The sequence below is a fragment of the Acinonyx jubatus genome, chromosome D4 (assembly GCF_027475565.1).
Source record: "Acinonyx jubatus isolate Ajub_Pintada_27869175 chromosome D4, VMU_Ajub_asm_v1.0, whole genome shotgun sequence".
Classification (NCBI taxonomy): Eukaryota; Metazoa; Chordata; class Mammalia; order Carnivora; family Felidae; genus Acinonyx; species Acinonyx jubatus.
This window is the reverse complement of record NC_069391.1, coordinates 45,365,665-45,437,753: the sequence shown is the minus strand read 5'-3', so window position 1 is coordinate 45,437,753 and position 72,089 is coordinate 45,365,665. Positions and strand designations below refer to the sequence as shown.

Sequence of the window (72,089 nt, the reverse complement as noted above, 5' to 3'; positions counted from 1 at the left end):
TGGCCTAAGGTGCTGCATGCTTACAATGTGTTATGTAAATGAAGCTTGTGTTCCTCCTTGGGCCAGGATTTTAGTATTATAATGAGGTAAAGGTAACTGTCATGCCTTAAATCCCTCTGTGGTTCATCTGCACAGGTGTGAGTCAGGGGTTAAGTTCAAACTGGTTTGTTTAGGCTGGCAGGAACTCTTTGCGCAGTTGTCATTGTTTGAGGACTAGTTTCAGTTTTCATCACAGATGCTATGCCCCTTGGGTCTTTTGCCTGATTTAAGAGATGAACTGGAAAGAAGAGCTTAAGGAAAAATGTGAGACATAGATTTGTTGGTACAAGCAGGCGAGCAGGAGCAGTAAAGGTCAGGTCTTGGAGTCTACCTAATGACAAGGATCTTCAAGAAATCTACTGGGGTGCCTGGGTGTCTCAGTCAGTTGACCACCCAACTTCAACTCAGGTCATTTGATGTCATGGTTCCTGAATTAGAGAAGCCCTGCATTGGGCTCGCTGCTGTTATCACTGAGCCCTCTTTGGATCCTCTGTCCCTCTTTCTCTCTGCCCCTCCCCGTCATGGCAGCGCATTCTCTCTTTCTTTCAAAAATAAACAAACATTAAAAAAAAAAGAAATTTACTCTAACGGTGAAATAATCTTAAAGATAATTTTTTATGAGCCTAAGAGTATTCAATGTGTGTAATAGAGAAGAATCTTTTTTAGACATTATACTGTAGGGAAATAGTGGACATTAGTCCAGCATAAACATCTTCTTGTGTTTGGGAAATTATTTGTAGTCTTCATCTTGAGAGGTGGGATTCTGTCTCTACCCATACAAATTGTATAAGGTCAGATATTTGTTCTTTCAGACTTAGAGAAGTTTGAGTGCATCAAAGAAAAATTGGACCAGACAAGTTAAATAGACAAGGATGATTTTATTCAAAACTATTAAAATAAAGGAAAGAGATTAAATTCAAGTTTCTTGATATGAAAGGTAGAGATGTTTTTAAATGCTGGAATGAGCCAGTGGAAAAGTACTGGAGAATGTTACAGGGGAGGTGGGCCAATTAGCAAACATAATTAGACCATTTGTGTTTGCTAATTGGCACTTATCTCATCAAAATTAAACTTCTACCTTTCCACAGAGACTGGGAGATAGGGGTGCTATCTTCTTTGATGATTACATTTCAAAGGGATGGCTCTCAGGTCCTTGAAAAAGACATTTCTGAGTTGTGGAACTGGCAAGAGGCTGAAAGAAGATTTACATCTCAAAGGGACGGAGAAAGAATTTACAATTGCAAGTTTTCTTAAGTAAATGCTCTAAGAAAAGGGATGTCAGAGGACTACAGTCTGGAAGAAACCTGTCTAAAGTTTGAATCATACTGAGGGGAATGTTAAGGCTGCTTGGTCAGAAGGCAGATGATTATGACTTGGTCAATTGGATGTCTCCTCTTGGGACCTTTGGCATTTACCCAGGTTTTAATATGCACAGTCCAGTGCCCACTGGGAATGGTGAAGGTGATGTTGGAGTTGAGATTCCAGCAACATATTAGGCATGATATTTAATAGTGGCAGACCCCAAAACATCTTTCCCATAGCCAGACTCTCCCTATGGTTATATTCATAGCTTCTTAGATTATCTTGGTTCCTGTCTGAATTATGAGCCTGGTTTACTGGTTTGTCTTTGATTTACTGGAACTCTCCAGTATTTGGGCAAAAATAGTCTTTCTGCTTAGTTAACTAGAATTTATTTTTCCTTTGCTTGCAGTGAAGCACACTGACTGCTCTTTAATGTTTTTCTGGATACATTTTGAACATTTTCATGCTGGATGACATTTCTTTTATGCCACTAAGAAGAGTTTTATTTACTCCTCTTTGGCACTCCATTGTCACTATCGTCACTGTGAATTCATCCTTACATTGCCTGGAAAAGTAACAACAGTTCCACATACCATAGCCTGTCCTCAAAAGAATATGCTATGCCAGAATAAATGATGAAAACTAATTAAAACTTTAAATGTGACTAAAACAACTGGGACCACTACATTCAGCATAACTGAGGATATAGAAGATCTGCCAAAAATGTGAATTTAGTGTTTTATCAATTCATGTGTAGATGTAAAAATAAGGATACAAATGTACTTCTTTAACATGACATCTTCTTATTCCTTATGAGGTTATTTATTATATATTATTATAATATTCCCCAGTATTGTATTTTTCGCCTTCATCCCTCTTCCAGTCTTTGCTTTGAAACAAATATTTCTTCAACACAATTGATCTCACCAGTATAATGTGGGATGCTCTGAGAGATATTTGTAATATAGAAATTTAATTCTTTAACTTTGAACAGCTTAAAAACTTAACCAGCCAATACTGAAGAGTGTTAATGTGGTCATTATAATGGAAACTTATAGGAACATAGAGGATCTACTCCATGGCATAAAATAAGGAAGATTCAACTGCTTGTATATAGGGGGCAATATGATAGGGTGAGAAGAGCTTCGTCTAGAAATTAGAAAAATCATTTTGTATTATTTTTACGAAGTGAATTGATCTCATCGGGTCATTTGGAAAATAGGGACAATAATAATATGTGTCCACCTCAGCAAATTGTGATGAAAGCAAGTAGCAAAATAGTATATGTACAATCTCTGACTCAATAGTGAAGGCCTGTGTACATGTAGGTCATTATTAATGCTAATTAATTATTATGGATATGAAAGTTAGAAACTTATTTTTGTTATTAGTATTATTAGAACTATTAAGTAGTCAACAAATATTTTATTGCTATTACTATTACAATTATTCCTTTGTTTTATAGTTAGATAAGTTGCTCAATAACATCATCTTTCTGAGGAATTGTTTTACTTACGTGACATGTCAGAAGAGCGCCATTTTAAGTTTGTGGTCTCCAAACTTGTCAACACCTGCTCCTCCTCTCTCTCTTGTACTTCAGTAAAAGGTAGCTCCATTCTTCCAGTTGCTACTGTCAAAAACTTAAGCATTATCATTTCTCTTCTTTCTCACATATGTTATATCCCATTTCTCAGGCTATGTCTTTAAAATATGTTGAGGGGACACTTGGGTGGCTCAGTGGGTTGAATGTCCAACTCTTGATTTTGGCTTAGGTCATGGGATTGAGCCCAACATTGGGCTCCACTCTGAGTGTGAAGCCTGCTTAAAATCCTCTCTCTCTCTGACTCTCTCCCTCCCCTCTCTCCCTCTGGCCCTCCTCAACTCACACTGTCTCTCTCTCTCTCAAAAAAAAAAAAAAGTGACAAATCTGCACACTTCTCACCACTATGACAGTTACTTTCCCCACAGTTTGTCCACCCACTGTGGTCTCTCTATTGAACTACTGCAATAGTATTGCAGTGGCCTTTCTGTTTCCACACTCAGTGCTCAACCCAAGAGACATAGTGATTCTGCAAAATGTAGAGCTAATCATGTCACTTCTTGCTTAAGATCATCCCTTCGGTTTCTATCACCACATAAGGCCTAACATGAGTGTCTCTGCTCTTGCTGTCCCTTTATCTCTTTTATTAGTTATCTCTTTCATTAGACTTTGACTTTAACTCTGGAAAGCCAAAAATACTCCTGCCTCAATGACTTTGAGGTTGGTATTCCCTCTGTCTAAAACACTCTTATCTAGGATATGTAGAGGGCTTGCTTGCCACTTTCTTTGTGTCTCTGTTCAAAGACCCCCTCTTCCACAAATTCTTCACTGACCATTGTATCCAAATCACAAGCTCTGTTACTCTCTATAACTTGTTCTACTCTATTTTTTTTCCTGTAACATTTATATCTACCTGACATTATATGGTGTTTAGTATTTGTGTATTACAAGCTCCATGAAAACACAGACTTTGTCTCATTCACTGCTTTATTTTTTCAGAGATGAAATCAGTTCATAATGTGTGAATGACAGTACATTTTCGTGGAAAGAATACGTGAATGAGTCAGTTTAAAATGTGATGTCTTGATTATTTCCCTAGAGATCAAATTTTATGAATTTTTCTTCTATAAGCTTGGTCAGATTGGAGGCTGGGTGCTTCATATCTAAAAAACGAAAGGATTAAGGCAAGGTTGCTTCCAATTTTTATTAATCAAAGAACTGTAGACATGTAATGTCTTAGTCCCTTATTATTTTTCATCACCATGAGCCCAACAATATTATTATATCTAGTTGATTAAACTGTATCTGAAAACAAAAATTTGGTGTTTTAGTCTGGGCAACTCTAATTTGGATATAAGTATGCTTTGCCTAAAGTATGCTTTGCTTGTTTTGCTTAAAGCTTTGAAAAATGTAGCACATTTCTTCCAAAAACCAGTGTACGTTAGTGGACCCTTACCAATGTGAACCCTTAGGTTGGACCTCTGTTTTAAGGGCCATGGTCATGCAGATAGCACCAAATATAACCTTACTATTTTGACCTGATGGAGGAACATGTTTTATGTATATGCATACAGATGTTACCTGGCCATACTCCTAAAAATGTCAAGTAAAAGGATGCTATCGTAAAGTTGAAGAGCTGAGCTTTTGAATTCAGACCTTAACAGACCGGTTCTTCCATTTGTTAGGTATATGAACTGCAGCGAGTTATTGAACCTATTCTTTTTTTTTTAGCTATCAAATGAAGACAATAGTATGTGAGAACTGAACAATATCTTCAGTGAATAATTGAAATAATTGAGGTCCTTAGGACAGCATCTGTGAAATAAATTGATAAATGGTGGTAGTGATAATAAGATGATGATGTTTTCACTAGGATTGCTACCTTGGCATCTTATGTCTTTCAACACTTAAGGGTCTAGAAGACCTCCCCACCACTAGCAGATGTCATAAAACCCAGCAAAAATATAAATAAATCTTCCATAGTTGGAAAAAATACATTTTCCTATTTTTTCACTATTTCTAGTAGTAACACACACCTTCTAGAAATGACCAGTCATCTAGTTTCAGGGTTCTGCTTTCCACCTGAGCTCTATTTGCTCCTCCCTGTATTCACTGAGCCCTAACCCTCCATTTTTTGTGTGTCTGTTGTACAGTAATATCATTTGATTTTGCTAGACTTCTCTTTCTGGTCTATGCTTTCTTCCATCCCTGCTTCCATACGGATTTGAACAAAAATCAAGAAAATAGTAAAGATATTAACATTTTTTTTGCCCTCTTTCAAAGGGTTTTGTCCATTTGTGTTTTTTCTCATTCTCTAATTTGTATGTTAAGGATGAGAAAAAAGAGAAAAACAAATTTTAAAAAGTGGGAAGCAATTACATATAATTCTAGTGACCATCTTGGAAAGTTTTCATTAGAATAACTGAAGTTCATCATCTATATCTTTATTCCATCCTTTGGTGAAAGTTTCTCACTTTGTTTTCACAAAGACACATATTAATATTTGTGTAGAACACATGTAACCTGAGTGACTTATTTTACAACTCCATGGGAACTGGAACAAGCTATAATTTTGGAGCAGGGAAGACACTGTAGTTCTCTGTATGTTTCCCTAATTAATGTCAGTGATAATGTTCAATAATCAAATGCCTAGGATATAGAAATTGCTGAGAATAAATTTGTTGACTATAAACTAAAGTGGTTATTTCTAACTTTGCGGAGCTACATGACTGATGTCCAATTCAAAATAAATTAAAAGGAATGCATAAGGGCACAATTACTCATTTTACCCACTGTTACTTACTTCTTAACTTCAAATGTACACATCTTTAGTAAGAGGAATAGGCCTATAATTTGTCTTGGATTGCAATTTACAGGGTACTTTGGCGAATTTCTCACTTTAGTAGTAGTTATGACTGTCACTGAAATTGTTCATCATACATGCACATGCATACTCTTAGGTTCATATATATCTCTGCAAACACAGTCATGTACTTATGCTATATACATGAATATAAGATTATGGTTATGAATTTAAAACCTGAATACATATGAATACATATAAATACATGCAAACAATCTTATGGTCTATCTATTTGATCTACCTAACATGTGCCAAACTCTTTTTCATGGTTAAACAGTTTGATACTGTTCCCCAACAATTGTATTATGATTTATTAAACATACGCTAGCACATAAGAGGATCTGACACATAGAAGGTATCAATTAGGGGCGCCTGGATGGCTCAATCAGTTAAGCCTCCAACTTTTGGTTTTGGCTCAGGTCATGATCTCATGCTTTCATGAGTTCAAGCCCCATGTCAGGCTTTGTGCTGGCAGCACAGAGCCTGCTTGGGATTCTGCCTCTCCCCCACTCATGCTGTCTCTGTCTCTCTCAAAATAAGTAAATAAACTTTTTTTAAAAAGTTACCAATTAAATAGCTGTTGAATAACAGCAACCTATACATGGAATTTTTGGATAAATATTTTTGTGTTGAAGTTTTTTTTTAAAACCAGTCTGTTGAGGTATGATTGACATACAAAATACTGTACATATGTAATGTACGCAACATGAAGAGTTCAGAGATAAGAATATACTGGGAAACCATCATCACAATCTATTTTAAACTTTATTTTAAATATTCCATAGTGGCTGTAATTATTGACATAGTCTTGAATATAAAGGTTGGTGTCACAATTAATGGAAAATGGTATGATAGCTTCTCTAGGGAAATTTTTAGAGGTAGATATATCTACTAATAAGATTTTTTAGAAATGGGTTTATGGACTCAACCACTTGATGTTTATTAATAATGTGGGATAAACATGGGGGAAATTTTATTCACATCTGTGCTTTGGAGCCAATACTATAGACTGTATTTCTGTTAATGTGTTTATGCTTATCATCTTTTTAAAAATCATATAGAGTGTCATTTCCCTCATTTCAATCAGGTCTTAACTCCCTCCCAGATACTTTTTACATACATTATTTATATAGCAAAGTCAAAGGGCAAAGAGAATAATATGAATTGACTTGATTTCAGTACTTGTCTGTTTCTTATTATCTAAGAGCCTCAGAGTTTTTCTTTTCCTCCCATACCTGGGGATTTTAGTTAACTTAAACTTAAACCGGCTTTAACTCTAAAATGTCAGAAGAAATGTGGCTCTCACATTTTTAATGCTAAATTTGATGAGTATGATCAAGTAGCCAAATGAATTAATAGATAAATAATAAAACTTTTCTGAGGTTATAGTTATTCCATATGAAGATTGAAAGTGGTTTCTCAAAATACAAAGGTAACGATAACTTTTATTGCCTTGAAAAAGACTTGGCTAAAATAAAAGTTTCATGGGAAAACTGCTACTGATCTTTAAATATAGAAATGAGGAGAGATTACAGGAATGAGTCACTGGGGGATAACTAAAAAAGGTCGTGCAGACTTGAATTCTAGTTGACCTATATCAGTCTCCTTTTTTTGAACCCTATCAAAGAAAACAAAACAAAAACAAAAACAAACAAAAAAAAACCCCTGGCTATTAACTTTCCTAGTCCATTAATAGACTGGGATCCCAGATTTGGGAACTTGATGGGTAGGGATTGAGATACCTGTTAAATTCAGAAAACATGATTTTTTGTGAGTTTGTTAAGGGAATTCATACTTAGGACATAAACTATTCTAGTGTCAGAGGACTTGCCTGTGTTTCTTGCGTTTTGTGTCAGTGGAACTGTTTCCATGATATTCTTATAAATCCTAGTGACCACTGAAAAATTAGGAATAGGAACCCATGAGAAGACTTATTAGTCACTGGTGGTTGATCCCACAGTCAAGGTGTTGAATCAGCAACAGCAGATCTGGTGGAGATGTCTGAGGTTACCCCTCCTATTAATGGGTTTTATTTATTTATTTTTAAAGATTATTTAGTTTGAGAGAGAGCATGAGCACAAGGTGGGGGAAAGGCAGAGAGAGAGAGAGAGAGAGAGAGAGAGAGAGAATCCCAAGCAGGTTCCACAGTCTTAGCATGGAGCCTGATGGGGGGCTTGAACTCAGTAACCATGAGATCATGACCTAAGCCGAAATGAAGAGTTGGACACTTAACCAACTGAGCCACCCAGGCAGCACTGTTAAGGGGATTTAAATTCAATGTGGCCTCTTGATGGATTCTATGAGAGACAAATTGGCCCCTGTAATCAAGAGATGCATTTATTCAAACTATTGCAATAGAGATAGCATTCATTCATGAGGAACATGTCAAAGAAGAAAGAGAAAACTTGGTCATAGTTATTATTTTTTTTTAATTTGGAGATTTGGATATTGTTTTTTCTGTTTTGTTTTTTTTTTTGTCTATGGGCTATATTTTTCTCAGGACTGGTGTCCAGTCTTTCTCATAACTCCCTTGTTACCTTGCCTTTATAAAAATCCCAGATTTTCTCCTACTTCTTTAACAAATTCTTCTTTAGTAAATATTTTCCCTATTGAAGGACCCTGAATAAAATTATCTTCATCATTTGTGGGGGGCATCTTGACTCTCACAGAATCAATCAAGAGTCTACGATTAGTTTGGATCTCATTAACAGTAGTTGGACATATTTTGTTATGGGAGCTAAATAGGGGTGATTTCTTTGACAGTATGATTTGAAGTATCGATTAAATAATATACTGTCATGACCAATTTTTAAAGAGTTTGAGAGCGACATGATAGAGGATCTCCTCAAAGGGTTAGTCATTTGGTGAAAGATAGACACTGTGGAAAGCAGTGAAAAGCAAGATTAGGACAGTTCTAATATTTCAAGTTTCTCCTATTGGCATTTATAGTGTGGTTATGCTCTGGTTAACCAAAGGTTTGAATAGGAGGCTCAACATCTACATTAAAGAGAATAGAATAGGTAAAAATTAGCTTCTGATTGGACAGCACTGTCAAAGGAAATACTTACCCTTCGCTCTTTTTTTTGTGCCCCTCCTTAGTGGAAAAGTTACCAATTTAACCAGCTAAAAATCCCAAAACACTGATGAGTACAATTCACCTGTAAAAAGCATTAATGTGCATGCAAAGTCTAAAATTGGATGTGGCTTCTCTTTTTTCTTCCATTCTAATTAACAGATCCAGTATCTGCTTTATAGGCTGGTGTAGGCCACCTTTTTCCAAAGCTTGCTCTTTTGCTCTTCTTCCATGCAGACTTCTGGGCTATGGAAGGTGCCAGAATTCAGATTTGAGCAGGGAAGCGGGTAAGAGTAGATGTGCTGATGGAGGTGACAGTTGAGGAGACTCTAAGTTACAGCCTGAAGTTAGAGACCTGAGTCATGATTTTCTGGGTTAACCTGATGTTTTATATTCTAAGACCTGCTGTAACAAAGTCCTACAAACTGGGTGGCCTAAAACAACAGAAATTTATTTTCTCACTTTTGGAGACTCCAAGTCCAAAACCAAGGTATAGTCAGGCCCATCCTTCTTCTAAAGGCTCTAAGGAAGAGTTCTTCCTTACCTCTTCCTAACTTTCTAACATCTAGTGACTTCCAGGGATTCTGTGGTTCCTTGGCTATAGCTTTACTACTCCTCATACGGCCTTTGTTTATTTCATGGCTTTCTTTACTTCATGTCTTCACCTGTGTGTCTTTTCATAAAACAGTCAGTCATTAGATTTGTGACCCACTCTAATCCAGCATGACCTCGTCTGCAAATTACATTTGCAGAATCTGCAATTTCCAAATAAGGTCACATTCTGAGATTCCGTGTAGATATGAATCTTAAGGGGATGCTCTTCAAAATAGTATGCTGGCTACTAATTGTTACTTTGCTTTTTTCACCATTTTCTCCCTATGCATATATCTTGTTCAGGGGTCTCATTATCAAGGAATACTTCCAGGTACATTGCTTTTTGTGCCTTGCTCTCAGAAGTAGCATAAATCCCTTATGCAGAGGGTTTTAAGCATTCACAGTTAAGTAGCCTTTGGAGGGTACAGGTGAATGCAGAAGAGATGTGGGTGGGTCCCTTGTAATGCCTGCTACAGGAATCTTCTTTAAATTCTATTTTTCTGAATGACTTGATACTACATTTTAGAAACAAATAAGTTTATACTTCCCATTTAGTTTAGAAAAAGAAATTTATGTGCATTTACATGTTTTTATAATTTGAATAGTCAGTTGACTGTATAAGGTAATTAAAACCATAAGAAGAACTAAATATAGCCATCCTAAAAGTGGGATTGTGATTGGTGGACTCACCACCTTTCTCCCACTATTAAATGACATTTAAAGTAACAATTTCCTAAAACAATATACCTCACTTAATAACATTGTTTTTCACTTAATAAAGGATAGATATCTTACATTACAGCTGGAGTTAGAACTCAGAGCTGTAAAATGCTCTGAGTTTTTTTTTATTAAAAGTCTAATCTGTTCTAAGTATGTATATAATCTGATCATTTAGAAAACGGGATTCTTAAACCATCTTGTATTTCTCTTAGACTATCTTGTACTCCTTTAAATAGTAGTCTTTGCTGTGGTTTCCATTTTTATGATTTTACAAAAAAATCATAAACCTTATTATTTAATCCACTGTAACAGTATTAAAAATTATGCAGTCCCTTTTGTCATAGACTTGTCTTTGTGTATATACACCCCAAAATTCTTTTTTTAAGTGTTTATTTGTTGGGAGAGAGGGAGAGGGAGAGTATGGTGAAGGGGAAGAGAGAGAGGGTGAGAGGATCCCCAGAGGGCTCTGTGGTGTTAGCACAGAACCCGATATGCGGCTCGAACTCAGAAACCATGAGATCATGACCTGAGCTAAAATCAGATGCTTAACCAACTGAGCCACCCAAGCACCCCACAAAATTCCTTTTTGGGGTGCCAGGGTGGCTCAGTCATTTAAGCATCTGGCCCTTGATTTCAGCTCAGGTTAGATCTCACACTTTGTGAGACTAGGCCCACATAGGGCTCTGGTGCTGACAGTGTGGAACCTGCTTGGGGATTCATTTTCTCTCTCTCTCTTTCTTTCTCTCTCTCTCTCTCTCTCTCTATCTGCCCCTGCCCCTCCCCCTCCTTGGTCTCAGTGTCTCTGCCTGCCTCCCTTCGTCCCTCCCTCACCCCCTCTCTCAAAATAAATAAACAAACTTAAAAAAAATCCTTTCTGGGAGCCTTGGTGGCTCAGTCGGTTGAGCATCCGACTTCAGCTCAGGTCATGATCTCCCGGTTCCTGAGTTGGAGACCCACCTTGGGCTCTGTGCTGACAGCTCAGAGTCCCGTGCCTGCTTCGGATTCTGTCTCTTTGTCTCTCTCTCTCTCTCAAAAATAAATAAAACATTAAAAAATTAAAAAAATTGTTTCTGATAATAATCATTTATGTGTGTGCATCGTATTTATAATGAAAATGGTCAGGATGGCAGAATAGATAGATGGTAATTGTCAGTGTAAGTGTATAAATTCTCATATTTATCATTAGATACGTTTTAATCTCTATTGTGCCCTACTCTCTTTCCTTTGTTCTTATAATTTAACTCCATTTTTATTTTATGATATAGTTACATTTCATATATAGTTCTCTCAGCTATTTGAAATTATTTTTAGAAACAAGACACTGTTTTAATCTAAGGCATATGTGCTTATATATACTATAAAAGAGAGTAGCCTCTTATGCTTAACCAAAATTAAGCAAGCAAAATAAACCAAAGAGATGAAGAATGGCTACTTGGAAGTAGTCCAGGTGTGCAATGAAAGTCTGAAAACAAATCTATTCTTGCTATGTGTTGAATTTTCTGTTTATTTTATGAATATGTTAATTTGGGTATCTGCATTGATTTAGATATCCTAAGGACATCTGTAGATGTATTTGCTTCCTAGTTCTGCCTTAACAAATTAACACAAACTTAGTGACTTAAAACAAAACAATTTATTACCTCACATTTCAGAAGACTAGAGGACTGAAATTAAGGCGTTTGGTAGGTTGGTTTCTTCACAAGTCTCTGAGGGATGAGCCTTTCCATGCCCCTTTTATAGCTTCTGATGGTTTTAACAATCCTTGATAGTGTTTGGCTTATAAATGCATCACTCCAATCTCTACCTCCGTGTTCACATGATTTTCCTTCTGTTTCTCCATGTCTGTGTTTCACATCTCCCTCTGTTTTCTTATTAGGGCACCAGTCATGAAACTTAGAGTGGACCCTAAATCCAAGTTGATTTCATCACAACATTCATCTTTAACTTATATCTGCAAATACTGTTATTCCAAATAAGGTCACATTCTAAGATTTTGCATGGGCATATACTTGGGGGCCACTATTCAATTGACTACCTTAGCATTTTTGTCATCTGAGGAAACTGGTCCAAAATCGAAATACATGTGCTTTTAAATCAGCTGTAGATACATTGAGAATAGGAAATTGTTAAGCCTCAAAATTCAATTACTTATTTGATAGATGTTGAATATGAGGCAAAGATAGATAACTTTATTGAATATTTGAATTCTATGATCTTAGCTCTTTTTAAGGACAAATGTTTAACTACACCTCCCAATGAAGCTTATCCTTGATATGCATATCCTTGCTATTCGGTATTACATGACCCAACTCTCAATTCTCCTACCCACTTTATAAATTGGCCAAGGATCATATGTGTCTGAGAAACTATACTAACGAGATTTTTGCTTTTTACAATCTGAATTGAAGAGTATGGACAAAACAGTCACATAGTTTAACAATGGGAGTTGAAGCTCAAAGGATGCATTGAGAGGGGATAATGCAGTAAAGTAAAAGTCGCATCTCATTATGAACATGTAAAAATAATGAGAAACAATAACTAAAGTAAGTAGATCACATAGAGATTACCCGTAGAGAGCGGGGATCCCAACTGATCGTGGGGATAGAAAAAGACAACAAAGAGCCTCACAACGCAAAGGATTTTATTCTTGCTGTTCCGTTTGCTAGGAATGCTCTTTTTCAAATAGCATCATGGTTTATCCCCTCACTTCTTTCAGGTTTATGCTCAAATGCTACATTTTCATATAACCTGTCCCTAATCACCATATGTTCAATAAGAAGCCACTGGCATCACCATTGTCCCCAGTGCACTACTCTCTAGCCCCCTCCTCAGATTTCTGTTTCAAAAGAGTACTTACCATAACACATGCACACACCTATTATATCTCTATTCACGATAATATAAATTACTTGAAGGTAAAGCTTTGTTAAGTGCTCATTACTGTGAACTCAAATGCCTAGAAGAATTCCTGGAATATGACAAAGGCTTAATAAAACGTCATGAACGAAGAAAAGTGAATGAACTAAATAGAATCTGTGAGGTTCTTGAGTTCTGTTAATACATAAGTGGAAATTCTGGGAACAATGGTGGGTCCCAAACCCAGTCTCAGTGTCCCTGAGGTGGTTTTGTACAACAGACCCTTTCAGAATTCCTTAAGGTACCTGACATCAGTTTTGTATAATACCCATTTGATCTCGTGTGAACAAATCTTATTGTTTATAAGCAAGGCAATACGAGTTAAGTACAATACAGCTTCTTAGTGACAAAATTAGAGGTAGAACCTAGACTCTACATATAGTTGTCTAAGTAAAATACATTAAGAAAATATGCTGCAAATATAAACATAGATTGAATTTCATAAATATAATTTATTGGCAAGATTATCCATTGGCTTGGGATACCTATGTCTTTTAATCTGATATTTTTAAGCAGATACTCAAAAATTGATAACATTTATAGTAAATAAGAAATGTGTACCTTTGCAATAACATTTGTAATTCTCCAACTCAGCAACAAGTTAAGTATATTTTTCTATTTCAATTGTCAGTGGAACAAGAGTATACTCAATGTAGAGTTGATCTGTGATTTTGATGAAAATCAGAGTTTACATTGCTAGTTTCATGGGTATTATCAAAGGGATTTTTGTCTGCGCCTGCATTTTTAGTTATTCAAGGGCAGTCGTGAAACCAAGTTCTGTTTGTTTGTTCTGAAAACACTGTAATTCTTTTTATACCTTCTTAAATTAAAGCATACCTTCCCTAAAATGGCATTGTATTGGGTGGATTTCCCTCTGAGAGGTCCAAAATCTATTAAAGTGAGATATGAATGGAATTTTCTGCCCTAAACAGGATTAGGAAATACATTTCTGCCTCTACTGCAGAATGGTTCTTATTCAAATTGGGTAGGGTTCCTTTTTTTAACCCTGAGATTTCAAATGCATTCACATGCATTAAATACATCAGGAAGATATTTATAAATATTACATACCCATTTGCAAAATGCATTTATTTTCAAATTGTAGATTGGGACATATGCTTTTTTCAAGGAAACATGTATTTTTTCCAAATAATATGAGTAAAAACCAAGATATGTTATAATGACAAGATTTTGGAGTAGCCATTCAAAAAGACATCTATATGAGATTACCAGAAATGGTAGCTGCCGGGGCACTTGGGTGGCTCAGTTGGTTAAGCATCTGACTTTGGCTCAGGTCAAGATCTCATGGTTCATGGGTTTGAGACCCACGTTGGGCTCTGTGCTGACAGCTCAGAGCCTAGAGTCTGCTTAAGATTCTGTTTCTCCCTCTCTATCTGCGCCCCCCCCCAACTCATGCTCTGTATCTCTCTCTCTCTCTCTCTCTCTCTCTCTCAAAAGATAAATAAACATTAAAAAAAATGTAGCTGCTTTCTTCCAGTCTCCATTTCTTACAAATTGTAGTTATGTTTAATTAGGTTCTGATTAAGGCTGTGAATATACACCAAAGTGACACAAAGATAATTTATTAAATATAAATGTCTTAATATGTCTTTGCCTTTGTATTTCTTTATAATTTTTTTCCATAAATTTCCTTTTCAGATCTGAGGGTAGTATACACAAGGCCTATTGATCCATTATATACTAAATATCTGTCTTTCAAAGTACCAATTATTTGCTAATAGCTATTTGCACAATTATTCATTGGAATACAAATTTGCAAATTCATAGCAAACAAAAATCACTTCTAAACTTAAATAAGACCTCTGCCTTGGTGATAAATGCAATTTTATGAAAATACTACCTCCTTCGGATCCTTTCTTTGTAAAATGTGGCATTAGCTGATATGTAACATTTCATACTTCAGAAATATAAGTACAAGATACTGAGAGGAATAATTGACTGACATAACTAAAAAGAACTTGAAAAAAGATTATATTTGATCATAAAACAGTGATCATAATTGCTATTTAATAGCTGTTACCCTGTTACAGATGTAAGTTCAAGTCTGGTTTTTACTCAGGAACAAATACATTAGTTAACCAAGTCTCAGGCTTTACATGTAGAAAAGATATACATATAGTAAAAGTGCCTATTACTAGTTTTCAGTTGTCTATAGTGGGAGCTCTTTTCTTCTAAGAGAACTTCAAATTGCTGACTTTGATTTTAAGGGTTTGGTCTTCTCATCAACATATTTCAGATAAAACGGAATTTGTGAGAGCACTTACCCATAATAGCCATTGTCTACTTCGCAAAGGAAGGGCACTTTTGTTGCAGTATTTTTTACCTTAGTACCCTGGATTTGGTGTCCTGCTGCTTCAAAGAAGGAAGAGGTGGACACAAAATAAAATGAGCAGCAGGCAAAAGTTTTGTAAGTGTAAGATCAGAAAGAAAGAATAGTATGAAAGTTCTCTTTACAGAGAGGAGGCATTCAAAAGTGAATACTCCTGACTGTTGGCAAGGGACCTTGTTTTCTAAGATTTTGGTCACCCCCTACTTCCCTTCCCCCCTTGTTCTTTCTCAGGTTCTACCCTTATTGGCTTTGGGTGTTGGGTTATCCATTCCTGACTGGTTCGATTCCATTGTGTGAAGAGTCAGACTATGGTCACACTGTACCTCATAGAACTTAAGTTTTATGGTTGACTTACTTTAGTTAGGTATTTTGATTGTCAGATTCTGAAGGGGAACGTGAGGGGGAGTAGGTGGTGTCTGTTACATTCTTAAGAGGAACCTTAAGCCTGAGGGAGTTTGCTGTGGTCAGATGCTCCCAGCTTTGTTTTAAAATCTGTGTTTTCCCCACCCAGGGATCTCAGGTCCTAACTTTTCCCTCTGCCTATTTTATCCTATCTTTCGCTATAATACTTTCTCTGAAATATTTGCATTTTTGTAATTCACCAAAATTCTATTTTAATAAAATTTCTGATTATAGAGTATGTGGACTTCATGAGCTTTTTAAAATTAATAGACTGTGATTGTAATATAGAACTCTAGGACTTTTTAGAAATGAAAGTCAATTATTTTTAGAAGAGATATTATATTGTGTGATAAATGTTGGCATTTGATCTTCCATGATTTTCATGTGAGATGGCCTAGTATTCTTTGGAACCTATCTGTTTTGCAACCCCCTTACTATTGCTATGTTTCTGCCCAGATAATCCTTCAATGATTCTTTCCTATAATGTATTGTCTAAGAAGACATTACAAGTCTATGTGTTCTTACAAAATAAATATGGCATGGTTCAGTGATAAAAACATAGGCATGAGGTCAGAAAAACTTGAATTCAAAGTCAGAGCCACCATTTACTAATAACACAATCCTGGGCAAGAATATTTAACCTTCTTGAATCTGCTTTCTTATCTTTAAAACAGAAATAATAGAAAACCCATCAGTCTAATACAAGCATTAACTGAGATAATATACTACCTATCCAACTCAAGCATTCTGAGAAGTTTGGTATATTGGTTAGGACTCTCCAGAGAAACAGCACTAATAGGGTGTGTGTGTGGTATGTGTGGTGTGATGTGGTATACACACACCACACCACACACACATATGTATTTATATATATAGATATATATGTGTCTGTATAAAAATATAGATGTATTTATATACAGACATAAATATAGATACAAAATAAATACAAACATAAATAAGAATACATACAAATATACAAATATATCTATTTATACACACACACACATATTAATTAGTTACAGGAACTGCCTCATGCTATTATGGAAGCCGTGAAGTTCCATGATCTGTTTGTTATCTGCAAGCTGGAAAACTAGGAAAACTAGTGGTGTAATTCAGTCCTAAAGCCCAAGATCCAGGAGACTAGTGGTGTAAGTCTCAGTCTTAGTCTAAAGACCTGAAAATCATGGGCAGGACAGTTAATGTTGTAAATTCTAGTCTGACTCTGAGAACCAGGAGCACTGATTTCCAAAGGCAAAGATACATGACATAGAGAAGATACATATTCTGGTTCAATAAAGGAGTAAATTTGCCCTTCCTTCACCTTTATTTTTCTCCCCATTCAGACCCACAAGGGACTGGATAATGCCCACTCTCGTTGGTGAGGGAGATCTTTTTTACTCAGCTTACCAATTCAAATGCTCATCTCTTCCAGAAACACCCTCACAGACACCCAGAAATGATGATTCTGGGCATCTTTTAGCCCAATTAAGTTGACTGACACATTCAATTAATTATCATTTTAGTTCCTTCTCTTCTTCCATATTTGCCTTGTGTCATAGGCCTAGATACTTGCCTATAGAGGTCTTGTTTTGTTTTTATGTTCTCTGTAACTGATAATAAAACCCTTAAGAGATTTCCCAAAGACGTTTTCATTCAGGGTCAGCTATGTTTGAAACTGTTAATCAATATTTCAAGGAAAGATAAAAATCTTATTTGAACATAAGAATAACCAAAGAAAAGTTGGCAGGAATAAAAGAGTTCGATATAGCTCATGTGTTGTAAACTAAAAATAAAACTAGACTGAGCTCGGGTAGCTGAGGTAACAACCATCAGAACTGAAAACAGTCTGCAATATAAGAGTAAAGCCAGAGCCCAATATGAGGTGTTAGGATAGATTATAGAAGAAGTCAAGAGAACAACATAGGAAAGTCAGACTTTTAAATGACAAGTTTTTTTTTTTTAGTGTCTATTTTGAGAGAGGGAGAGCAAGCATGCTCTCATGTGCACACATCAAATGAGCATGGGGGAAGGGGGAGAGAGGGAGGGAGGGAGAGAGAGAGAGAAAGAGAGAGAGAGAAAGGAGACAGACAATGCCAAGCGAACTCCAAGCTGATTCAGGGCTCCATGCAGGGCTCCATCTCACCAACTGTAAGGTCATGAGATCATGAGTCTGACACTTAACTGACTGAGCCACCCAGGCACCCCTGAAATGGGTGCATTCTGATGGGAGTTTGAGAAAATCCTCATTGTCTTCAGGATTACTTTTCCAAACCAAAGTGATTGGCCCTTCTGTTATTAGGAGTTCATCTGGCTTCTTTAAGAAGCCTTTGAAAGAAAGGTTAGTGATTGAAAGGGAAGTGTTGATGTGAAAAGTCCTCATAACTTTTAAGTCCTGTACAAGATCAAGATAACCTGGAATTTTTACTGATTGCATTGTACACTACTTAGCTCAGGCTGTAGTAACCCCATTAGTAGCTTGAAATTAGGGTCATTCTTAATTTTCTTACCTAGAATTAAAAGGGATGTGGAGAGGGATCTGTGATACCATTGCCTGAACAGCATCATAAACAAGTGTTTCTGACATCTTGTATTTCTGCATACATGTTAGTTTTGTGCTTTAACATACAACTCAAAGGTGAGAGTAAAGTGGAGTGCTAATTATTTATATAATTTATAATAGAAGACAAAATGTTATAACTCAGCCTTTATAATATGAAATAGTATTACATATTGAAGGAAAGCGTAAGATGTCATTTTCAACCTTTTTGGGGATAAACCTTTAATTCCCATTTTGAAACACAGACAAGTTCCTAAGAACGGCATAATATAATTACATTTTCAATAAAAACACTAGTAAAACATAGCTTGTAGTTCTTCTGGTCCCAGAATTAGTTACCTATTGGTTAATCTGAGCCTTTCATGTAACTACTGATAACACGTGAGAATCCCTCCATTCTAACCTGATGATGGATATATATTTCATACCTTATGATTGATTTATTATGTTAAAAACATTGTTATCTCTAAGTTACTTACCATGAATCAAAATATTGCCATAGATGGGTGTACGCATGTGCTCTTCTAATCAGTCATTGATTGATTTTTTCCTTCGCCTTTTCCACGTTTTGGCGATGAGAGTTTTCTGTGAACAGTGAGATATGACCGATGTGAAAATGTGGGAATTATAAAGGACTTTACAAATACACACCATTATTGTTATTTTCTACTAAAGTGCAAGTTATGAATTTTTATTATGTATTTGATTTCAAATATATCATAGAAATTTGGTAAGCTGGGATTTTACCACTCACCATTTCATTCTTCCACATTTTATCCATTCTATTATGCCTATCATAAATCCTTTGTTTTACCTTCCCTGAGACTGTATTACTACCAGGAGTCCAAAAACTAAATGTTCAGAAAATAAGAAAGAGAAACTAGTGAATTATTATGCATTGTGATATGTCAAGCTAAAGTATAACTGCAAAAAAATAAAATCACAAATGCCTTGCATTCCTGAATTCATACCCTATTGGGATGTGGTGTTGTTATTCCCAACAACATACAGAATCTTTTTCTCCATCCCTTGAAACTCAAGTTGGCTGTGAATTGTTGTGTTAATGGGATGTGTACAGGTTGGCATCTGCCTGTATTCATTGATTGAACCCTGAGACAGCTTGTGTTCATTGATTGAACCCTGAGACAGTAAAGAAGCCGAGACCATCTTATTGGAGAATGAAAGATCATGTAGAGTAGAGATAAGCCATCCTAGATGAACCTACCAACCAGCTGACAACTTCCAAAAATGTAAGTGAGGTTCTCTTAAAACATCCCGTGCTCTCAAAGCTGGCCCAAATCAGAAAACCTGTCCAGTCAACCTAAGAATTATTACCAGTTATAAATACCTGTTGTTTAATGTTTTGAGATGATTTGTTGTACAGGTTGTTACTAAAACACAGGATAGTACATACCTCTTAAAGGGATGAGTTGACACTTTGAGAGTATTAATTACTTTGTTCAGTTCCTAACATCTTAAACTAAAAATAGGAAGGAAGAGTTTGAGAGTTGTGAGATGAAATGACGCTTCCTATAATCTTAACTGGTATTTGGTGAATCGGAACTTTAAAGAGTCTCTGTGCCCTTGGAATTTACAGGAAGCATCCTTAGAGAATTCATAAAAAGTATATTAGACCAATGAGGAAGAGTGAATTTCAGGACTCTTGAAATGATCTGTAGACTACATGTTTTGTTCTGTGTTGTCTCCCTGAATAAGAGAATGACTTTTTATATGTAATATATGCAAATTAATCTTTCTATAGAAGTAGAAAGAGCTCGTGGGATGCATATTTATGGTCTAGTTCAGTTTCAAAGTTGACAAATACTAATTCAAGAGAAAAAATGGTAATTTTTGGAGGGACTAGTCAAAATGAATAACAAGAGTTTGTTGAAAAAATAGTGTGGGATTGTTGAAAGAATAGATAAATAGATCATTGGAACTAAATAGAGAGACCAGAAATAGGCCCACATAAATACAGTCAACTGATCTTTGACAAGGGAACAAAGGCAATACAATGGAGAATATATACAATTCTGTTTGTCAGGAATTTTTTTTTTCCCGGTGTTAGAAACCCAACTTTCCTAACCACAAAAGGGAATTTATTGCTTATACAACTGAAAAGTCTATGGATGTAGCTGGATTTAGGAATGGCAGGATAAGGGACTCCAAATATTCAGCATTTCTCTCATTTCTCAACTCGGCATTATTCTCTTTTACCTACATCCTTCAAAAATTCATAAAACATAATACTTACAGCTAGAAATCTAATATATGTGAGTTTCCAACTAAAATTGGAAATTGAGTTTTGATATCCTGGTCTATGTTATAGGCACTCTCCGGGACTAGGTTCATCAGCTATACTGAATAACATGGACTAAAAGTAGGGGAAGGGATATTGTCCAATGGACAATCAAAGATAGCAGGATGGGTATTATATATCCAAACACAAATATTGACTACAGGCATTCTGAAACAGGTTGAAATATATTTAGAGGTAAAGATAACAATAAACACATAACAAGAATCAGAAATCCAAATCTGTCATAACCACTTTCCCTCAGGGGACCCTGCAGAGAAAACGATGTTAAATGACCTTTCATTACCACTATTGTGCTTAGGTATAAAAAATGATATTAAATCCTGTGAACAGAAGTTAACCCCTAGGAGAACTCCTTTTGCCTAAGATAGACCTTTCTTAGCTTAGATGTTTCCCTCAAATTTTTACTCTCTTAACTCACACTTAAAGATGTGAAAAAATGAGTCTAGACTACAGAGCATGTTAGCCAGCAAGAAGTACAAGAGATAATAAGAACCCAGAGAATGTTTCTGATTGCTTGAGGCAACGAATTCCATATTCTGAAATCAGGGAAGAGGGCACATTCTCCAATTTGTTATATTAGTTATATAGAGAGGGAGAGGGAGATTCTTGTATACACAAGATACATGTCCTTTTATTTTTTTATGTTTGGGCACAACCCACAAGAAGTCCCAGCCCCTGGGATTATAGCTCAATGGTACAGGCTAAGATTTGGCCAATACCAAGGACACTCTTATTTTTCAGTGACCTTAAGTGTGAAGTATAGTTCAGAATCCAAATTCTTCCCCTAAAAACAAAAACATCACTTTTGGACTTTTTTTTCAGATAATATTCTAAAACTTTATGATTTTGCAGTTTTAAGGATTTCACTTAAAAACTTGTGAATGTAAAGCCTTCATTCCTTTCAATAGAACAGTTGTATTCAAAACTATTCAGTACAGTAGCTCCCAGCCACTCATGTCTATTTAAATTTAAATTTAGGGGCATCTGGGTGGTTCAGTTAGTTAAGCGTCTGACTTTGGGCTCAGGTTATGATATATCTTGGTCTGTGGGTTCCAGCCCTACTTCGGGCTCTGTGCTGACAGCTCAGAGCCTGGAGCCTGCTTTGGATTCTGGGTCTCCCTTTTTCTCTTACCCTCCCCTGCTCATGCTCTGTCTTTCTCTCAAAAATAAACACTAAATTAAAAAAAAATTTATTGGGGGGGGGCCTGCATGTCTAGGTGGGTTAAGCATTTGACTCTTGATTTTGCCTAAGGTCATGATCTCACAGTTTGTGAGTTCAAGCCCTGTGTTGGGCTCTGCAGTGATAGCACAGAACCTGCTTGGTACTCTATCTCTCCCTCTCTCTCTCTGCCCCTTGGCTGCTCACGCTCTCTCTCCCTGTGTAAATAAACAAACATTAAAAAAATAAATTCAAATTTATTAAAACTAATTAACATTTAGAACTCAGTTCCTAAGACGTGCTATTCATATTTAAAGTACTCAGAAACCTCATGTGACCAGCGGTGAACATATTTGACATACTTTCATTGTAGAAGTAAAATTTTATCATTCCAAAGTTTCTGTTGAACAGCAATGGACTAAATAACATGAAAACTCCCTCATTACATACACCTAGTAATATAGGCTAAATAACAAATATTGAGCTCAGAGAAGATCTACATATGCCATAAACATGAAAACATCTGGAAACCAAAATAGTAAGAATGTTTAATACATAAATTAGCTGTTCTGGGATGGTATAAGTGTGGAGATCTCCAATCTGAGTAAGAAATGGCTTTGCTTTTTAAGTCCTATTGTAGGTGTAGAAGATTGAGGTTTAGTCTCTCACAAGGAGTGCTGGAATGGAAAACTTGAATTACAGCTAGGGCACTGAAAGGAATAAATCTCAGTGTGAAATGGATTTAAAAGTTAGAAAAGTTACACTGACTAGAAAACACCATAGAAGTCTGTCTTCCTGACCGGGTTCTAGGTAGGAAAATGACTCTTCTGAGAATTTATAACCGTAGTCCTCGTCACAAATATTTTTGTAGTTTTGAATTTATATGATTTGCATACTCGGTACACTTCAAATGGAGAAATAAAGATGGGAATTGATGATGAGTTGATGACATTCCTTGAAAACTTGGCAGACAGAAAAAATAAAAGTATAAAAACCTCAACCTAGAACACATAGAATTATCACAGATAAGAGGTGAACACCCATTCTGAAGCTACAAAAAAATAGAGCAACAATCAACTATTAGTGAGTAAGCAGATACAACACACAGACACAGCATATGAAGTTTTGATATTCCTTATATCCATGGCATAGAGTCCAGAAATAAACTCTTATATTTGTGGTGAATTGATAATTTATAAGGGTATCAAGACAATTTGATTGTGGGGAATACAATTGTTTAAACAAATGTATACACACATACAAAAGAATGAATGTGGACCCCATCTCACATATAAAAAAGTTAACACAAATATATCAATAATTTAAACGTAAGAGCTGAACCAATAAAAGAAGAAAACATAAGATAAATCTTCATATAGTGATTAATTCTTGGCTATCACCCCAAAGCACCACTGACAAAAGAAAACAATACGTAAATTAGACTTGATCAAAGTTCAAAGCATTTGTGCACCAAAGAGCAACATATAGAAGGAAACAAAACAAAACACAAAAAATGAGATAAATATTTATAATCGCTAGTTTATAACTAGCCCCCAATAAGGGACTAGTATCCAGATATAAATAATTAGTTCAACAATGAAAAGACAAATTAAGCTTGGGGCAAAGGATTTGAATAAATATTTCTATGAAGATATATAAATAACCAATTAGCACATGAAAGATGATCAACATCCTTAGTCTTAAGAGAATGCAGTCAAAACTACAATGAGATACAGCTTTGCATCTACTGGAATGCACGTTAATAAATAAGACAATAACAAGTGTAGACAATGATGTGGAGGCATTTAACCTGCATTCACTCCTGATGGGTATGAAAAATAGTGCAACTACTTTGGCACACAGTTTGGTACTTTCTCAAAATGTTAAATAGATACACAGTTACCATGTGACCCAGCAATTCCATTCCTAGATATATATCCAAAGGAAATGAAAACACTGTCCACTCAAAAATTTGCAAATCCATATTCGTAATAACATTGTTCATACTAGTCAAAAAGTAGAAGCAACTCAAATGTTCATCAATACAAGTGGATAAACAAAATGTGGTCTATCTACACTAGTATATTATTGGTCAGTAAAAGTTAATAAAGTAGTGACACATACTACAACATGGACAGACCTTGAAAGCATGATAAGTGAAAGATGCTAGTCACAAAAGATCACGTATTTTGTGATTCTGATTATATAAAATGTCTACAATAGGAAAATCTATGGGGACAGAAAGTAGATTAAGGGTTGCTAGGGGCTGAGAGTTGGATGAAATGGGAAGATACTGCTAATGAGTATTGGGTTTCTTTTTGGAGTGATAAGATATTCTAAACTCAGTGGTGATGGCTGCACAACTATGAATATATTCAAAAACACTGAATTGTATGCTTTAAAAGGTATGAGATTTTAAGGTATATGAATTATATCTTAAGCTGTTATAAAATACATAATGGAATAAAATGGTACTATGATAAAAGGAAAATCCAGTTAAAAAATAAGAACAAAAGAAAACCTATTAAAAAAAGAGTGATTAAAATAATAACTCAATAAGTATGCTAAGCCACACATTGTCCCTGAAGCAAGAACCATTGTTTCAGAAAATCAACTTGAGGAAAATTCCCCAGAATACAGTGAAATATAAATATAAAAATGTGTCCATGTGTGTACATGTTTATAGGTCTATAAATATATATAAAGCATACAAATATATGGAAAAGTGTTTAAGAAATTTAAGAAATTGAGAATTTTCTAAGACAAACGAGAAGTTCCAACATAATGTTGAATAGGATTTTCAATGGAGAATATTTTGATTTGGGGAGAGGCAATATACGAAATTTGTGGCAGAGAATTTTTCATAATAGAAATATATGAGTATTCACACTAAAGAAGCAAAATGAGATGTGAATTGGGTTGGTAACAATATACATCTAGACACACATAGTGCAACTGAACAGAGAAGGTCTGTGGAAAATAAACAGAATGAAATGAGTCATTACCCACAAGAATAAATGACTTCTCAAGGGCAACAATGGAGGCTAGAAGAATTCAGAAAAATAGCCTCAAAATGATGGTGAAAAATAACTGTCAACTTACATATCTATATTCAGCAAAATTACCTTTCACAGACCCAAATTTAAAAGAACTAGAAAATGCTAGAAGAAAACAGACTGATACACAAAGCAACTGGTAGACACATGAATAATACAAAAAAAAGATATGATTATATTAAGTAATAACTATAACAAAGACTAATTTGAGGACTATAACAATAAGTGAACAAAAAATTACATTTGCGATATGAGGGTGCCATTGAAATTCAAGGTGTAATCTTGTATAATAAGGATGGGGAAAGAGAAAAAGATTTGGTGTCAGAAACATACACATTAGTATCCTTGATCTGTCACAAATTAACTTCTTTTTGTTTTCATGCCTACTATAGATTCTAAAACTGGTAGGAAGTCAATAGGTTTTAATAAGTATGGACTTGAATTTACCTAACATTTGCATTTCAATAACATTTCAATCTGTTAAAGAAGAAATACAAAACCAAAAGAAAACAGCAAGAACAACAATAAAGAAACATAGTTATGACTTTCCTTACCAGGGTCTCTCGGGCTGAGCCAGTTCCCACAAGGATTGTTCTGAGTTCCGTTGTTAGGCAGTAGAGTAGGCTAGAAAATCCAAATTGTGGCCAGGAAAGGGAATTAAGGTCATAGCTGAAATGACAGGACTAAGTGTCAAAGCATTGGCAATGTTGATTCAAAAACAAACAAAAAAGCATTAGTAAAAATATAAAATACTCAGCAGATTGGAGCTCCTTAGCATGAGGACTGTAATGTGGATAGGGACCAACAATCCAGGAAAGAGTGTATTGGAATTTCTTTTTCTTCTTTAAATAATTTTTAACGTTTATTTTTGAGGCAGAGAGAGAGAGAGAGAGAGAGAGAGAGACAGAGCATGAGTGGGGGAGGGGCAGAAAGAGAGGGAGACACAAAATCTGAAGCAGGCTCCAGGCTCCGAGCTGTCAGCACACAGCCTGACGCAGGGCTCAAACTCACAGACCACGAGCTCATGACCTGAGCTGAAGTCAGACGCTTAACCGGCTGAGCCACCCAGGTGCCCCTGGAATCTCTTTTTCTTTAGTGTTGGCCATATATTGCAAGAGCTAGACATGGGGTTTGAGGAACACAAAGAGAGCCAGATCTCAGAATCTCAGGGTCCACTTCCAATCATCTTTTCTAAGGGATTGGATCCAGTTGTTGCCCAAATGTAACACCCCTTTCCCACCCTTCCTCCATTAACCCCTGGGACTTCTCACCTTAACACAAAAAAGGTTTCCACTCATAACACGTTGTCAAGTCCAGAACTGAAAAAAAGCTCTCACTGTGCACCGGTGAAAGATTTTCATCTGGTGCAGCTTTGCTCGTTACACTAAACTCCTACCCAGAACTTCTCAGTTCTCTGGAACTCATCTCTGATCTGGTTTTTAAAACTCCCTTCCTCAGAATACATGGAATCTAGCCCCTCATTTAGTGATTTTGGGGACAATTGCCCCAGGGGAGCAAGTACTTCTCCAGGAACGCTTCTTGATTCCTGCTAAATATCTGGGTGTTTAATTCTTCAGCCTAGGGGGCAAGTTTGAGAACTGAGGAGAAGTTATTATGGGTGCGTGAGATCAGCACAGACTGGCTATTGGAAAATAGTACACAAGTAGCAGAGGAACTTTTTTCATTGGTGCAGGTATTATGTGTCTCGGCTGAAGAACAGACGATTGCTGAAGGATAGGAGGACTTTTAATCTGAGTGCTAGTCTGCTAATACTTGATTAAGTGTGGGCTATTAAACAGACATACTTTGATTGAAAGTTCTATTCATTTTTTTGGTGGTTCAGAGTCTAATTATGAAAAATAATGGACAGGCTTACAACTCCAGCCCAGTATGAGAAAGTTTTTAAAAATATACTCAGAAAATATTATTAGAGGTTAGAAGCTAGCGTGAGTTTAAGAGAGAGTTTCCTAGAGGAGGTAACATCCAAGATCAGGAATCAAGCTGAGAACTGATTATAATTGTGCAGTATAAGAAAGAAAGGAAGGAAGTTTCAGGCATGTCTAAAAAAGTAAACATGCAAGAGAAGGGATGCATAAAGGGACAAGATAGATGAGATAGCATTGAAAGTAGTTAAAAAGGCAGGCATGTAAGGTGAAAAGATTTGATTACCTGCAGCCAGGTAAAGAGAAGAGAGAGAAAAAAATTAAAGTTTGTTGTTGGTTTTGTTTTATTTTATTTATTTACTTTTTTGTCAAGTTACTTGTACTGCTGGCTTTAAAATTAGAATCTAACCACTTCTTTTATTGAATTGACAGAAGCAGTTGTTGGGGATCTGTATTAACACAATCCAAATCTTTGGACAGTTAAGATTCTGGTGCCGTTGAACTTGGGCTAATTAAAACCAATAGCTGCCAGCAGGTTCATTAATCCTGATCTGTTTATAGATCCATTGTAAGGAATGATCATTTATTATCTTAAGACCCTGTGCCTTCTGATAATTATTGTGTAAAAATATGGACAGAGAGTGCCCATTGGCAAGAAATGTTAATCTTTTCAATTCATACTTGGAGTACTTGTAGAACCCAAGCATATTATCCCTCATTGAGAGGCAGGAGTGACCAGTTGGTTTAAACCAAGGAGACCTCTGTATAAATTAATAGATGTTTTAGTTGAAAGTAGTTGTCAACATGACCTTAATTAGTATATTTGCTAATAGTTGTTCCATTGAGGTAATATGCCAAGATCTAACCTAGGTATGAAGAAATAAATGGAGGCTTTAAAGTTAGGCTTAAATTGAAATCCCAGGTTGGACCTCGTGATATTCAGTCTTGTGTAAGTCATTGGGTTGCTCAAAAGTGAGAATCATATTCCCACATGAGGTGCAGGTAACCAGTATTTGGCATCTAGCACGTGCTCAATGAAAATACGCCTTTATAGCAAGTGCATTCTCTTTGAGAAATGTGTACGTGTGTGTGTGTGTGTGTGTGTGTGTTCAACGCCTGTGTACACATGTGTGCTTGAATTTATGAACACAGTGAAAGAAGTATTATTGACTTATTGACTAAATCTCATTTGTGTTGATTATGAGGTAATTCTGGCCATGCTATCTAACTATGACCAGAAAAAAAAGGACTTTAAATCAATTCTTATATTGAAGTCATCATGTTGGGTATATATCACACAGCTTCTAAAAGAATTATACCTAATAGGCCCATTCTATGAGATTCCTCATTTAGTTATCTTGCCATAAGTTTTGTCACTCATTTATTAAAACAGGCATCCTGGGAGTTCCATTGCTGTACTTGATTGAGACTTTTCTGTAGATTAGGTGGACTTTTGTTATCTAACAAAAAGTCACAGGCCAAAAGTAGTGCAGCCATACAATCTGGCTCAGAACTTTGAGGCCTCTATTGCTATCATTACTGATTTTTTTTTTTTTTTACTTTTTCCTTAAAATCTACGGGAAGTATTCAGTCATAGGCCCTAATGTGTTCCAACTCTTCATTGGAAAATATTATCTCACTTATAGTTTCTCTCAGCACCTTCTTGAGCATCATTATCTTCAACTTAGTTGTAGTCTTATTGCTTGCTTAGGTCAAAGAAATGGGTGAGATGTATTATGTCAAGGGAACAGCGCTTAAGAGTCAATATATGTATTGCCATGCTCCCTTCTTCCTGCCATGGTGATCATCCAGATGGCAGTGTATACCACACCAGGCATGTCTGATGCGTAGCATGGGTAAGATGAATGAATGAATGTTATTTTCAGTGATTGTAATGTACAGATTCTTTGTTAGTGCATTATAATCTGACCTATCCTGACTGAAACATGAATGATTGGCTGAAGGTTGTGCCAGCCATCAGTTTCATGATGACATAGCTTGGTTATATCAGAACATTAGGAAACTATGCACAGATACCTATCCTTTTCATATGAGGAAAGATGTGCTTCTATTGCAGTGTATTCTGGTATGACGCCATTGACCTATAAGCATATTTACACGTCTGGAAGCAAAGACTCCGTGAGGCTCACCATGCTAGTAGTGTGTTCCAAAAACAAAAAGGTCTTCCCCAGCACAGCGCTTTTCTCAAATGCAATGAAATTTGTTTTATGACATTCCCAGTCAGAATGCAAATCTAATGGCCGAATAATTTTTGTTTTCTCCCTTTTTATATTTTAATGTTTAATTTTTTTGTTTGTTTACTAGGCAAATAAACTTATTAACATTGTCCCAAACTTTACTCCCAGGCTTCTTCAGCTTAATTAGTTGTAAAAGATGAATTGTGTGTAAGCAAAAACTGAGAAGAGCTGCAGTGTCCAAGGGGCTTGGGCTTAAAATATTAAAATACTGAATATTAAAGGGCACCTGGGTGGCTCAGTCGGTTAAACACCGACTTCAGCTCACGTCATAATCTTACGCTCTGTGGGTTTGAGCCCCGCATTAGGCTCTGCGCTGACAGCTTGGAGCCCGGAGCCTGCTTCGGATTCTGTCTCTTTGCCCCTCCCCTGCTTGCACTCTGTCTTTCTCTCTCTCAAATATAAAAAAATAAAACATTAAAAAATTAGAATATTAAATATTAAAATATTGGGATATTAGAGATCTAGATGTTTCCACATCCATGAAGAAAAATTTTAAAAAGCAGCCATAATGTAAAATAGTGGCTCCCAGTAACTTCATCAAGTTCTCTCTTTGTTAGAAGTGGACTCAGTTCAATTTGCTTCATTCTTGGAAGCTTCATCAAAATTCTCCACAGGATCTAGAACTTCCTCCCCCTCCTCTTGTCTGGTAGTAAGTGGTGCTTGTCCAGCCACAGATCGATTGGGTGGGGCTTCAGCCAGTCTTCTTATTAAACTAGGCAGGCTGTCTTCCCCAAGTTGATTGAAGATCCTGGGTAGCATTTCTGTCCTGTGATGGTGAAAGTGTTCACTGCCCCAGATGCCTGAACTTCAGGCTTGTGAAGGTGGATCACTCTTCCCTGGTTTTGAACATATGCACTTCTTTAGTACCCGAGATACTGTTTACCCCTAAAGTCTTTAAAGTGGACTGAAGTTTTTTATCATTTGCTGTCGCCTGTTATATGAACCACCTTCCTTCTCCGAGCAGTTTCCTTTCCCACCAAGGCGCATTGTGCTTGCAGTTTGGCGAGTTTTTCCTGGTTCGTGATAGTTTCTTTTATCTTGTTGAAGTGAAATGGGTACACGTGGGGGGCTAGGGGTGGCTCTCAGGCGGTTTGGACAGACCAGCTGACATTAGGTGCGCACCCGCCTATTGTGCACACTTTTTAAATACCTACCACCTACTAGGTGGCCTAGCACCGAATAATAAGTATTTAATTAACTCAACTGTGTCATTTTCACTGTAAGGATTTGTTCATTGTTTGACAGTGCCCTTTGATAACCTATAGGAGGAATTTTTCTGGACTAAGTACCATGAATATTCCTAATTCCTCTAAATATCTGATGTCATTTTTGACCCCTTTTGATTGACCTAATATGTTTTTTCTTTTCTTCTTGGCCAACAGACATGCAATCCATTTGAGATTCTCTTCTAACAATCAATGTACACATTATGTGGTTTAACCATAAAACAAATTATATTCTTTTATTGGGACATTTTTCTCTTTGCTTAATTTTTCTTTTGCAATTTTGTTTTATTGTATTATTTATATATATTTTAAATATATACCACATATATATCTACATTTATATATACAAACCCATATTTTTATGTTTCTTAACATATATTATCTTTTTTTATATAATGACCATTATTATACTGTACTTGGAAGCTTTTTTCAAATGTTTTAAAATGTACAAAATCCTAGGCACTTTAATTGTGTAACTGTTGGCGTTGTTAGACCATATCATCTAGCTATAAGGCTTTAAGTAGCAAGGGCAATTTAGTCTCAGTGAAATTGCTCACCGCTTCAAGGCACCTAATTAGAAATTAAAATACTTAGGTTTTATTTTTTTAAATTCCTCTCCAGCTCTATCTCAGCATATTTTAATCTGAACTATATTTCTCTGTTAAATATGATTACTGAGCAATGACAGAACTCATGGTCATTCATTGCTCATTCATTACCAGTTTTCATTTATAGTTGAAATGAATACTTTCCCCAATTATATTTTTTAATCAATCCCAATCCTTTCTTTTTTACATAAGAGATATTAAGCCTTGAGAAAATTTCTGCAGAGTAATAAAACCTGTTAGATTAGATTAATATACATGGGCTGCTCAACTATTATTAATTTAGACAGACTTTCATTTTTCCTTTTTTGATTACACAGGACATTGATTTATGGTACATGAAATAACCAAATTGCACTTTTGAAATTTAAAATTCTAGAGTTCTCCTTACATTATTGGCCTTGAACTCAGCTATTTTGTCCTTTAAAATATAAAATAGATACCCTTTTTAATTGAAAGGTATATATTGCCTAGTGTAGCAAGTATATTACCTAAATGTTTGCCTGAGATTAATGGGTCATTTTTAATGTCATTAATGTGTGCCATTGAGTCACCACAGAACTTAGCATATCGTAAAACCTTTTATATTTTCTTTGTTAGCCTCATTGTAGTATACTTACAATGCCTAGAATACCAATAGTGTTGGCTTTAACTTTTTAACTTGTTTTGTTGCTTATGTCTTTTGAGTTTTCGTTCCAAGTCCAGAAAGAAAAGATGTTGATAAGGCTACTGCTTCCTCCCAGTCTGTTGCATGCTGAGAATATTTTAGAAATAGTTGGTTATGTATCTTTAGGAACCTAAGGTGCTCAAAACTGTTGCCCAGGCTCCATTTGACTGACCCTGGGCCCCTCAGTGGCCAAAAAAGAATTTTAGTTGCTGGAAAGTCCTCTGTATGCCTAAATGTGAGTGTGTATATATACATATACATCTCCTCTAAAATATGTTGGACTGATATTCCATCAGAGGTCACATATATTGGCTCCTATAACCTTGCCAGGTTGATGTCCTTAGCTGACATATGCCAAATACTTGTCAGTGACATCCCCAAAATTCATGCAGTCAATACTATTGAGAACCTTTTCTGTACAGACATTTTCTAGGCATTGGTGATAGTAGAAATAAATATAAAGATACAGCCTGTATTCTCATGAAATCTGCATGTCAGTGGTTGCGACAGAGATACAAGGTTTTAATCGATTCATTAATGGCAAAATTAAATAAAATTTGGAAAAGTGCTACAGAGGAGAAATGTAAGTTGCTATAACTAACAAGTGAGGAAGCCTAACCTAATCCTAGAAGGCAGGAGAGACTTCTTGAGTCAGACATAATGCATAGACAGGATGAGGGGGAAAGGTCCTGATCAGAAAAGTCTGGTAAGTTCTAAGAACTGTGGTGGAGCCACTATAGGTAAATCTCCATTAGAAGGCAAGAAGGTGAAGAGCACCAGAAGTTACTCTTGACTTAGGCCGAGGCCAGACCCTATTAGACTTTAGAGGCCATGTTTTATAAGTTGATTTTATTTTTTTTAACTTTATTTATTTATTCTGAGAGAGGGTGAGCATGAGCATGGGTGGGAAAGGAGCAGAGAGAGGGCATGGGGTGAGGGGGATTTGGGGGGGGGGGGTGGGCAAGAATCCCAAGCAGGCTCCAGACTGCTAGTGCATAGCCTGGCATGAGGCTGGAACTCAGGACACAGGTCCTGAGATCACAACCTGAGCCAAAATCAACTGAGCCTAATTAACCAACTGAGCCACCCAGGCTCCCCTTGAATTCTTCTTAATGCTAAAGAAATCCAGCACCCGTGGAGACATTAGGACCCGTTAAACATGATGAATAGTAGGTCAAGCATAAAGGGATAATGGTTCCTAATCTCTCAGCTTTGATGTAGAGATTGCAAATATTCTGAGACTTCTTGATGAATGGTAGATTATTTGAGTCAAAATCATACGAGGTCAGACTAAAAGTACAAACAGGTCTCTTTCAGAGACTTTTTAACCCACCATTAGAGTTGACCCTTATCAGCATAAACATGAGTTTGAGTTTGATGTATAAAAGTCCAGTTTTGGAGCAATATATACAAACTGGGGGGAAATGCTTTGGAAATATCCGCATGCAGTGTCCTACATTGCAAATTTGTCTATTTCCTTGTAGCATCAATAAAGCAGTCCAGCTTGTAAAACAACCCTTGGCTTTTCAGTGTATCTTGCTGTTGCTGATGTGGAAGAGTATAATGGTCACAAGTATAAAAGGCTCTTTTACATTAAATTACACAGAATAAATTTCCCTGCTCAGAAGATGATAGCAGCTGATTTCTTCAATTTGCTCACAGAAGATTCTAACACTAAATCTGAAGCTACCACAGAGTGATCTAACTTTGAAGATTACAGTGATGATAATGGGGCTTCTAGTGAACTAAATTAATGTTTATGGCCTTTTCTTTTCTGCTTTCATTGTTGTTGCTGCGGCTACTCCTGCTGATGCTTGGTTTTGGTGTGTGCGGCTTTCTCAGTAGTGTTGGCTTTAAGAACAGAGATAGAATTCTTGTGCAAATCAATCAGATTCCACAAAGGCTTACATTTCTGTAGGATTGACAGTGATGTTTAATAGACTATTCCTTTTCCTCCGCAAGTTTTAGTTTTGCTACCAAGTTTTAACTTCTTTTTAAAACTTCCTTGAATACGAAATGATACTAGTCATGGGTGCTTAGATTCTCTTTAAGAACACTCTGTATTTCCTTAATTGATACATGTATTTTATATAATGTTTGTATGATTCCCACTGTTTATTATATTTCTGTTGAGTTAACTCCTCTATTTTTAGGTTTACTCTCTTTTATTATTTTTTTTTGATTAAATTTTGTTTTAAGTCTATCTGAGAGAGAGAGAGAGCACACAAATGGGGGAGGAACACAGAGAGAGATTGAGAGAGATTGAGAGAGAGAGAGAGAGAGAGAGAGAGAATATCTCAAACAGGCTCCACAATGTCAGTGCAGAGCTCAACACAGGGCTCAATCCCACAAACCATGAGTTTGAGAACTGAACAGAAATCAAGAGTCAGATGCTTAACCAACTGAGCCACCCAGGCACCCCTCTTTTACTGTTTCTTAAAAAGCAAACTCATTATGATTTCTGCAAAACTTCAAGTATATTAGAAAATCATATCTATCATATTTTATGTTATTTTTAGAGATACTACTCGGAATTGTTTTGTTTTCTTTTTCAAAATTTGAATTCTCAGTAAGAAGCTCTTCTTAATGGCTCTTTAGTTTTCCACCAAATGTGTATAACTTATTTAAACTATTACCAGTTGATTGAAAATTTTCACTTCCAGTATTCACCTACCTTCCTTCAGTAGAGCGATAAGAATTATAGAGCGACTGGCCTTAGAATATCAAGTCACCATGCATTACAGCAAATAGGAGAATGGGCTTCCTCCTGTTCAGCAGGAATGAATGAATGAAACTCAGTTTCCTATAGATCATGTTGTGCTTTTCCCTGAGAAGCTTGAATCTGAATTTTCATAAGGACCTGGGAAGCTAACTTACTGAGAAGAATCCTTAGAAAATTCTCCTTGCAGCTAAAATTGACATGTACATTGTTGGATGTCAGAGGCCTCCCTGTTTATCCTTGCCAAAGAATGCTTCTTTATTTATACCATAAATAGTTAGGTAAAGTGGCAGGGGGCCTTGTCCCTCATTGGGAATACTATCTCACTGTCCACAGCAAGTCTCTTCCTGGGATGGTGATAATACAGTGAATAATGGCTCTTCCTGTATTTGGTGTTCAGGTTTCCTTTATAAAGCCCTTCCCTTAATTTGCAGGGCATGACATTTTCGTATTCACTTTTCTACAACCTTGGTACATGAATTTTTACAAGCATTTCTGATTGTTTCTCTGAACGACCACAACAACAAAAGAGATGACTAACAAATATTTACAGCATTTTATTATAATTGAAATGCCAGGAAATTTGCTAAGCATTCATGCATGTTCTTTTATTTAATTAATTATTATCTCTTTTTTTTTCTTTTCAGAATTATTTTTGATTTTTTAAAATTTTAATTCCAGTGTAGTGAAAATACAGTGTTACATTAGATTTCAGGTATATAATATAGTGATTCAATAGTTCCTTATTATTACTCACTGCTCATCAAGATTAAGTGTTCTCTTAATCCTTTTCACCTATTTCACCCATCCCCCACCCATTAATTAATTAATTTGATGGAAGCTTAATAAGCCCATGTTACAGTTGAGAAGACTGAGAATTTAAGAACCTAAGTATCTTGCCTGGGGTCACATAGGTAATTAATATAGAGCTCATTTCTGAGGTCAGCTCAGAAAGGAAGAAAACACACTTCTTTTCTGAAACTGGAGGAAAGGGAGTGCTAGAGATCATTCTGATGGAGTCAGAAGCAGGTGTTCTGGGGTTAAGGAAGTAAGGCAGAGGGAAAATGGGAAGCTCTGTGCAAAGATGAGAGCTTTAAGATGTTTAACTTGAAAAGTCTGTTTTGTCCATTTCAGGTCCACTTCAAGTCAAGTTTGTCACATTCGAATAGACTTGAAAAGTCAATTTCAAGTCCATTTTGGACTTGAAAGCCCATAGTTGAAGAAGAGATAAAGTGAGGCTTATTTTCATATAACAGCAACTAGGGCTTTGTAGGAGTTGTTCAATTTGTCTTAATTTCAGAGTGAAGGCTTAAGATGAAAAGCAAAGCTATCCCCACTTACCAATTTTCTCTTAGATTTAAGGGAATTGGTAAGATATTACTATGGAGAATTATGAACCGTAATACAAGCTAAGGCGGTTGCCATACAATGCAAAATGGGAGGCCTTCGGGCCTGTTGGTGCAAAAATAGTGAATTGCCAACAAGGAGGTAAGTGAATATTCAGATGATGTCTGGGCTCTAAGATAAACAGAGGATGAAAGAATTTAAAGATTGCCTAAAAGACAGAAACTGTTAATGAGAGCCAAGATTCGGTTATGTCAAGGGCAGGCGAAAATTCCTGAGTAAAGGCTGAAGGTGTCCCTGTTCTTAACAACCAGATGGGAAGAGTCAGTATTCTGATTAGAAGTAGAAGACAGACTCAGTAGAAGACAGATGGAATGCAACGTTCGCTGAAAGATATTGAGAAGACAGAAAATATCTTGATGCTTAATTTTTAAATATATATTTTTCTATTTTGAATGTTTTTATTTTTTGAGAGAGAGCCCAGGTGCATAAGCTGAGGAGGAGCAGAGACAAAGGATTCATTGTGGGCTCTGCACTGACAACAGGGAGCCTTATGTGGGGCTCAAACTCCAGAACCGCCAGACTCTATATGAGCTGAAGTTTGCCACTCAACGGACAGAGCCACCCAGGCGCCCTGAGGCTTAATTTAGAAAGGACAATTGTGAGCATAATTCACAGGGTCTTTATATCTGCAAGTTCCTACCTAACTTTCCAATATTTCATTAATGCAGATTTCTGAAGTTACTATTAAACTCAGTTCTCTAATACATAAAATCTTCTAAGTAAACTTTAAAAACCATGATAGGCAACTTCTCTTTTGACTGTGGACTAAAATACAACCTTCTTGGCTGTGCTATTTTAACAAGGAACTAGAGGCTATAATCAACCAAATCAATCTTGGCAGTTTACATTTAAAATTTTGTTATTTATTGAAAGAAAATGTGTCTATCTCCATGCTAACATCACATAGACTATATATTTTTCACACCTAGAAAAGTATTTTTCTTCTGCGTCTCAAGAAGTCACAATAGGAATTGAGATCAACTGTATGTTGAGTGCATTAATTTTGTCTACTTTTGGTTTGATACTTGAGTTGACTATAAACTATAAAGAATTGATATGTCTGGGCAACAGAAAGTTATCTGAAATGATATTTTTGGAGGACCATATGTATCTTTCTTGAATGGGTTTATTGCATTCTGTGATAGCATTCTTCCTTGAGGTTCATTTTAAACAAAAGGGGAGAACCTATAGTAACATCCAATAAAACAAACAAAAAGCAATATTGTAAAAAAAAAAAAAAAAAATTCCAGTTCAAAAGGTAGCAGTGATTGTGCCCCGACCGTTAACAGACTAATACAAGCAGTGATGACCTTGTGGAGTTTGTTGGTGATGAGGTCATAAAATGTGACAAAAAGAGATTGCAGTTTTTATTGTTCCATTGATTTCACCTTTTCCCTTTCGATATGAAGTTGGCTAAAAGACTTTATTTTGTTACTCACTGAGTCTGGGGAGTGTGCAGAGAGAATGATGTTAGTTTCTAATAGGTGCTAACTATGTTGAGAGGAGGTCAAGCAAGTTTACATCAAGAAAGAACTAAGCTGAAACTTGCATCTTTCCATAAATCCAGGGTGTATGATGAAAATTATAATAGTCTCATTAGATAATATGCACACATCAAGAGCAGATGGGCTTTCAGAAAACAAAGAACTTATTTTCAGGAAATCTTTCTGATTATATAAAGAGACTATATAAAGAAAGGCAAATATAGAACATTATTAGTGTCATAGAAGTGATATTTTGTGATTTTTTTTTACATATTCCCATTTTGCATCTGTTCAGGTTTTCTGATCTTAATCTGTGCTCAGCTCGTGACACAGATTTAGTATAATACATACTAAGACAGAAAGGTAAGTAGGGACAGTTTCTGCCTTAATTTTTTACTTCTACAAACTTTCTACCAAATGACCAATATTTTATTTAATACAATATAACATTTGGACTTTAAGAGCCCACTGTTCAGGAGAAAGAACAAATTCCCATTTTTTTCTTTTTTTTTTTTTTTTTAACTTTTATTTATTTTCGAGTGACAGAGACAGGTGCAAGTGGGGGAGGAGCAGAGAGAGAGGGAGACACAGAACCCAAAGCAGGTTACAGGCTCCGAGCTGTCAGCACAGAGCCTGATGTGGGGCTTGAACCCACGAACTGAACTGCGAGATCATGACCTGGGCCGAAGTTGGACACCTAACTGACTGAGCCACTCAGGCACCACCCCCCCCCCCTCGCCTTTTTCTTATTTTTAACTTACAATGAACCAGTACGGCTGATTTGAGTAAAATTTTAGAAATGGAATTAAAATGCACTGGCTGTGTAGAAGACTCTTTATACTCTCCTGGGGTAGAACCAGTGAGGAAATATTACAACTGTTTAATCTTGAGAAAGTCATTTAATTTTTCTGACTGTTTACTCATGTGTAAAATGAGAGGAATAGACTGGCTTTCCAGATCAAACATACCGTGTTTCTGTGATATGTGATACACTGGTGAGATAAATTCTTTCTTCAAAAATACCAAAACCAATCTAAATAGATGAGTTAAGTCAACTACAAAGGAACATATAATCCATCAGTATTCAGCTGCTGCCCAAAAAGTAAAATGGCATGGTCAGTAAAGGTTTGAGGACATTGCCTCAAAAGCAAAGAGGCACAGAGAAAATAAATCACATTATTTGGAAAAGAGAAATGAGACTCATGAGGTTTAGTGTATTCAAGATTACTAGAGTTTTAAGACTGAAGTTCAAACTTCTGGTACCTGATTTATAAAGTAAATGCTTTTCTCATTATTCCTTGTGATCTGTCCTTTCTCAGAAGTTCATATTGAAAACTGCTTGAATGATAAGAATGGATGGTTTTGTTAGAAACTTCATAGTAAATTGATTGACCTTGTGAAGGTGTTGTCTAGACATGGTCTATATGGCATTAGTACTAACATGCATGAAAAATTTTCCTTAAAAACTAAAATAAGAGGGGCACCTGGGTGGCTCAGTTGATTAAGTGTCTGATTCTTGATTTTGGCTCAGGTCATGATCACATGATTTGTGAAACTGAGCTCTGCATTGGGCTCTGCACTGACAGCACAGAGTCTCCCTCCCTCTCTCTCTCTCTCTCTCTGTCCCTCACCCCCCAACTCACTTGCTTTCTCTCTCTTAAATACATAAACATTAAAGTAAGAAAATAAAATTATAGAAATTAAAATACTTCATTTGTGAGTGTTCAGGATATCTAAACCAAACTATTCAATTTTTAAGTTTATAAAATAAACTTTAACTGAGAGCTTAAACAATATTTTTAAGGTCACATGGCTAGTTAGAAGAAGTATAAAATGGACTATAACCTGTAACCCATAATTCTAACTTGAAGCTAAAAGCTCTTTACTTGGAAAGCTTTACCATGGAAAAAATAGCTATGAGCTTTTATTATAGGAAGTTTTAATAGCATTAAAATTTTTCATGGCTGTATTCATTAAAATTTGATCTTTTTGTCCATTGTATTGGTTGTCTCCAAAACTCAGTATAGAATCTGATATAATCAAACGTGGGACAATTGCCTTAAAGAAGTAATAAAGACAAGAACAAGAACTTGTAATGCAAGGTGCATACTTCATGGCTTCAAAACAAAATTTTAAAATCATAAAAATCTGTTTGAGATCCCTATGATTTGGTTACAAGCTACCTTCCTCACATAGTTTATTACCTTTTTCTCCCTCTGTCTGAGCTCCCTACTGAAGCTAAATGTAGACATCTTCCCTTGCTGTATTCATGCCTTATGTTTTACCAACTATGATCACTAGCCATTTCACTCCTTTGGAGTGCCTTTCTGTTACCATTTCTTGAAGCCTTACCTCTCCTTCAAATATCTTTTCTTGTGCAAGATCAACCATTTCTATGTAGTTTTTACTAGTTACTCCTTCTAGTTATGGTTTCAGTATCCTCTGAGCCCTTAGACAGTCTTCACCATTTATACCACTCTTTTGATTTTTATCGCCCAATGCCATGCTGTTTCTTCCTGAGCTGCAGTTGTTAATGGTCACCCAATATTTCAAGTACTTCTTCATCTAGCTTCAATTGCTCTGAAGTCCCAGTAGTTCTGACTTCCTTTATGGTCAGGTCAGTTAATTTCCTCGAGATAAAATTTTGTCCTAGATAGAAAGGAAATAAACAAGACAATAAATAAATTTAACTTGATACAAAGCAGACATGCCCACAGCAACTGCAAGTCACAGAGCTAACATTTGAATTAAGTCCTTCTTTCCATCTAATCCTGTGTCCTTTTTCATAATGCCTCATTGGAAATCCATGCCACACTACTACATGATTCTATGCTATTGATTACCAATTCTAATTTTGTGGCACCTTGATTGTTTCTAGTTGGTAAGAAATGATTCATGGAAATCTCAAAAAAAAAAAAAAAAACCTCTTGAATTCTTTTCAGTTTCAAGGTAAAGACTGTCAAACCTCTAGAAAACCACACACTTTGGTGAAATGGAACCAAGAACATGAAAAATGCTTAAAGACATGGGGAGGTACAGATAGAAGAATTGTATACCTTCTCATTTTACATAAATGGAAAAGGATATCCTTTGAATCCCCCACAGTTAGTAGCAATTATTTTTCTGAGAAGCTACCCATTTGCTCTTTCATTGACCATTTAATTTGTCATCATCATGATTAGCATTATTATTAGTAGAATTAGTGATAATAAGATACAGCAGGTGTTATGGCTTGATGATGGATTGGATTACTCTTCGTTATACCTGGTGTTTTTTTCCTGGTGTTTTCTTAGTGCTTTTTTATGGTTTCTCATTATATTCTAGGCCTTGTCAATATATCTGAACCATCCTTTAATTGTAGGTGACACACATAGAATCTGGAACCTAACATTTATTGAAAAAAAAATATATTGAATATATACATGTTGAATATATATATATATATATATATATATATATATATTTATTTATTTATTTAAGAGAAAATGAGCATAAGCAAGGGAGAGGAGCAGAGGAGGAGAGAGAGAGGGGTGGGGGAATATTTTAAGCAGGTTGAGATCATGACATGAGACGAAATGAAGAGTTGGACACCCAACCTACTGAGTCACCCAGGTGCCCTATTGAATATATCTTTATTGGCTTTCACAGTAAATGGATATATGGATAATTTGGTTATTGAAAACTCTTATTTTAAAATAAAAAATGAGTGTATAAAGCTAAAATAAATGATATCTATTAGATGGAAGAAAACATCTCACTATGATAAATAATTTACTTACACTCTTTGTCAAATTAAATACAAAAAAGAATCCCAGAAACAAATCGTTATTGAGGAATTTTGTCAAAATGGAATTTAGATCATGCCACTCTTCTGTTATAATCCCTCCAGTGGCTTCCCAGTTCTCTCAGAGGATAAAAGCATTTACCAGTGCTTCCAGGATAGTGGCTTCCAAGGCACAACCTTTTATGACTTTCTTCCTTTTCCCCCATCTTCCTTAGTCTGCCTTAGTCACATGACCACTATGCAGTTTCTTTTCGAGGCCAGGTATCTTCCAGTATTAGGGCCATTTTCTTTACCTCTGCCAAGGATACTCTTTCCCCAGGTAACCATGGGGCTAGTGTTTTCACTTCCCTTGGCTTCTTTCTGTATTAGGGAGATCTTCCCTAACTACCCTATGTAAAATTGCCACTTCCCTGTCCCATGCAACGCATAGACACACACACACACACAGTGCAGTATCATTCTTTATTGCTTCATTAGTTTTCAAAATACTTAATACATAGCACTCATCACCTTCTAAAGAATCATAAAGAATGCATACTTTAAGTTGATGCTGATCAATTGGTTGGTTGGTTTGTTGGCATATCCTCTGGGCCTAAATCAGTGTGTGGAATACAGTAAGTGCATAATAAATGAGTAGCCAAGTCAGTATTAGCTATAGTATATCAAAAATGAATATTTCAATCTGTGTTTCTGCCATTTACCAAGGCGTATTTAGGTTTTGAATGGCAAAGAAAAATTTTTTGGAGTATTTTTCTCCATGGAATTGTTTTCACTTACTTCCCTTTCCTGAGTTTTTTTTTTTCCATGGAGGCTTATATACTTTATGTCTTAGAATTTTTTAGATGATGGAAGTATTTGACAATTGAAGTTAGTTTCATAAAATAGAATTTTTATTCTAAGGTGTAATGATAGTACTGATATATGCAATTCCTAGATCATCCCTCATTTTAGCTGAGACCAAATATATATATTTTTTTACCAAAAGAACAGAAAATGGGCTGAGTTGTTTTACTTCTTTTCTCAATTGAAATCACACAGTTCAGGGATGAGCAGTGACAGCTGGTGGCTCTGATTTGCCTCACCCTCCGCTTTTGATTTTGATTTGTTTGACTTTTAATAGCCAATAAGCAAAAATAGTTTTTATTTTTTTTAAATGGTTGCATTTAAAATTATTATACAAGTATCCACACAATATCCTTGCTTTTTTCCTGTTGACCTGCAAAGCCTGAAGTATTTTCTAATCTTGTCCCTTTATTTTTTAATGTTTGTTTATTTATTTTTGAGACAGAGAGCACGAGCAGGGAAGGGGCAGAGAGAGAGAGGGAGACACAAAATCCAAAGCAGGCCCCAGGCTCCCAGCTGTCAGCGCAGAGCCCGACATGAGTCTTGAACCCATAAACAGTAAGGTTATGACCTGAGCCAAAGTCAGATGCTTAACCAAATGAGCCATCCAAGGGCCCCTACTATCTTGTCATTTAAGAGTTTACCAACCCCTTTTCTAGTTACTTGATATGGAATAAGGATTTAAAACTCACTAATTAGGAAATGAGTAGCTCCCATTCATGAAGAACCCACTATGTGCTTTGCACTGTGATAAACACTTTTTATATTTCAAATCCTTAATATTTGTGCAAGTAAGATAGTTTTGGTCACAGCTTTATATGTGAGGTTCATAAAGGTAAATGATAGCCAATATAATATTAGCAGCTTCCCCATCAGATTAACAATCAACTATTTTGGGATGAAAACCTTTGTCTTCCAAACTTCCCACATTCTATGTCTCCTCAACCTTGCTGCCAAATAATAGTAAAAGTAGCAGAAGCCAAGCACCTGGGTGGCTTAGTCTTTTGAGCATCTGACTTCAGCTCAGGTCACGATCTCATGGTTCATGAGTTCAAGCCCTGCATCAGACTCTCTGTTGTCAACATGGAACCAGCTTCAGATCCTCTGTCTCTCTCTCTCTCTCTCTCTCTCTCTGCCCCTTGCCACCTCCCCCCTCTGCCCCACACTCACGTGCGTTCTCTCTCTCTCTCAAAACTAAATACACATTAAAAAAATTTTTTTTTAATTAGCAGGAGCAACAACAATAAGGCTAGCTAAGAGAACAAAAAAATAAGACTTAATGAATAAACTTTCAACTTAGAGTTCAAAACTTCCTGATGGTCAGTCTGCTGCCTTAGTTTTCAGGACCGTCTTCTATTTTCTGCTTTTTTTCAGTAATATATAATGCAAGATGGAGTTTGTCAGCTGGTAGCCAGGAAAATAAAGAATTCTTGCCAATATCCAAATGTCCCATCTGGTGGTTGGTCATGACTCTGTGCTTTCCACATGTTACCACCACTGGGGGGTGCATCCTAATCTCTGAACGGTAGGCCGTGAACAGAAACGGGTTACTAAAATAAAATCAGATGTTCCCCAGGTAAAGCCAACAGGAGCTGAGTGCCTCGTCATAAATACTTGGAAATATGTTGATCATATGAATAGTATTTTTTGAAAACTGCACTGAAATCTTTGAATATTTAGGTTTTGGAGACATTCTGCCTTGAGAGAATAGTTTGTATGCTTATTTCTTTTATGGATAAAGACCAAATTAAGTAGTTCTCAAGCGTGAATTAACACTGGATGATTTAATAGAAAAATTGTTTATAAACATTTTCATTAGACCTATGTGAAATCCAAAGTATATGGTAAGTGACATAGTGCGCTTGAAAGAAAACTGAAATAAGAGGCAATGAGAAGTGTCCAATCCATGCTTTTCATATTACCTTTTGTGAGGTGTACAACTAGCCTTTAAAATAAGGTAATCCTGGAGTGCCTGGGTGGCTCAGTCAGTTAAAGGTCCAACTTCAGCTCAGGTCATGATCTCACGGTTGGTGGGCCCGAGCGTCATGTCAGGCTTTGTGCTGATAGCTCAGAACCTGGAGCCTGTTTCGGATTTTGTGTCTTCCTATTTCTCTGCCCCTCCCCCTCTTGCACTCTGTTTCTCAAAAATAAATAAACATTAAAAAATTTGTTTTTAAAAATAAGGTTGTCCATGGGGGGGTGTCATCACCAATTATTTACTATTTCCCATTTGTAAATTAAAAAAAATTAATGTTTTATTTATTTTTGAGAGAGAGAGAGAGAGAGAGAGAGCGAGTGCTGGGCAAGGGCAGAGAGAGGGAGACAGAATCCAGAAAGCAGACTCCAGGCTCCCAGCTGTCAGCACAGAGCCTGACGCTTGGCTCAAACCCATGAACCACAAGATCATGACCTGAGCCGAAGTCAAACACCCAACCGACTGAGCCACCCAGATGCCCCTCCATTTGTAAATTTTAAATAATAATGTTCATTACAAAACTATACATACACACATATACGCACATACAAATGTAAACATACATAACTACCTCTAATTACCTTTCTATAAATGTGGATTTTTTTTTCCTTTTTAAGTTAAGACAACCATTAAGATAAGTCCATTTCCTAAGGAACTATAGCATATCCTGCTTTTAGTGTATTGTGTTTACAATTCCTGCTGATTTTCCTGATTGAGTTGCTTGCTGTTTAGCATTTTGCTGAGATGCATAGGCAGGCAGTCAGCTCAGAACATAACATTACATATGAGTCACTGTCTAATGATACAATGTTAGTCTGGTATACAATCTAAAACAAAGGTAAATAAATTGGGAAAAAATGGAAATGACTTGAATCTAGGAAATATTGGTAAGATGGCAGTTCAGAATACTGGGAGGCGATTTCTGTAGTATTTCCACAATTAAATAATGCAGAATTATGGAAATATATTTTCACCCATTTATTTTGCCATTCTACGTTGTATGTATATAATGATTGTAAGGGGGAACCATAAACCTGTATATTCCCAGGGAATAGAATTCTCTTTACCTGGCAGCTTCTATATGTATCATATAGCTGTTGAATTCATTACATAGTAAATACAAATTGAATTAATACTGAATCAATAAACTGAAATGAGTTGAATTTATTTTGAATTAAAGAAATTAAAAGGCAAAAAATGGTAATGATTTCGAGACTTTCTGGCAGAGATGGTGAAAAATAAATAGAAGGATAAGGAAATATTTCACCAAATCCAGTCAAATTGCTCTTTAACTAAAAGTCAGATTATTAGCTTTAAACTTTATTTAATAGGTACGTCTAAGGCTATTTCATTTTGCCATGGCAGTTGGGTATTTATTTATTTTTAGCATAAAAGGAATTTAAAAATATTTACACACAACTGTAGGAATTATTAGAGCATCAGCATGCATTAGAGTTGAAGCTAACTGCCAAGATAAATTGTTGGACATTTGTAGGACCTAAAATTATCACCTGAATCCAGTGAACAATAATACCTTCTCTTCTTGAAACCTGTGTTCTTAAAGTCCATCTTTGAAACCTGGAAGTAAAATGTGTTACACACAGAGCCTAAGTCTTCAAGGTATGTCAATAAAGCCTTTTATTCCTATAAAATTCGCTTGAATTGTAATTAATATCAGGATCGCTTGTCTCCCTTACCAGTATGCTATGTTTAGGATCTTGAGAAGTAATACTGAATGCACTAATAAAGTAGTATCTGTGGCCATAAAAGGTTCTGCAAAAGGACAGTTAACCCACTCTATGCCATAAACTGTGCTCTGAAATTTACAGTGTTAGGCCAGACTGAGTAACCTGAAGGAATCCCTGAAAGTCGCTTGATCCTCTTTTAAGCTTAAAGGAAAGTGATGGTAGTAAATTCTGTACTGTTGGCCTTAGGCCCATTGCAAGCTACTAGCAAGGGCAGTTTTCATAGCAGACGTTGTAGTTTGAGGAGGAAGAAGACTTTGTTTTCCTGTCGTACATGTTGAAAATTTGTTAAATGCATGGCTTTAACAACCTGCCAAACTGCTTTAACATATTGTAGCAGCCACCAAGGTAGTGATTTTCTTCTGTGCCTCATTGAAAATAAAAGGGGAAGATCTTCTCTAGCTTCCAAACAGAATTAGGGCCCTCAGGTTGACAGTAACTTGGGAGACCATCTTATGTATTGACATTTACTCTTTTTTTATACAATGAGAAAACGAGATCCAAACACTTAGAGAAGTTGGCAAGTGTTTTACAGTGCGGCCCAAACTAGAATCTGAGTAATTGGACTCCCACTCACCTGTTGTTGTGTCATTCACTGACACCAGGTTGTGATGCATGGGATGTTTGGGAGAAGAGGGAATGATTACCTTCTGTGTTCTTAGATCCAGGATTGTTTGTGAAAAGGCAGTTTCTGTTTTGCTGGCATGGAGTGATAAGAGCCATTTACCTGAAAAATATTGTGTCCCTCATTGTTAGCAAATAAAATCTGAATTTTATGATGTCTATTCTGTGGATATATTCTTGGCATACATACATTATTTAGATACTGAGTGCTAAAAAGATAAAAACACAACATTACTTCTCAGTGTTACTATAAATATGATAAAACAGTAATGTAGATAATATAAAAATCGTAAATATGTAGCACACCTTAAGGTTTTGGTTGCTCAAAAATCCATCTTCTCAATTAGGTGTTACTTGACATTAACTTTTTTTTTTTTTTGACAACTTATAAACTAATAAATAGAAAGCTATCCCAGAAGGGTACTTTGGGCCACAAATAAGTTATTCTGCAGTTCAATATATGATACCACAGTCCACTGAGTGTATAGGCCACTCGGAGATAATGTGGAGCTTAAAGCTTATTAAAGTATATTGCCATTTACTTTGACCCTTGACAAATTCTATTCTTCAAGGTTTTTCCTCTGCCTTCCTTTTCCCCCTCTTGACAGGTAATGATTTCAAAAGATCTATTAGATATTATATGCATAATGAAAGTGCAAAGCTTGCTGTCAGGTACAATAGACTGCAGTTTTTATTTGAGGCCTCAAAGTTAAACTGTGTCACAGGTATCTGGAAGGTCAGTGAGGACTGTGCCTTTTTCCTATCTCATTTCTTTGGCGGGTATTGGCAAAGTTACTTGGTTAATACATAATAGTCTTCTCTTCTTTTCTTCCCCCTTTGTCTTGAAGGCCCATTTATTCTTCCATAAGGAGAAGGTCAGTGACGTTTTCTGTTGTAATGGCTTCCTTCCTATTCATTGTTATGCACTTTGTAAGTTCGCATTAATATATAAAGATCAAAGTGGCTCCTTACTTTTTTCTTATAAATAAACATCGTATTGTCTATTTGTCTAAAGACGAATTCTCAAATATCAACTTTAAAGCATCAGCCATAATTCTACCACTATTTCCATTTGTGTATATTCTTTTCCATACACCTAATACTTGTTTATATAATCACTATCAGAGTATATCAGAGTATATATACCGTATTATATATCTTTTTCCCTTAAAATTTTGCTCTTATGAATTATGAATAGTAGCCATAGTAGTCTTATAATGGCTTTCGATAATCTTACCATTTCAATGTACCAGGCTTTATTTATTTATTTATTTGTTTGTTTGTTTGTTTATTTATTAAAAAAATTTTTTTAAATGTTTATTTATTTTTGAGACAGAGACAGAGCGCGAGCAGGAGAGGGGCAGAGAGAGAGGGAGACACAGAATCTGAAACAGGATCCAGGCTCTGAGCTGTCAACACAGCCCAATGTGGGGCTCAAACCCACGAACTGTGAGATCATGACCTGAGCCGAGGTCGGACGCTTAACTGACTGAGCCACCCAGGCTCTATTTAATGTGTCCTCATAATTTGGACTTTTTTTTTTTTTTTTTTTTTTAGTATCACTGATAATGATGCAACAATTGTTTTCATGCATGCTGTTTGAAATTCTATTGAACTCTTTCCTTAGGGTAAAATCCTACAATCAGAATGACTTAGACAAGGCATGTACAGTGTAAAAAATTTGTTATAAGTTCTCATACTTCCCAAAAGGTCTGTACAAAATTAAAATGTCACCTGCTTTGAATGAAGATGCCAACATGACATGGCATGAAAGCCATGGCAAACATTCTGTGTGGTCATTTATGTTTGGTTTGTTATAAAATTTTTGCTCATTCTTCCAGGTGATCTTTGGCAATTCTTTGATAACTTTCAAAAAAGAAGGGTGGCCTAAGTTTTATTCTACTAATTTTATTTCTTTTTGTATAAATCCCTCATAACCTTTCATATACTTATGTTGGAAACTTCATTTAAAAAAATGTTTATTGGGGCGCCTGGGTGGCTCAGTCAGTTAAGCATCCAACTTCAGCTCAGGTCATGATCTCGTGGTCCATGAGTTCAAGCCCCACGTGGGGCTCTGTGCTGACAGTTCAGAGCCTGGAGCCTGCTTTGGATTTCTGTGTCTCCCTCTCTCTGTAACCCTCCCCCGTTCATGCTCTGCCTCTCTCTGTCTCAAAAATAAATAAACATTTAAAAAAAATTTTTTTTAAATGTTTATTTATTTTGAGAGAAAGTGCTAGCACGGGAGAAGGGCAGATAGAGAGAAAGAGAGAATTTGAAGCAGGCTCCACATTCAACACAGAGCCTGATGAAAGTGGACTTCATGACCGCGAGATCATAACCTAAGCAGTTATTAAGAGTCAGTCACTTAACCCACTGAGCCACACACCCCAGAAACCTCATTTTTTTCTGATAAATGTTTGAACTATTACATGTCTTAATTGTTACCTTTCTATTTTTATTTTTTTAATTATTATTATTATTAATTTTTAACGTTTATTTGTTTTTGAGACAGAGAGCATGAACAGGGGAGGGTCAGAGAAAGAGGGAGACACAGAATCTGAAACAGGCTCCAGGCTCTGAGCTGTCAGCACAGAGCCTGACGCGGGGCTCCAACCCACGGACCGCGAGATCATGACCTGAGCCGAAGTCGGACGATTAACGGACTGAGCCACCCAGGCGCCCCTCTATTTTTATTTTTTATAAGACCAAAGTTTGACCAAGGTAATTTGTGTTTTGTTTTGCCCAGTTTTTTGATGATTTCTTCTGTGATTTCAAAGCTGGAAAATTCATAATTGCTTCACATGGGTAACAAATATTCCTTATCTCTTAGGAGCATTTTTATATAGATCTACAAGTGTTTGCTTTTATGTGAAGTTTATCATGGTGCACGACGTTATGCATATAACCCACCTTGCCTATTTTTCCCTCTCCTCAAGTTTTTATTCAATTTTTCTAACATTGCTTTCCACTATTTATGTAATGCTTTTGAATTTATGGTTTTGGAATTCTCATGACATCTGAAGAAAAATATGTCCTGGAAATAGATATTTTTGAGGTACCTCCATCAGGTAAAATTTCGAGAACGGTGCTGATAAGTTGGTAATTATTATCACACATTTTTTTTCTTGAATTTTATTACGAGATAAGTTCAGGGAAAAAAATCATGGACATTTTAAGAGCTAGTGCATGGTTTGGAGTGAAGAGTAGTAGATAGCTAATCTCATATATTGTGTTTTTATCTAGATCCTTATTTTATTTCTTTGCATTATAGCTTTTACAAGTTAAAACTTAGATGAAATATTCCTTTTGATTTTTTTGGGGGGGGATTTTCTCCTTGCATATCTATTAGTTTTTGCTTTATGCATTTTTATGGGATTTAATTGAGTCATTTAGGTTTATTAATATTATTTAAGCATCACGTTTTTATTAAAATATCTGGTTTCTATAATCATTAGTTTTATTTTGTCTAGTGCAGAATTAGTGGTATATATATTTAATTTCTGTTAAATTTATGAATTAGCTTAGCCATCATTTCCCATTTAGTCTTTTATGGCATTTTGGTATTTTGAGGCTTATTGTTAGTCACAAGTTATTGGGATTTTTTTAAATACTGTTTGTGAGTCTTCATCTGTTGTCTTTGCTGATTTTATTCATTAGTAAATTTAAATCATAATCATTATATATACTACTATTGGTCTGTCATCTTATTTGCTTTTAAATAAAATTGGCAGGAAGCTCTCTTTTCAAATGCTTTTGAATAATGCACCTTTCAAATCTTACAAGATTTTGAATGTGAATATCAAACTAACATTATTTGTGATTAACTTTCTATTCAACAATTTTTTTCATGCCATTATCTCCAATAATAACCTATTGCATCACAATTACATTCCTCCTTTATTATGAATTTTTCAGTATTGAATTATTAATGGCTCGATACCTCTTACTCTATTTTCTATTTCTGCTATCTATCACAAGATTAAAAACTAGGATCATAATTTAGACTTTATAACAGCTCTGTTTGGGCCCTCTATTCTGTATATCTCAGTTGCCAGGTTGTAAATCTGGGAATAGGAGACTGGGTTGCTATTCTAATTATTTCAATGTCTCATTCTAAATTTACATATAATTTCTATAGTGAACATAAAAATTCAGAGAGTTCTGAAAAATGTATATCTAAATGTAACTAGCAACCCTAATAAGAATATAGAACATTTCCATTCACTCCGGAAAGTTCCCCCATTCAGTATCCAATTAATTTGCATCCCCAAGAGGTTGATTCCTATCAAGGTGGCTATTTTTGCCTATTGTAGATCTTCATATACATTTATACCCTGTGTATTCCTTTGTATTGGCTTTTTTTTTTCCTGCTCAACATACTGCTGTGAGATTTATCTTTGGTGTGCGTAGCAATAGTTTGTATACATTTGCTCTGTTTCATCCCATTGTTTATACTATCTTCTGTTGAAGGATATTAGGGTTGTTAGAAGTTTGCAGGTATTTTGAATAAAGTTGCTATGAACATTTTTAAACACAATTTTTTGGTGAGCAATTGTTTTCATTATCTTGGGTAACAACCTAGAAGTAAAATTTCTGGATCTGAAGGAAGGTGTACATTTAATTTTTCCTAAGTAGTTGTACCATTTTATAGTTTTTGCTGCAACATAAGGAAATTCCACAATTGTTCCACATCTTTATCAACACTTAAAAGTGTGATATTCTTGATATCTGTTATAGATGCTAGTGAATTTTATTCCTATCTTGATCAAATTCAATACATTTTACCAAAGAAAATAGGCAATAGAGATCTCTGTTGTTGTTACTTACCGACCTGTCTAATTTCCCATTCTTTTTTGTAACATTAACAACAACAACAAAAAATGTAGTACGACACTTAACAGAAAAGTACAAAAGCGTAATTGTGCAACATAATTATCATAAAGCGAAATCCATGTAAATAATACCATAGAGCTCATTCATTATGTTCTTCCTTAAAAATAACTACTATCCCAACTTAAAACTCTGTTATTTAGTTTTGATGTACTTCTAATTTGAATGTTATAAAAAAAATAGCCTTTTGTGTTTGACCTATTTCATCCAACAAAAGGCTTGAGAGAATTATCAAAGTTATTGTGTGTATCTATAATTGGATAATTTTAATTTACTGAGTTATTCCTCCTTTATCTCTTCTGCTAATGAACATTTATGTTGCTGTTATTAAGAATATAACTTCCATGAATGGTCTTAGACATATCACTTGGTGTGTGCATTTCTTTTCTTTTTCTAAGTTTATTTATTTTGAGAAGACAAAGACAGTGTGAGTTGAGAAGGGGCATAGAGAAAGGAGAGAGAATTCCAAGTAGGCTCTGTGCTGTCAGCACAGAGCCTGATGTGAGGCTGGATCCCATGAAGCCATGAGATCATGACCTGAGCCAAAACCGGGAGACACTTAACCGTGGGACACTTAACCGACTGAGCCACCTAGGTTCCCCAGTATGTGCATTTCTGTTGCATATATACCTAAGAATAGAGATTCTGTGTCAGAAAGTCAGCATATATTCCAGTTGATAGATAATAATAGAATTGTACAAAATTGTTTAACCAACCTATACTCTGTTAACAGTGTTTGCAAAATCCAATTGCTCCATAACCTTTTCAACAAGTTATAATTTTTGTCATTTTCATTTTGGCCATATCAGTGAGGAAATTCACATGTCCTGATTATTGAAGAGTTTAGTTCCTTTTTCAAAGTTTTATGAGACATATGTATATATATTTTTTCTGTTTAAATCTATTGCACAATTTTTTCTATTCAGTTTTCAGTATTTTTCTTACTTCATGACTTCTTTTATATTCTGAATATAAGTACTTTGTTATACATATATGTGTATATGTGTGTGTGTGTGTGTGTATGTATATATATGTATATATGTATATATACTGCAAATTGTTTCCACTGCATGGCTTACTTTTTCTGTTTATCAGTTGATAAGTTTATCTGTTCTTTCTCTTACAGCCAGGGCTTTACTATCCAATTTAAGAAATCCTTTCCTTATCTAAAGTCATAAAAATAGTCTCTGTATGGCCTTGTAAAAGCTTTGTGGAAAGGGTCTTCATAATTAGATGTAGAGTTTTCTCAGGGATTGATGGATGTGTGGAATCTGAAGCTAAGGATTGGAATCCTTTCTCTACATTGATATTTTATTGACCAAGCACCCACATTTTATTGAAATGTTTGGCCTTTACCCATTTATTGTAAAGCAAGTTTCCATATGTATGTGCATCTATTTTGGGTCCGCTATTCTGTTATTTTGGTTTCGTAGTTCAGTTTTGACTAATACCATAATATCTTAATTACTGTAGCTGTATATTAAGTTTGATATTTTGCAGAGAAAGCCCCTTATATTATTCTTAGTGAGCATTAGCGTTTCCTGGCTTACTCCACTGCCATGTAAATTTTAGAATCACATCAATTTCTGCACTTTCACCTCACAAAACAAAACAAAAAACTTGGTAATTTAAATTTTTTTATTAGATATAACTGAAACTGTATCACAGTTTGGGAAATTTTATGTTTACAGAATTAATCTTATTAGATAGTACTTTAAAATTTTATTTTCTTAGATTTTATATTTATAAGTGAAATTAATTTCATGTAGTATCTACCAATTTGCTTAAATTACTTGCGGATGCTAAAATTTATCAAATATCTGTAGACAATCTAGTGATCTGAATATAATGAGAATTTTCCTTCTTTTTTTCAATCCTTAGCTATTTTATTTTTTTTAATCTTGTTTTATTATACTATCTAGAACCTCACATGCAACATTCCACTGGAGTGATATTATCAGATATCTTTTTCTCAAAACTGATCTCAGAGGCAAAATGTTCAATATTTTACCATTAACCATGACTGGGATATGTTCTCTTTCTTTACTGTGCAAAAAGTAGGGATTCTGTAGTATTGGTGTTATTTATTCCTTAAATAATATTTGTAAGACTGAAAACCACTGAAGCTGAAGTTTTTCCTGTCAGGAGGGTTTTGATTACAGGTTCAAATTATTTCATCAATATAAATTCTGAGTTTTATTTATTCTTGTATCAGTTTTAGTGTATTAGGAGTTTGGAAATTTTATCTACAGTTTTAAATTTAATGTCATAAAATAACTTATGATATATGGTAATCATATTTTCAATGTCCATTGAATCTATAATTATGTTTCTTTATATTCATAAAATTATTTATTTGGATTCCCTCTTTCTCATTTTTCTTGATCAAGTTTGATAGACTATATTTTATTACTTTTTAAAAACCTTTTGCTTTTGTTGAGCCGTTTTATTAAATACTTTATTAAATTTTTTTTTACTTATTTTTCTTATGTGTTTTCTTATGCTTTATGTGGGTTAAATTTGCTGGGTTTCCTTTAATTCTAACTTGGAAACCGAAGTTCTTGTACATTTATTGTTTAATTTCCAAATATTTGGGGACTTCCTCCTTGCTGTTTTGTTCTTGGTATCTATCTTAATTCCACTTTTGTCAAAAAACATGAGTTTAAGCCTTTGAAATTTCTTGGCAGTTTTTAAAAGCTCTGCATGCTGAAAGTTGGGAAATGCTCCATGTGCATTTGAAAAGAATATATATGCCGAATTTGTTTAATGCATAGTTTTTTATATTTTGATTAGATCATTATATTTATCTTATTGCTTAGATTTATCCTTCCCGGTGTTTTTTTTTTCTCTTTGTTCTATTACTGAGAAATTTTGTCAAAATATTTTTTGTTTTGTCCACGTTTACTTTTAGTTCATTCAACTTTTGCTTTATCATTTTTAGACAATGTTATAAGGGATATACAAATTTAGAATTTTTTATCTTACTGATGAGTTGAACTTTTTGTGATTGTCTTTGTCTCTACTAATGCTTTTTGCCATACTCCATTTTTGTTTGAGAGTAATATAACTATATGAGCTTTGTTTTAGAGTATCCATTAAAAATAGTTTTCCATTGTTTTTCTTTCAAATGACTTATATACCTGTTTCAAATCCTTTGTAAGCAGCATGTAGTTGGGTTTTATTCAGCTGTATAATTATTGTCCTTTTGCTAGAAAATTTATTCTAATATAATTTAATATAATTACTATGTTTGTTTTAAATTGTCATAATATTGCTTTTCATTGCTTCCTTCTGTTCTACCTGTGCTTTTCTTTCTTCCTCTCTTTTTGATTATTATTTATTTATTCCACTTTACCTCTCAGTAAGTTTGGACATTGTACACTCTTACTATTCCTTTCATTTATCCTAGAAATTGGACCCTGCAAACTTGATTTCTCAAGGCTTTCATAACATTATACATTTTTAAATCTTTTTTTCCTTAAAATGCAGAGGTCCTAGACCTCATTAGCACCATTTAACCTCTTCCACCTATGTGCTATCGCTGACAATTTCAATTCTATGGAATATTTTAAACCTGCAAGAAACAATGCATTTATTTTTTAAGTTCATATTTATTTCAATTTAGCAACATTTTTTAACATTTCCATTGCTTCCATTACTTTTTCAGTCTGAGATGCTTTCTGTTCGATCTAAACAACACCCTTTTACTCTCTTCTTTGGTGAACTTCTGTTGGAGCAAACTCTGCTTAATTAATACATTTCCTTCTAATAACCAATGTTTCCAAAACGAATGGGCAGTATAAGTGTTCCTCCATTGAAGGTAGTCAGGTTTTTTCCTATCTGATTTTAAAATTTGCCTTGTTATTATTTTTTCTGCTCTTTTATGCATTAAGCCATTATTGCCTCACAACTGCTTCTTCCCTATTATCTTATTTTTTTCTGTCTGAGATTCCAATTACATATTTGGTTGGCTTTATTTTTCTTTTCTATGGGTCAGTAAACATTTTCTATAAATGGCCAGGGAATATATATTTTAGGCTTTGTGGGCTATATATGGCATCTGTTACAAAAACAGGACAAGGTCAGATTTGACCTGTGGGCTATAATTTGCCAGCTTTCCAACCTCTGATACATACTGTTGTTTTTTGCTCTGAATTGCTATTCTTTCATAGATTGTGTCTTTGGTGTTGTATTTAAAAAAAAATTTTTTTTAATGTTTATTTATTTTTGAGAGAGGGGCAGAGTGTGAGTGGGGGAGGAGCAGAGAGAGAGGGAGACACAGAATCTGAAGCAGGCTCCGGGCTCTGAGCTGTCAGCAGAGATCTCGATGCGGGGCTCGAACTCACAAACCGTGAGATCATGATCTGAGCTGAAGTCGGACGCTTAGCAACTGAGCCACCCAGGCGCCCCTCTTTGGTGTTGTATTTAAAAAGTCATTGCCATATTCAAGGTCATCTAAGTTTTCTTCTATGTAACATTCTAGGAGTTTCAGAGTTGTGCATTTTACATTTAGGTCTTTAACTCATTTTGAGTTAATTTTTGTGAAGAATGTAAGGTCTGTGTCTAGGTTTCTTTCTTTCTTTCTTTCTTTCTTTCTTTCTTTCTTTCTTTCTTTCTTTCTTTCTTTCACATTTGGATGTCCATTTGTTCTAGCACCATCTGTGAAAGACAGTCTTTGCTCCATTGTATTGTCTTTGCTCCTTTGTCAGAGATTAGTTGACACTATTTATGAAGGTCTATTTCTGGGATCCCTATTCTATTCCATTAATCTCGTTATTCAACAGTACCACCCTGTTTGATTACTGTAGCTTTATAGCAAGTCTAGGGGCACCTGGGTGGCTCAGTTGGTTAAACGTCGACTTTGGCTCAGGTCATGATCTCATGGTTCGTGAGTCTAAGCGCCACATCAGGCTTTCTGCTGTCAGCACAGAGCCCACTTTGGATCCTTTGTCTGCCTTTCACTCTGCCCCTCCCTTGCTGCCTCTCTCCCTCTCTCTCAAAAATAAGTAAACATTCAAAAAAATTACAGTGAGTCTTGAGTAGTGTACTTTTATTGTGAATTGCATAGAATCAATTTTCCAACTTTGTTTTTCTCTTTCAGTATTGTGTTGGTCCAGTTTTCAAAATGTATGCAATAAAAATGTTAATCAATTATTCAAGATCTTCATTTTCTGGTAACTCTAATATCTGTTTTATTTAAATAATACAAGAATTTTATGAGGTAGATGTTAAAACTTCTCAAATTAAAGACTATGGAATTAACATTCATAATTCATAGGGGTCAAGAATGCAGGAGAGCTGAGATTTCTAACCAAACTAATCTGATCCCGGAGCCCATACTTACAGGTTTCTCTCTTCTTTTTCCCTTCCCTTCCCTTCCCTTCCCTTCCCTTCCCTTCCCTTCCCTTCCCTCCCCTCCCCTCCCCTCCCCTCCCCTCCCCTCCCCTCTCCTCCCCTCCACATTCAGTTATTTATAAGCCAAACATCATTATAGGTCCTGTAAGGGAGCTGTGAAAAAACAAACAAAAAATTCCATTCAGCCTTTCTAGAAGTTATGGTCACGTGTGTTTGGTAGTGGTAGAAAGGTGGCAGTGGTCAGGGGTGTGGCAAGTTTTAAAACGAATAAATCAGAAAACTATATATTAGATGGTGGTAAGTCCCCTGGAGAAAATAAATCAAGCAAACACTGTAAGATATATCTACATAACCTACTGGAAAAGGGATGACAATTGCAGTTTTAGATATGGTCATGAGAGAATATGTCATTTGAGTAAAGACCTAAGGAGGATATGGAGTTGAGGAGTTGAGGAAAGGAGCTGAGGAGTCATAGCTATAACTGAGGGAAAAGTGTTCTAGGCCAAGTAAGATTCAATGAAAATATCCTAAGATAGTAGCACACTTAGATTACTTGAGAAATAGGGGAAAAGGCCAGTGTGGCTGGACCAAAATGAATGAAGGTGACAATAGCTGACATGATATCACAATAATAATAAGGTGATAGACATTGTACAATATTTTTCAGGCTTGGGTCCACAAGATGGTTCTAAATGGATCATTTTTATCTACTAGCAATTGTTCAAGATTCCTATGAGCTTCAGGCCCCATTTCACTACTATTCCTAGTCTCTTTAAAACAGTTTTTTAAAAAGCACATTCTACTTTTCTTACATAACTTTGATAAATCTCACCCTGCTGGGCTTAGCTTTACTTTCTTTGGTTATACTATAGTCTCAAATTATGTAGTATAACTGTGACTGCATTAAAATGTTACTAAGAGTTTGTCAATTTATTGAATGATTAGACTAAAAATTATTGCCAAATCTCAAATATTGACATTTAAACCTAATAGTTCCATTTCTAATATGACTGAGTCATTGGAAAAAACTCTTGTAAGTTTCCCTGTGTAAACAATTATACAGCAGGCTAGTAACAAAATTATTAGGAGTTGATAGGCATATGTAGATTCCCAACTATATAGCTGCTAACTGAACATCTCTATCATAAATGGTAAACAAAAATCCATGAGGACAGGCTTCAATTTCTTTTAAGTTTATTTATTTTGAGAGAGACAGAGGGTGTGAGTGCAGGAGGGGCAGAGAGCCAAGGGGGGAGAGAGAGAGAGAGAGAGAGAGAGAGAGAGAGAGAGAGAGAGAGAGAATCCCAAGCAGGTTCTGCGCTGCCAGTGCAGAGCCCCATGTGGGGCTCAAACTCACAAAACCAAGAGATCATGACCTAAGCTCAAACCAAGAGTCAGACACTTATCTGACAGAGCCACCCAGGCACCCCAACAGGCTTCAGTTTCTAATTAGAATGTGAAAAGTTGCAAGAGATGTCACTCTTGCCTGAACAAAACCATCTGGATGATTTCAGAAATTATAGTTGTTGTTGTTTTGCTTTAACCCATCTGAGAGATGAGGATAAAAGAAATGGTAATGAGTTAAATTCTAAGTAACGAGCACTTCACTGGAGCCCAGGGATGCATGCTTACTTTTGATACCTGGTAGAGGACTAGAAAAAGGAGAAATAGACTCATAGGGTGATGAGAAACTAGCTGAACCTTTAGATATTTTTAGCCTGAAGAGCCCAGTCACAGCCTGAGTCTGCATTTACCTGTTTACTCCTTCCCATGCGTTGTCATATAGATAAGTCAGTATTATGCTGAAGACTGAGAGGGGAAAGAGAAATTTGAGTGATATTTTTCCTAGACATGTGGGCCTTTCTGCAAAAGTAAGGTAGGACCCTCCAAATGCTGAGACAGGAGAGGAGAGATGAATGAAGTTCAAGGCACTGCAAGCCTGCAGAGAGTTAAGACCAGCTATCTTTCAAAGGCTCAGAAGCTGGGGCAAGCCTGGGGAGCAAAAAATCCTCATGGCCCTCCAAGAAAAGGTAACAGCTAGGCCTCAGAGAAATTTGAAAAGCTGGTCAGTAGGCTGTAAAACAAAAGAGATTTCTTGAATCTCATTACATAGATTACAATTTCTGCTCATGGCAAAGTCTCCTGCTTTCTTCCAATTGTCTTAAGTCAGTAGTGGTCTGAATTAAATAAAATTGCAACAAAGCCCAGACTGAACTCAACTCAGGTTGTATGGACTCAGCATCCTAAATCTAGTGGCCTTTTTCTGGAGGTAAATATGAAAGACTTGAGTCTTTCTTGCTCGTCTTGTGTGCTAAATGTTGAAAAGTTATAAGCTACCTGGGCATTTGGGATTTTGTGAGGGTAAGTCTATCGTTTCGGGGCATTTGCATATTGGACTACCTCATTATTTGACATTTAAGTACAGGGTGAAAGAGAGGGGTATAAGGTTGAGAGGCTCAGGGAGGAATGGCTTTGTCTGAGGGAAAAAAAGTTTGGGTTTGATTGGAATCCTGTACCAATTAGCTACTCCTCGCAGTGAACGACACAAAAACTGACTAGCTTAAAAAACAACTCTCGTAGCTCAGTTCACACATCTAAATCTATGGGTTGGCTCAGTTCAGTGGTTCTTCTAAACTCTCTGGGACTGCTCATCCATCTGGGGTCAGTGGCAGGTTTAGCAAAGAGGCTTCTGTTGTTGAGAGTTGACTGGATTTTGCTTGGAACGATAGATAGGCTGGGGAGCAGAGGATGGTTTACAGGGCTCTCTTCTCATCCATCAGGCTTGCATATATATCTCTTATGGGACTGGGCAGGGCTCTGAGAAAGCCAAGAACTACAATGCTGCCTGAGGCTAGAAGATGCCAGTTCCACTCTTCTATTGGCTAAAACAAATCACAAGACAAGGCTAGATTAAATGGTTAGGGAAATGGATTATAGCTCTTTTTGGGAATTACTGCAAAACAACATTGCTGTGAGCTATGGGAATGATTTGGTGGCAGGAGATCTGTTATATTTTAAAAATTCAGGGAAAAGAAAAAGAGGTCCTGAACTAAGAAAGTAACACTATTAAGTGAAAAAGAGGATGCCTTCTCTTTATATGTGGGATACATAGGGAGTACACATGCCTGCAATACATTTTCTCTTTAATCTCTTCCATGTTTGTTCCTTTTTTAAGTTATGAGTATCATCCAACGCATGGCTGCTACTAATACATAAGGTTTAGAGGTACATGTATTTTCTAAGGACCGCTGCACATTCTGTAGAGAGAATTTGGAGTTAGAGATCATTATGATTTTTCTCAGAACTCCATGCTGTTATCGCATAGTAAAAAACACAGCTTCTGAATACTCTGTGTTCAAGTGTAATCTATGATCCTGTATTATTTTGATATTATATAGCGCAGAAAAGTAAAGTGCATTGTCCGAAAAGTATCCTATAATACTGTAGGATATTATTTGGTTACATTTGAAGCCAAAATTTTCTTTATATATGTATTAGAGATGATAAGTTGATATTTTAAGCTTTTTATTATTTTTATGCATGAATTTCTATATTTTTACAGTCACCATTGGGTGAAGTGTAAACTTTTAGAAATTTGACTTTATATAAGAAAGTCAAGAAGTAACATGTGAACTCTGGAATCTGATTTTATTGATGATACAGCAAAAAAGAAAAGCAAATGTTAGAACACAAGACATAGCAGTGCTAACACTGCCCAAATGTGATGAAGTAAAGAAACTGCCACGGGAATGTCTCTCAAAAACCATGTGACAAATGAAATTCTTTGTCATTGATACATGAATAAGGAAATTCTTGTTCTGTAAAAGCAAAATCCTGTACTTCTTCCTCTCTTAGTAGGCAACCTTAAGAAATAGTGCATTTTCAAAATATTCAGTACTGAATGTTGAATCTTGAACTAAGCATGTAATTTCATACCACTTTAAATTAAGGTTCTGTCATTTTAACATGACTATGATATTTAATGACCCTATGTCATTTCTTTTTTTTATTTAAAAAATTTTGTTTTATTTTATTTATTTTTGATAGAGACAGAGCACAAGTGGGGGAAGGGCAGAGAGAGAAGGAGACACAGAATCCGAAGCAGGCTCCGAACTGTCATCACAGAGCCCAACAAGGGGCTTGAACTCACAAATTGCGAGTTCATGACCTGAGCCGAAGTCAGACGCTCAACCGGCTGAGCCACCCAGTTGCCCTGACCCTATGTCATTTCTATTGTTCCTTTTTTAAAACAAATATCCAGTAAAATTAACATACAGTGTTATATTCATTTCAGATGTACAATATACTGATTGAACAATTCTATGTATTCCTCAGTGCTCATCGCTATAAGTGTGCTCTTAATCCCCTTCACCTATTTCACCCATCTCCCCACCCACCACCCATCTGGTAACCATCTGTTTGTTCTCTGTAATTAAGAGTCTATTTTTTGATTTGTCTCTTTTTTTCTTTGTTCATTTGTTTTGTCTGTTAAATTCCACACGAGTAAAATCATATGGTATTTGTCTTTTCTGACTTATTTCACTTAATATTGTACTCTCTAGACCCATCCACATTGTTGCAAATGGCAAGATTTCATTCTTTTTTATGGTTGGATAATATAATATTCCATTGTGTGTGGGGGTGGGTGGGTGTGTGTGTGTGTTGCATACAACATCTTCTTTATACTTTCATCTATTGATGGACACTTAAGTTGCTTCCATAATTTGGCTATTGTAAACAATGCTGCAATAAATATAGGGGTGCATATATATTTTCAGGTTAGTGTTTTGTATTCTTTGGGTAAATACCCAGTAGTGGAATTACTGGATTATATGATAATTCTATTGTATTTTTTGAGGAACCTCCCTACTGGTTTCCACAGTGGCTATACCAATTTACATTCCCACAAATAGTGCATTAGGGTTCCTTTTTCTCCACAGTCTTGCCAACAGTTGTTGTTTCTTGTGTTTATTTTGGCCATACAGACAGGTGTAAGGTGATATCTCCTTGTGGTTTTGATTTGCATTTCAAAATGCAAATGATGATGATGGTGATTTGAGCATCTTTTCATGTGTCTGTTGGCCATCTCCATATCTTCTTTGGAGAAATGTCTGTTCCTGTCTTCCCATTTTTTAATTGGATTACTTGATATTTGATATTTAAAATGTTCTTTATATACTTTAGATACTAACCCTTTATTGGATGTGTAATTTGCAGATATCTTCTCCCATTCAGTACATTGTCAAGTTTATTTGGTTGTTCACCTTGCCGTGCGGAAGCTTTTCATTTTGACGTAGTCTCTCAATAGTTACTTTTGCTTCGGTTTCCCTTGCCTCAGGAGACATACCTAGAAACATGCTGTGAAAGCTCATGTCAGAGAAATTGTTTGCCTGTGCTCCCTTCTAGGATTTTTATTATTTCAGATCTCACATTTAGGTCTTAATCATCTTGAGTGTACTTTTATGTATGGTATAAGAAAGTGGTCCAGTATCATTCTTTTGCATGTAGCTGTCCAGTTTTCCTAACACCATTTGTTGAAGAGACATTGCATAGTCTTTCCTCCTTTGTCAAAGATTAATTTACAATATAATCATGGGTTTATTTCTGGGTTCTTTGTTCTGTTCTACTGATCTATGTGTTGGTTTTTGTACCAGTACCAAACTGTTTTGATTACCCAAGCTGTGTAGTGTATCTTGATATATGGGATTGTGATACCTCCAGTTTTGTTCTTTTTTGAGAATGCTTTGGTTATTTGGGGTCTTTTGTGGTTCCATACAGATTTTAGGATTCTTCTTTTTTTTTTATTAATAAAAAAAAATTTCTTAACATTTATTCATTATGTGAGAGACAAGAGTGCGACCGGGGAAGGGGCAGAGAGAGAGAGAGAGAGAGGACACAGAATCTGAAGGAGGCTCCAGGCTCTGAACTAATGGCACAGGGCCCTACGCGGGGCTCGAACTCAGAAACCGTGAGATCATGACCTGAGCCGAAGTCGGACGATTAACAAACTGAGCCACCGAGGCACCCCTAGGTTTTAGGATTCTTTGTTCTGGTTCTGTAAAAAATGCTATTGGGGGTGCCTGGGTGGCTCAGTTGGTTGGGTGTCCAACCTCAGCTCAGGTCATGATCTCACGATCTGTGAGTTCGGGCCCCTCATCAGGTCTGTGCTGACAGCTTGGAGCTGGAGCCTGCTTCAGATTCTGTCTGTCTGTCTCTCTCTCTCTCTATGCCCCTTCCCTGCTCATGCTCTGTCTCTCTGTCTCAAAAATAAATAAAAACATTTTTAAAAAAATTAAAAAATGCTATTGGCATTTGATAGATTAATCTGTATTTAAATCTGTACATTGCTTTGTGTAGTATGGACATTTAAAAATACTTGTTCTTACAGTCATAAGCATGCATATCTTTCCATTTCTTTGTGTTGTCTTTAACTTTTTTAAAGTTTTCAGAGTATAGGTCTTTCACCTCCTTAGCTCAGTTCATTCCTCAGTATTTTATTTTTTTTGGTACAATTATAAATGAAATTTCTCTTTCTGCAACTCCACTATTAGTGTATAGAAATATAACAGATTTTTATCTAATGATTTTGTACCTAGTGACCTTACTGAATTCATTTATCACTTCTGGTAGTTTTTTGTTTTTTTTTTTTTTCAGGCTTTAGAATCTTTAGTCTTTTTAGTCTTTAGAATTTTTGTATATGCTATCATGTCATCTGTGAATAGTGAAAGTCTCATTCTCCTTACCAATTTGGATGCCTTTATTTCTTATCTGAGTGCTGCAACTAGGACTTCTAGTACTATGTTGAATAAAAGTGGAAAGTGAACATCCATGTTTGGTTCCTAATCTTAGGGGAGAAGCTCTCAGTTTTTCATTCCTGAGAATGATGTTTGTGGTGTGTTTTTCCTATAAGGCCTTTAGTATGTTGAGGTGTGTTCCCTCCAGGCCTATTTTATTTACAGTTTTAATCATGAATAGATGTACCTTGTCAAATGTTTTTTTTCTGCATCTCTTGAAATTATCATGTGGTTTTTATTCATTCTCTTATTGACGTGATGTATCATGTTGATTAATTTGCAAATATTAAACTATCCTTGGATCCCAGGAATAAATCCCACCTGATTGTGTTGAATGATTAGTTTAATGTACTTTGAGGTTAGGATTTGCTAATATTCTGTTAAGGATTTTTGTATCTATATTTATCAGAGATATTGGCCTATAGTTCCCCTCCTCTTTTTTTTTTTTTTTTTTCCCTAGTGTCTTTATCTAGTTTTGGTATCATAGTAATGCTGGACTCATAGAATGAATTTGGAAGCTTTCCATCCACTTCTAGTTTCTGGAATAGTTTGAAAAGAATAGATATTAACTCTTCTTTAAATATTAGGTAAAATTCGCTGGTGAAGCTGTGTGGTCCCAGACTTTGTTGGGAGTTTTTTGAATACTAATTCAATTAAATTATTGGTAATCAATCTATTCAATATTTCTGTTTCTTCATGCTTCAGTTTTGGTAGATTATATGTTTCTAGAAATTTATACATTTCTTCTAGATTGTCCAATTTGTTGACATGTAATTTTTCATGATATTCTTTTATAACTCTATGTGTTTCTGTGGTGTTGATTATTTTTTCTCTTTCATTTCTGATTTTGTTTGAGTCTTCTCTCTGTTTTGTTTGTTTGTGTTTTGTTTTCTTCTGGCTAAATGTTTATCAGTTATGTTGATCTTTTCAAAGAACCAGTTCCTGGCTTTATTGATCTGTGTATGTATGTATGTATGTATGTATATATGTATTACTCTTATTATTTCTATTTTGTTTATTTCTACTCTCATCTTTATTATTTCTTTCCTTCTACTGGTTTGGGGCTTTGTTTGTTCTTTTTCTAGCTCCTGTAGGTGTAAGGGTAGGTTGAGATTTTTTTTTTTTTTCTTATTGAGGTTGGCCTGCATTGCTATAAACTTCCCTCTTAGAACAGCTTTTGCTGCATCTCCAACATTTTGAACTGCTGTTTTCATTTTCATTTGTCTCCATATATTTTTTTATTTCCTTTTTGATTTATTGGTTGACCCCTTCATTGCTTAGTAGCATGTTATTTAACTGTCATGTATTTGTGTTCTTTCTGGACTTTTTCTTGTGGTTGATTTTTGGTTTCTTAGCATGAGGGTCAGAAAAAATGAATAGTATAGCTTGAATCCTTTTGAATTTGTTGAGACTTGTTTGGTAGTCTCACAATTTATTTTGGAGAATATTCCATATGCACATGAAATATATGTGTATTCTGTTTTAGGATGATATGTTCTTTTTTTAATGTTTATTTTTGGAGGGGGAGAAGGAGAGAGGGAGAGAGGGAGGGAGGGAGGGAGAGAGAGAGAGAGAATGAGAGAATGAGAATGAGTTGGGAGAGGCAGAAACAAAGGGACACACAGAAACGGAAGCAGGCTCCAGGCTCTGAGCTATAAGCACAGAGTCAGATGCAGTGTTCAAACTCACAAGCTGTGAGATCATGACATGAGCTGAAGCTGTGAATGCTCAACCAACTGAGCCACCCAAGTGCCCCAGGATGGTATGTTGTGAATATATCTGTTAGGTTTATCTGGCCCAATGTGTCATTCAGTGACATTGTTTCCTTGTTGATTTTCTGTTTGGATGATTTATTATCCGCATATGATGGAGATGGTATGTGCATTACTGTCAGTAACTTCCTTTATTTTTGTTATTAGTTGCTTTGTGTATTTGGGTGCTCATATGTTGAGTGCATAAATATTTATAGTTATATCTACTTGTTAGGTTGTTCCCTTTATGATGATGTAGTGTTCTCGCTCGTCTCTTGTTAAAGTCTTTGTTTTAAAATCTATTTTGTATGACATAAATATTGCCACCTCCGCTTTCTTTTTATTTCTATTTTCATGGTAAATGCTTTTCCATCACTTCACTTTGAATCTGCATGTGTTTTTAGGTCTGAAATGAGTCTCTTTTAGGCAACATATAGATGGGTCTTGTTTTTTTATTCACTCCATCGCCCTATCTTTTGATTGAAGTGCTTAGTTCATTTACTTTCAAAGTAAGTATCTATAGGCATTTACTTATTGTCATGTGTTACTTGTTTTATAGTTCTTGTAGTTCTTCTCTGTTCCTTTCTTCACATGATCTTTACTCATGGTTTGCTGGCTTTCTTTGGTGATATACTTGGATTCTTTTCTCCTTATTTTTTGTAGATCTATTACCAGTTTTTGGTTTGTGGTTACCATTAAAATTATATATATCATCTTATGCATATGGCAGTCTATATTAAGTTGATGGTCACTTGAATCTGAATCCATTCTAAAAGCATTAGATTTTTATTCCTCTCCCCTCCATATTTTAGGTGTATGGTGTTATATTTTACATTATTTCATTTTGTGAATCCCTTGACATATTTTTATAGATATAATTTTATTATTTATTTATTTATTTGCTTTCTGTTTCTCCTGCTCCAGCTTCTGGTCTTTGCTTTCCACTCACAGAGTCCCCTTTAACATTTCCTGTAAGGCTGGATTGTGGTGATAAATTCTTTTAACTTTCGTTTGTCTGTGAAACTCTTTATCTCTCCTATTCTGAATGGTAGCCTTGCTGGATAGAGTATTCTTGGCTACAAGTTAATTTTGTTTTGTTTTGTTTTCAACACTTTGAGTATATCATGCCACTCCCTTCTGGCCTGCAGTGTTGCTGCTGAAAAATCAGTTGACAGCTTTATGAGGTTTCCCTATATGTAGCTGTCTTCTTTTCCCTTCCTACTTTAAAATTTTTCTCCTTGTCACTTTTTTTTTTCATTTTAATTACTATGTGTCTTGGTGTGGACCTCCTTGTTTGATTTTGTTGGGTGCTCTTTGTGCTTCCACAGAGATTGTGGATCCACAGATTTGGATTTCTGTTTTCTTCCCCAGATTCAGGATTTTTTCAGCTATTATTTCTTTAAAAATTTTTTTCCCACTGCCTTTTCTCTCTTTTCTTCTTCTGGGCTCCCTGTAATGTGAAAGTTGTTACATTTCACATTTTACATAATAGTACATATCACTGAGTTCCCTTCATCTATTTTTGGTTTTTTACTCTTTTTTTTCTGTCCTGTTCTGCTTGATTGCTTTCCATTGCTCTGTCCTTCAGGTTGCTGATCTGTTCTGCATCCTCTAGTCCCCTACTTATTCCATGTCATATATTTTTAATTTCAATTACTGAGTTCTTCATCTCTGTTTGGTTCTTTGTTATGTTTTCTGTCTCTTTATTGAGGGTCTTAGTGAAGTCATCCAGTAACTGTACTTTTCTTAAGTCCAGTGAGTATCTTAATGACCATTGCTTTAAATTCTTTATCAGTCATATTATGCGGTTACATTTAGTTATCTAGTTGTGAGTTTGTCCTATTCTTTCATTTGGGACATATTCCTCTGTCTCCTCATTTTGTCTATCTATCTGTGTCTGTTCCTATGTGTTAGAAAAGACAGGTACATCTCTTGTACTTAAAAGTAATCACCTTATGAAGAAGAGGTCTTGTAATGACCTGCTATGTGAGGTCCCCTGTTCACCAGAACTTGGCAGTTCAAGGGTGCTTCCTATGCATGATTCAGGTACCCTGCTGTTGTGGGTGAGTTGCTTTTCCCTTCAGTCCATTCATCTAAAATGGCTCTCTTTGCCTTTTATGGACAGTGGCCCCTGTGGTATTAGTGGGCCAGTCTGGGGACACCTTGGGCTTGAGTTGAGTCAGACTAGGCATTTGCCACAGTTACAATAGCACCAAACTACAGGGTGTTTTACCTGTGTTGTTCCCTGAGAAGCTATTGTTGGTGGGTAGAGTCTGCGTTCAGACCACTTGTCTGCCTCCATCCCAGCACTGGGACCAATGTCTGACTGTATGTGTGCTTATCTTTCTCTGGACCAGGATTTATATTGGAATGGTGCTGGTTCCTGTTGGGGCTGCTTGCACACTGCCAGATTTGTGGTACTGCTTTGCATAGACTCCTACCAAGGGCAGGTTGGAGGGTGGGAGTCCACAGGAGAACGCAGGGGGCAGGGTGCATGGTGCCAGTAAAGCCTGTGCTGATATGCTGTGGGAGAGGATCTGAAGCAGTCTAGGAAAACTGAGACCTGCTGTATTGGAGGGGTTAGAGCCACAGAATTGTGTGGGGCAGGGCACACTGCTCACAAGCTAGACACAGAGTGTTGGTGTTTTGCTGGTTCCTGTAGGTGTCTGTCCCTGTGTTTAGGCTGGAGGGTTGGGGGAGGGAAATGGTGCCTGCCAGCTCCTTTGTTCCTGGAGAAGTTTCCTAAATATCCCTCCCCTTCCAGTACATGCTCTGAGATTAGTCAATAAGTCTCCTTCCTGTATACCCTAGGGTGTTTTTCAAATTCTTTCTTCTGTATCTCCTTGGGGCTTTGTTATGCTGTAGCTTTAAAGGCTGAGACTCAGTTTCCTATCACCTTTTGGCTCTGCCAGGACTGAGCCTGCTGATTTTTAAAGTTCAGGTGCCAAATCCCACAGAATAGAAGAATTCGCAAAGCCAAGTCTCTCTGATTTTCAAAGCCAAATGTTATGGGGATTCATGTCCCTAGTGCAAGGTCTCCACCTTGGGTGCCTCACATGAGGTCTGCTCCTTTCCTCTTGCTGTGTCTATGGTGTCTCTCCATCCCTTGTACAGTCCCATTGGTCCATTTAGTTCTGACTGTGTCTGCCCTTCCTACCCTCCTCTATGTGGCCTCTTCTCTGCATTTAGCTTGCAGTTTGTTCTGCCAGTCTTGTGTCACATTTCTGATGTGAGTGTTACCTGGTTGTATTTGTGTGACAGGGTGAGCCCAGGATCTTCCTACTCCACCATCCTCTCCCTCTATTGCTCCTTTTTCTTAAAGATTATTTATAATAAAATCATTTCACTTAATTGAATAAAATATTGTTTAAAAATACAGCCTCCACATTTAAATGGGAGATTGGCATTGCTATGGACTGAATGTTGGTGTTCCTTAAAATTCCTGTGTTGACACCCTGATCTCCAAGGTGATAGTATTCAGAGATGAGGCCTGGGAAGTAATTAAGTCATAACAGGAGCCGTTAGGAGTGGGATTAGTGCCCTTGTATGAAGAGGCATGAGAGAGATGATCTCTGGCTCTGTGCCATGTGAGGATACAGGAAGAATGTGATTATCTTCAAACTAGTAAGGGGGTTCCTTACCACTGGCACAAATCTGCTGGCACAAAGCATTCTCCAGAACTGTGAAAAACAAATATTTGATGATTAAGCCATTCACCCAGTCTATGGTATTTTGTTATAGCAGCCTGTACTGACTAAGACAGACCTGTAATTACAAGTGCATCTCAAAGGATTTACCTCTCATTCCTTTTTCTGAATAGTGCCTCCTTTGATAGAAGATTCATTAATTTCATGTCACTTGGAATGAATAGGTGATTAAAAAGGGCTAGTAGCAAGTAGAAATATTTTTCTACTTTGTTTTCATTTTTGCAAAATTGTAACAAGCGTAGGCTGAGATCGATAAGAACTGCCCACTGCTAAGGTCAGTGTGCCCTAATTAGTTTTGCTACATTGCCACTCTAATTTTATTTGACATGACATTGAGAAGAGGCTCAGAAGGCAGTCAGCATCTAACAACCATGATGAGCTTTAGTTACACCTACTGACAGGGTAATTAGCAACTAGATATGCCACTTGAAATGAAAGGAAAGAAAAACTGTGATGCCCAGTCCCTTTATAAAAATATCAATGACGATTCTCTTCCTACTAAAAATTTCTAATTCATGAAAACCTTTCAGTCATTGTCATTGTCATCGTCATCACCAATCTTGTGCCTTACTGGTTATATAGGCCCTGGGTTGACTGCAACTTGAGGTGATGATATGATCTGGTAATTTATCAAGTTCTGTGGTATTAAACTCCTTTCTGATTCTGTATCACCAAAATCCATCTTATTTGGGGAATTGGAGAAAGCTTTCCGCATGATAAAGTGAAATTTAACATCTCTTTAGTTACCATATTTTTGTCCAAGGGTCGGGTTAGAGAAATATTCTGGAAAATTGAATTTTCATTAAGCATATGCTGAAAGATTTTAGTCACATCTATTTCTCAAAGCTGAAGTGAAGACCAACTATTTTAATTTCTTGAGTGTCTATTTTGCCTTGAAGATATCAGAAAGATTTTACCTTAATTTCAGCGTTTGTTCTGATTCTCACTGATTAATTTACTTCATTAGGTTGACCTATTGAAGTTTATGATTCATAATATTTTAATTTCTTAAGTGTCTACTTTTAAGGATGTGAGAACAGGATTTATTAAAATTCTGAAAAGTTTTCTAACTTTTTCACAAACTCTTCTATTACGGAATTTAAAATATTGAGTGATTCATCTGTTGAAGTTTAATGATTTCTCTTGATTCATTGCTCAGAATATCAAAAAAGTCTTTTCACCATTGTTTATGGTAATCCTTACACTTGACATCAGTCTCATTTCTGGCCTCTTTTTCTCTGCATAGGAATAACAGAATATCACACTTACGGGTTTTCCTCAAGGCATCCATGTTTTCATGGATGAAACTATAGAGTTGAAATCTTCCCTTTGAATATGTCAAATACCTGCTGACTTATAATCATGGGAAATAAAATAATCATTATTTAATAGGCCCATTTATATTAATACATGGAAATATAATAACACTTTGCCTGGCTCCATTAAACATGGTCACTTTGTGATGCTCTAAACCTGACTTCTTCCATGTGCTGAAAATACATAGATGGTCGGAGCCACTGATTGATTGCCATCCTCCTAAAATTAATAATTAATAATAATTAACCAGTGGCTAAACATCTATTTCCTTTTTAAAATACTCTAGGATGCTTCCGTTTTAGTCTCTGACAACAACTGGGAAAAGTTGAAACACCACCTCTTGATAGTTTCTGAAATATCTACACAAGTGTATTTGATTATTTTATCTTCCCTCAGACCATTGCTCCTTTGGGGAGGAAACCATTTTATACAAAGCAAAAATAATAGAAATTAGCATGTTATTTTTTAATCACTAATATTTATTGAGATACACTTTATGTATTATTAAATATACCAGGTTTTCAAATTTTTAATCACCCCAAATATTCCCTCACAGTTTTGTGGTGAATTCTCCCAATGCTAACAGATCCTCTTTCTGTCACTTGGGTTAGTATCACCTGTTCTTGACTTTTATATAAAGAAATACATTCATGGGGCTCCTGGGTGGCTTAGTGAGTTAATTGTTGACTTGATTTCTGCTCAGGTCATGATCTCATGGTCATGAGATCTAGACTCGCATTGGGCTCCATGCAGGGCATGCAGCCTGCTTAAGATTCTCTTTCTCCCTCTCCCTCTGCCCTTCTCCTACTCATTCATGCTCAGAAAGAAAGAAAGAAAGAAAGAAAGAAAGAAAGAAAGAAAGAAGAAAGAAAAGAAAGCCATTCAAGACTTTCAGGATACACTCTACTGTGTCTGGCATATGTCACTAGGCCTAATTATTTTAGATTCATCTGTTTTGTTATGTGATTTTGTAGTTGATTTATGTATTTTTTATGTTCCTTCATAGTATCCCATTGTCCGTATTAGCACAATTTGCTTATTTCCAGTTGTTAAGGAGAGTTGGATTGTGTCCAATTTGGGGCTATTATAAATAAAGCTGTTATGACCACTCATGTATAAGTCTTTGTCTGAACACAGATTTTGATTTCTTTTGTGTAAATACCTAGGAGTGAAATGGACTAGTCTTCTGATAAGTCAATGTTGAGCTTTATAATAATGTGTCACTATGTGTTAAAAAGTTGTTATACATATTTTATGTTCTCATCATTGAGATAGGAGGATTCCAGCTTCTCTTCACCAATATTTGATACTAAAATTATTTTTAACTTTAGTCATTCTATTGGATATGTAAGATATGCCACTTCGGTTTAATTTGCATTTTCATGGTTATTAATGATAATGACTACTTTTTATGTATTTCTTGGCCTTTGTAGATCCTCTTTAAAAAAATTTTTTTTAATGTATGTTTACTTTTGAGAGAGAGAAAGAGAGAGACAGAGCGAGAGCAGGGGAAGGGCAGAGAGAGAGAGAGAGACAGAGAAACCCAGAATCCGAGGCAGGCTCCAGGCTCTTAGCTGTCTGCACAGAGCCCTAAGCGGGGCTCAAACCCATGAAACGTGAGATCATGACCTGAGCTGAATTCAGACGACACATAACCAACTGAACCATTCAGGTGCCCTTGTAGATGCTCTTTTCAAATGTGTTCACATTATTTACTCATTTTTAAATTGTCTTATTTTTGAATTGTAGCAGTTCATTTTATGTATTCTCTTTATATATTTTACATATTTAGTATAAGTATAAATATATATTATATGTATAATTTTCTTGTAGTCTCTGTAATTCATTTTCTACAGAAAATCTTTGAAAAACATAAAGTTTTCATTTTGATAAAGTCTAAAGTTTAGTTTATAATTTCTGTATGTCTTTTTTTTTTTTTTTTTTTTTTGTCCTGTCTAGGAAGACTTGGCCTCTCCAATTTTCTTCTATGATTCATTTTGAGTTAATTTTTTTTGTATGCAAAATGATTATTTTTTCCCAAATATATATGTAGGTTTTTAGTTCCATTTTCCCATTGGAATATATTGTTACCTTGTTAAAATCAATTTACCATGTACATGTGAATTTATTTCTGTGCTCTCTATTTTATTCCACTGATGCACAT

The 72,089-nt window shown here is 35.8% G+C and overlaps 1 pseudogene; it reads right to left on the bottom strand.

Annotated features, from left to right (window-relative positions):
- Window positions 1–29,410: 29,410 nt before the first annotated feature.
- LOC106983150 (transcription factor BTF3-like) lies at window positions 29,411–67,203 on the bottom strand (annotated as a pseudogene).
- Between the last annotated feature and the right edge of the window lie 4,886 nt (window positions 67,204–72,089).